The sequence below is a fragment of the Sebastes fasciatus genome, chromosome 12 (genome assembly GCF_043250625.1).
Source record: "Sebastes fasciatus isolate fSebFas1 chromosome 12, fSebFas1.pri, whole genome shotgun sequence".
Taxonomy (NCBI): Eukaryota; Metazoa; Chordata; class Actinopteri; order Perciformes; family Sebastidae; genus Sebastes; species Sebastes fasciatus.
In genome coordinates this window covers 14,563,930-14,624,877 of record NC_133806.1, presented here as the reverse complement: position 1 = coordinate 14,624,877, position 60,948 = coordinate 14,563,930, and the positions used below count along the sequence as shown (strand labels likewise).

General features: G+C 39.4%; 7 protein-coding genes and 2 non-coding genes across 14 annotated transcripts in view; 8 read left to right on the top strand and 1 right to left on the bottom strand.

Annotated features, from left to right (window-relative positions):
• Nucleotides 1-3,404: 3,404 nt before the first annotated feature.
• On the top strand, nucleotides 3,405-22,290 carry zyx (zyxin). Of its 4 annotated transcripts, none has more exons than XM_074653319.1 (10): nucleotides 3,405-3,733; nucleotides 12,149-12,384; nucleotides 13,323-13,585; nucleotides 14,477-14,572; nucleotides 15,370-15,942; nucleotides 16,183-16,324; nucleotides 17,651-17,820; nucleotides 18,090-18,268; nucleotides 19,822-19,942; nucleotides 20,051-22,290. In XM_074653319.1, the coding sequence occupies exons 2-10, from the start codon at nucleotides 12,162-12,164 to the stop codon at nucleotides 20,162-20,164; spliced, it is 1,881 nt and encodes a 626-aa protein (XP_074509420.1). In that variant the 5' UTR covers nucleotides 3,405-3,733; nucleotides 12,149-12,161; the 3' UTR covers nucleotides 20,165-22,290. The 4 variants fall into 4 exon arrangements, with proteins under 4 accessions (XP_074509420.1, XP_074509421.1, XP_074509423.1 ...); XM_074653320.1 differs by lacking the exon at nucleotides 3,405-3,733 and adding an exon at nucleotides 3,857-4,153; XM_074653322.1 differs by lacking the exon at nucleotides 3,405-3,733 and adding an exon at nucleotides 4,169-4,297.
• Nucleotides 22,291-22,742: 452 nt separating this feature from the next.
• kel (Kell metallo-endopeptidase (Kell blood group)) lies at nucleotides 22,743-30,469 on the top strand. Of its 2 annotated transcripts, XM_074653315.1 has the most exons (18): nucleotides 22,743-22,951; nucleotides 24,139-24,448; nucleotides 24,529-24,828; nucleotides 24,949-25,070; nucleotides 26,203-26,361; nucleotides 26,462-26,533; nucleotides 26,649-26,837; nucleotides 27,289-27,449; nucleotides 27,541-27,658; nucleotides 27,764-27,859; nucleotides 27,940-28,038; nucleotides 28,126-28,203; nucleotides 28,999-29,105; nucleotides 29,189-29,278; nucleotides 29,369-29,436; nucleotides 29,552-29,712; nucleotides 29,789-29,878; nucleotides 29,958-30,469. In XM_074653315.1, exons 1-18 carry the CDS (start codon nucleotides 22,925-22,927, stop codon nucleotides 30,102-30,104), a joined length of 2,394 nt encoding a protein of 797 aa, XP_074509416.1. In that variant the 5' UTR covers nucleotides 22,743-22,924; the 3' UTR covers nucleotides 30,105-30,469. The 2 variants fall into 2 exon arrangements, with proteins under 2 accessions (XP_074509416.1, XP_074509417.1); XM_074653316.1 differs by lacking the exon at nucleotides 28,126-28,203.
• A 1,309-nt stretch (nucleotides 30,470-31,778) lies between these two features.
• LOC141778855 (uncharacterized) lies at nucleotides 31,779-34,545 on the top strand. Its single transcript, XM_074653361.1, has 3 exons — nucleotides 31,779-32,220; nucleotides 33,395-33,690; nucleotides 34,005-34,545. The coding sequence occupies exons 1-3, from the start codon at nucleotides 31,956-31,958 to the stop codon at nucleotides 34,398-34,400; spliced, it is 957 nt and encodes a 318-aa protein (XP_074509462.1). The 5' UTR covers nucleotides 31,779-31,955; the 3' UTR covers nucleotides 34,401-34,545.
• Nucleotides 34,546-34,701: 156 nt separating this feature from the next.
• Nucleotides 34,702-36,553, bottom strand: emg1 (EMG1 N1-specific pseudouridine methyltransferase). Its single transcript, XM_074653362.1, has 5 exons — nucleotides 36,357-36,553; nucleotides 36,123-36,224; nucleotides 35,508-35,649; nucleotides 35,192-35,400; nucleotides 34,702-35,109 (listed from the first exon to the last, which is right to left on the bottom strand). The coding sequence occupies exons 1-5, from the start codon at nucleotides 36,504-36,506 to the stop codon at nucleotides 34,996-34,998; spliced, it is 717 nt and encodes a 238-aa protein (XP_074509463.1). The 5' UTR covers nucleotides 36,507-36,553; the 3' UTR covers nucleotides 34,702-34,995.
• A 1,042-nt stretch (nucleotides 36,554-37,595) lies between these two features.
• Nucleotides 37,596-45,776, top strand: nop2 (NOP2 nucleolar protein homolog (yeast)). 2 transcript variants are annotated; one of them, XM_074653307.1, is made up of 16 exons: nucleotides 37,596-37,729; nucleotides 39,292-39,419; nucleotides 39,552-39,594; nucleotides 39,677-39,738; nucleotides 39,940-40,241; nucleotides 40,548-40,770; nucleotides 40,858-41,057; nucleotides 41,197-41,286; nucleotides 41,713-41,800; nucleotides 41,935-42,075; nucleotides 42,821-42,960; nucleotides 43,054-43,143; nucleotides 44,203-44,325; nucleotides 44,430-44,527; nucleotides 44,798-44,934; nucleotides 45,022-45,776. In XM_074653307.1, the coding sequence occupies exons 2-16, from the start codon at nucleotides 39,314-39,316 to the stop codon at nucleotides 45,441-45,443; spliced, it is 2,265 nt and encodes a 754-aa protein (XP_074509408.1). In that variant the 5' UTR covers nucleotides 37,596-37,729; nucleotides 39,292-39,313; the 3' UTR covers nucleotides 45,444-45,776. The 2 variants fall into 2 exon arrangements, with proteins under 2 accessions (XP_074509408.1, XP_074509407.1); XM_074653306.1 differs by having other exon boundaries at nucleotides 44,798-45,507.
• A 2,696-nt stretch (nucleotides 45,777-48,472) lies between these two features.
• On the top strand, nucleotides 48,473-53,550 carry ing4 (inhibitor of growth family, member 4). Its single transcript, XM_074653305.1, has 8 exons — nucleotides 48,473-48,590; nucleotides 49,029-49,100; nucleotides 50,706-50,872; nucleotides 50,991-51,105; nucleotides 51,216-51,327; nucleotides 51,460-51,604; nucleotides 53,022-53,083; nucleotides 53,200-53,550. The coding sequence occupies exons 1-8, from the start codon at nucleotides 48,554-48,556 to the stop codon at nucleotides 53,237-53,239; spliced, it is 750 nt and encodes a 249-aa protein (XP_074509406.1). The 5' UTR covers nucleotides 48,473-48,553; the 3' UTR covers nucleotides 53,240-53,550.
• Nucleotides 53,551-54,065: 515 nt separating this feature from the next.
• The window catches only part of ncapd2 (non-SMC condensin I complex, subunit D2), a 29,050-nt gene continuing 22,167 nt past the window's right edge, over nucleotides 54,066-60,948 (top strand). The window contains exons 1-9 of the mRNA XM_074653304.1: nucleotides 54,066-54,200; nucleotides 55,322-55,441; nucleotides 55,528-55,603; nucleotides 55,688-55,746; nucleotides 56,289-56,464; nucleotides 56,968-57,113; nucleotides 58,007-58,134; nucleotides 58,295-58,418; nucleotides 58,563-58,710. Of these exons, the coding sequence (XP_074509405.1) occupies nucleotides 55,324-55,441; nucleotides 55,528-55,603; nucleotides 55,688-55,746; nucleotides 56,289-56,464; nucleotides 56,968-57,113; nucleotides 58,007-58,134; nucleotides 58,295-58,418; nucleotides 58,563-58,710 (975 nt within the window). The 5' untranslated portion in view covers nucleotides 54,066-54,200; nucleotides 55,322-55,323. The remainder of the gene's footprint in view (nucleotides 54,201-55,321; nucleotides 55,442-55,527; nucleotides 55,604-55,687; nucleotides 55,747-56,288; nucleotides 56,465-56,967; nucleotides 57,114-58,006; nucleotides 58,135-58,294; nucleotides 58,419-58,562; nucleotides 58,711-60,948) is intronic.
• LOC141779902 (small nucleolar RNA U85) lies at nucleotides 56,530-56,864 on the top strand. The gene has a single exon (XR_012596463.1). It is a non-coding gene; the product is annotated as a small nucleolar RNA U85 (small nucleolar RNA).
• LOC141779904 (small nucleolar RNA U85) lies at nucleotides 60,428-60,731 on the top strand. The gene has a single exon (XR_012596466.1). It is a non-coding gene; the product is annotated as a small nucleolar RNA U85 (small nucleolar RNA).

Below are 60,948 nucleotides of genomic sequence, written 5' to 3'. Positions count from 1 at the left end.
AAGAAAGATGGGAAGGGAAATAAACTGCAGCGTATGAGGGGCAGACTGAGGAATGGAGGGACTGGGGGAGAAAAGTGGTGAAAAAAACATGCAGCATGAAACAGAGAGAGAGAGAGAGAGAGAGAGAGAGAGAGAGAGAGAGAGAGAAATATGTTACTTTAGTGAGGGAGGGGGTGAGGAACTGTTCATTCCTTGGCTGCATTCCAGGCTGTCTGGCTCTGATTCTGACGGCCTCCTGTTTTTCTTTTTTGTCTCACCTCCAGTCTCACGGGACCCCCGGAGCTGCCCTCTCCCTGCCTGATCCAAACTTTCCAAACTTCAGTCACCACCCGATGTCTGCAGCTGGCTGAAAACAGGCAGAAGAGTGTTACACATGTGTCATTTCAGATTCCTTACTCCCGTCACTGCTCAGACAGAAAGACAGCTTGTGAACTGGCTGGTATTTGGAACGGCAAACAAACGTTGACCTCTTCTCGCATATCACCTGCCTGAGAGCCGGCAAGCCAGGATGGGGAGCACCAGAGAGTTGCTGTGGAAATCTCTGAGTGGAAATTCAACACGTTTTTTTGTCCCAGTGGAAGTGGGGAGAGACTGGAAACATTCCTTGCGGGACAATGGGCTATCAAAGACCCCTAAAGTCCACTCCCTGTAGTTCACAGTCATGAATCAGGCAGCGACAGGTTATACAACCGCTACTGCAGAGGTTTGCATGGAGGAGGACAACTCTGCCTACAGTTTCACAACCTGAATGAAGTGCAACTCTGCTCTGACTCAACCTGAATGTCATAAGGGGATCTGGAAGTTGGTGGCAATCTAACCAAAGTGTGAGATGAGTCAGAGTACAAAGTGCACACTTGATGTTCACTGGAATAACAGCTTTTTTTAATCTTTCTTTTTTTTAAATCATCTTTTTCTTTTAATTTAATTTGAATTAGTGTCAAATTCAGCCCATAATAAAGACACTATATATAACATAACTATGACATAACTGCAATTGTTTCCAATGCTGTTTCTCTTGTTTCAGGATTATCTAGAAATATGTAACGAATGATTATTTTCATTATCGTTTGATCTGTCGATTATTTTCTCTTAGGGCTGGGCGATATGGCCAAAATCACGATATAGGTCACTTCGTATCTCAATAACAATATATATCACAATATAGCATGTTTTCTGGTAATTCAATAAAAAATTGTCTATGGTAAAGCCTATTTTTGTATACTCCTGTGTGATTAAATATTTGACAAAGGAAAAGCACTGAGGATTTTCTCATTTTAACAACTTGAGAGCAAAATGAACAGTTTTAAGTGAAATTATAGAGAAAAAATAAATAAATATAGCCGATATCGCAATAAAAACGATACAGAAAAATATATACGATTGACATTTTTACATCTTTTTGATGATAAATATCGTCATGTTTCCCAGCCCTATTTTCTTTATTAATAAATAATGTTTAGTCTATAAAATGTCAGAAAAAATGTAAAATGAGTCATGAAATTGCTTGTTTTGTCTGACCGACACTCCAAAACCTAAAGATATTCAGTTTATTATCACATCAAATCATGAAAAGCAGCAAATTCTCACAACTGAGATGCTGAAACTACCAAATCTTTGGTATATTTGCTTGAAAACTGACTTTATTCATTGATAAGTTATTAAAATCGTTGGTTATTTGATCATTTCAGCTCAGAATAGGTAAAAGTGAGACTTGATTCTAGTAAAATCTTGAATTCTTGAGTTGATTTGGATTAGGAAGAGGTGAAACGGTCTCACTCTGTAGGATTTTTACTGTACCTGTGTTATAATTAAAATCATCAAATAACATTTTCAAAATGTTGCAGTTAGAAATGTGATAATAAATGTAAATTTATGATTATTAATGCATGTCAAAAGGACTCAACAATAGACATGTTATGAGAGATTTCTTGCATTGTACAAGCAATGACTACACCTGAAAGTGTGATGAGGTTTGGGCTGCATGAGTCACCAAGGTGTTTGACGTGCATATGTGTGGGTGTGTGGGTGTGTGGGTGTGGGTGAGGCATAAAAGGATATGAAGTCATAGAAGTGGCTAATGTGCAGGATGGGAGGTGTCAACACCAGGTTTAGGGCGATCACATCCTTATTTTCAGGATGAACAAATATGATTTGTGAAAGAGCCATAAAATGTATTGACGAGTGTACTAACTGTGTGCAGAGAACCAATCTAAGTCTTTGCACTAGAGCTGTCAATCGATTAAAATATTGAATTGCGATTAATCGCATGATTCGTAATCATAATTCGTATGAGTCCATAGTTAATCACAATTAATCGGAAAGTAATCACACATTTTGTATCTGTTCAAAATGTACCTTAAAGGGAAATTTGTCAGGTATTTAATACACTTATCAACATGGGGGTGGACAAATATGCTTGTTTTATGCAAATGTATGTATATATTTATTATTGGAAATCAGTTAACAACACAAAACAATGACAAATATTGTCCAGAAACCCTCACAGGTACTGCATTTAGCATAAAAATATGCTCAAATCATAACACGGCAAACTCAAGCCCAAAAGGCAACAACAGCTGTCAGTGTGTGTGCTGACTTGACTATGATTTGCCCCAAACTGCATGTGATTATTATAGAGTGGGCATGTCTGTAAAGGGGAGACTCTTGGGTACCCATAGAACCCATTTTCATTCCCATATCTTGAGGTCAGAGGTCAAGGGATCCCTTTGAAAATGGCCATGATAGTTTCTCCTCGCCAAAATTTTGCATAAATTTGGAGCGTTATTTAACCTCTTTCACAAGCTAGTAGGACATGGTTGGTACCAATGGATTCCTTAGGTTTTCTAGTTTCATATGATATCAGTATCTTCACTAGCTTTAAAACTGACCCCGTTACAACCTCTGAAAAATTGATTGCGTTAAAGAAACTAGTGGCGTTAAAACAAATTTGTGTTCACACATTATTATCACGTTAACTTTGACAGCCCTACTTTGCATATTTACTGCCTTATAATGCAAAGCAAATAACAGTGTGGCAGCGCACTTGGTAATAGACGCCTTTTACAATCTGATCCTCAGCTTTGCCTGTTGAGACAAGTGAAAGAAAGGCACAGTCTTATTTTTTTCCTGACAGTTAATAAAGTTTAAAAAAAGCCTACCTATTCAACAACCCAGCATATAGTTTCTTCAGCCATCATTGTACCTCCTTGTGTCTAAAACCCTGACCGCTTTTTAGTGTCTGTATCTAATCAAGCCTCTAGCCCCATTATCTCTCCCCCCCTCTCGCTCCCTCGTTCCCTCGGTCTGACCTTACAAGGAGAGGCAACAGGGTTGATGTCATTCAATGAAGAATGCTGCAAGAATCCAGAGAGAAATAAGAGCAGCAGGAGGAGGAGGGGTCTGACTGGACAGTTTATGAACACACACAGAAAGAAAGAGAGAGAGAAAGAGAGGGAGAAAGAGGTGCTGTTTACATAGTAATACACAACTCCTGAGCCAAAGTAAAACGAGAGAGAACTTGTTTGGAAGGATGGTGTCATTCCTTTTCCAGACTGAAAAGCACAGGGGGAGGGTCTAATAGCTGGAAAAGAAAGGGGAAGAAGAGAGAGAAAAAGAAGTTACCATTAACAGTCAACTCTTACTCACTCAGCCTGGAACCAAAGAGAGAAATAGAAGAACAAAAGGAAAGAGGGGGAAGGAAAAAGGAGATACACATTGCAGCTGTGTTAACAGGGTAAGTAATTTGTATTTGAATCAGGATGATAGGAGAGATCAGACTGCCACAGGCTACCTAATAAGGTAAAGTCTTTCTGTCAATGCAAGTATCATGATAGCACAGATTGAAGGCTACACCTCAGGGAATGGTTTGTGATGTGATAGTGTGGATCTGCCAGATAGAAGCTACTGCAGACTGTGTAGTGAAAGATACCTTCTGTGGGTGGTGTTTCCCTCGCTGAGAGGCCATAGAGTGAATACTGTAGGTTTCTACTCACCAGCTGATGGACACAGACGATAAGGACAGGGCTATGCGGAAGCTCCAACAGGAAGTCCAGCTAAAAAGTTGTCTACGCTAGCTAGCTGGTAGCTTTTATTTACTTCAGACTAGAAACACACTAGCACAGTTGAAAGAAGCCGTCTGATTTTGCCATATGAGGTAAGAAAAACAAAAATGGGGCGGTGTTTTAGCCACCGAAACTGACCCAAAGGCTAAAGGAGTGGTACAGTAGGCGTATAGCTACAGCTAACTAACGTTAGTGTGACTGATATAGTGAAGCCAGAGAGGTTAACGGTCGAGCAGGTGAGTGTCAGTTAACATTCAAACCGTCAGTTAATTTGAATTTCAAACGCTACCATGGTAACCGTTAACTGGACTTAAATAAGCCAACGGTTTCGAACGTCTTGTACGTTCCATAACGTTAACATTCTCTAACGGCTAACTGTTAATAATAACTAGCGTTCATGTGAAACTGTGATTTGCTCTCTCAGCCACATAGCTAGCTAGTGTATAGCTAGACATGTTTCCATTGTGTTTATATTGCGAGATAGTGAACTATTAATTATTATTAATTAACCTAGCTGTCCGTCTTCAATTGCTGTTCTTCTTGTGACCACTCACCCATAGCTGTCAGCTGTCAGAGCATTGTCTAGCAGTTGGCTAACTCTCTAGCTAATCAATGGGGTGCCAATGTGAGTGGAACACCAAGGTACAGCATGTTTCATTTATTGATAGTGCCAATAGCTAGCTAGTTTATAGCTAGCTTATGTGACATGTTTCCATTGTGTATATATTGCGAGATAGTGAACTGTTAATTATTATTATTATTATTAATTAACCTAGCTGTCTGTCTTCAGTTGTTGTTCTTCTCTTAGAAACAAGGTAGCTGAAGTACTGTTAATGAAAAGACTAAATCACAGTCTATACCCATCCTTGTCAAGCACTCCTTTTAAAGTCTAGTTTATAGCTAGCTATGTGACATGTTTCCATTGTGTATATTGCGAGATAGTGAACTATTAATTATTATTAGTTAACCTAGCTGTCTGTCTTCATTTGCTGTTCTTCTTGTGACCACTCACCCATAGCTGTCAGCTGTCAAAGCATTGGCTAGCAGTTGGCTAACTCTCTAGCTAATGAATGGGGTGCCAAGGTGGGTGGAACACCAAGGTACAAGCATGTTTAATGTATTGATAGTGCCCAAGTAAATAGAAATCTGTTATCAGGTGGCACGTCTTTACTGTTCAGTTGTGCCCATGTTGAAGAGGCCATCAGAATAAACATCATCAAAAAAACATCCATTTTAAAATGTTATTTAGTGTCAAATTCAGCCACAATTTTCTACAACCCCAGGTGACATCATGCAATTGCTTGTCTTGTCCGACGACACTCCCAAGACCTAAAGATATTCAGTTTATTATCACAAGATAATGAAAACCAGCAAATTCTCACAACTGAGATGCTGAAATCACCAAACCTTTGGTATGTTTGCTTGAAAACTGCATTTAACTCTAGCTAATCAATGGGGCGCCAAGGTGGCTTGTGCCCATGTTGAGGAGGCCAACAAGTATGGCTCCTCGCCATTACATGGCCTATATTCATAACCTAGTTGGGTCTCATCATGTCATGTATGAGAGGATTCGAAGAGATCTGCCACACCTTTGTGCCCTAGTAACTGTGTATCACAATGTATTGCAATTTTTTAAATTTAATTTTAGGAAAACTGTCGTAGTATAAAGAACACACCAGAAATACACCATTTTAGAACTGGCGAAAATAACACATTTATACTGCATGCAAAAAATGGCATGTTTTTTTGCCCAAAACTGCATGGGAGTAGCATAAAGTGGGTATATTTGTAAAGGGGAGACTCGTGGGTACCCATAGAACCCATTTTCATTCACATAACTTGAGGTGAGAGGTCACGTAACACCTTTGAAAACTGCCATGTCAGTTTTTACTCGCCAAAATTTAGCGTAACTTTGGAGCATCATTTTGCATCCTTCAAGCTACAAGCTAGTATGATGGTACCACTAGATTCCTTAGGTTTTTGTAGTTTATGAGGATGCCAGTGTCTTCACTCTAGTTTTAAAACTGAGCCCTTTACAACCTCCCAAAGATCGAATAGCAGCCGGGCCCAACGGTGTGCCGTCATATTTTGAAGGGGTGTTTTGGAGAATTAATACAGTATCACAACACATAATATCGCGATACTCATGTGTATCGATATTTCCTTACACCCCTACTAATAATGTTAAAGGATGTTGGGAGAAAACATGAGAATAATGTCCATTTTAGCATAGCTTTTCTACAATTTAGAGAATTTAAAAATCCTGTTATTATCAGTGTTAGTCAAGCAGCTGTGCCTTGTTTCTTTGATTTGCATTTTCATCAGCTAGCTAGGAGGGGAGCCTCAACCCAAGGCCACAGTAAACTGTGTTTAAGAATAACTTAAAGCGAAAAGGCTCTGGCTGGGTTAGCCTGAGGTTAGTGTGGTGCTTCTGGTTGAAAAGACTGGGATGATGGTCACTGACGCCTCAGTAAATTGGTGAGGCAAATGAAAATCTGTGAATGAAGATGATCTATGAATGTCTGTATGCTACCCTTGATGACTGGGGTGATGAGGAATCCTCTTTAATTGTAGCCTCCATGAGTCAAGACACACATGCTATTTTAGGGCATCCCTTTGCCCCTAATCACTGCATGTCTAGCTCTTTAATTTTGTCTCTCACTGTCCTGTGACTCTTCTTCATTCTACTATAATGTCAATGCAAGCAGATAAGGTTGTTTGGGTTAGAGCTTGACACGGAGCCCATTGGCTGATGTTATTACCAGTTTGGAAATGTTGCCTGCTCAATCAGCCATCTAACTGTAGTCTGAGAGGGAGCACAACACTGGCGCTCAATGCATGTCCAGTGACCTGTAAGATTGGACTCAAAAGGGTTGTTTGTGCCCGCATTAGTGACCGCTGGCCTAGACACGCTTTCCCAGAAACTGGGTGTGCTATTAACATCAGAACAATGGAGAGTTTCATCAACAACACACCAGTCACTGATACAATGACTGACCAGACGTGGCGGAGTTAGTTACTGTCAGGAATTCAGGTTTTCTTTCTGTTAGGGTAACAGCCTTTATAAATGTGGAATTAGCTTTTAACTGTAATTAACTGTTTTTATTAGATTTCTTTATTTTTTTCATTATTATTTGTTCTGCCAGGCAGTAATGAGCTTATTATTAATGGTGCCTTCAAATGGGGTCGCGTTGTCCGTGTTCACGAGAAGAGTCCATATGAACGCCTCCCTCTTGTGGTATTCACAACCTTTATATGACTTTATATGTCTGAGGAAAATGTTGATATTCCCAACAGCCTCATCTTTTTCCTCTGTCATTATGCCTTTGCATTTCCTGCATTATGTTACCCGCTTGCTAGCTTGCTAAATTGTTAGCCTCTTTGGCTTCTAGACGCCGACAGTAACAGTTAATATCGCCGTTGCTTAGCAGCGGTGTTCTCACGACTTAACCACTTGAACACCAAGCATATCGTGTACACGACTTCCCATGTTGTAAACACAAGCTCACCAGATTAATTTGAAGGCTCCATAATTTGGGAGCTTTACCTCTACCAGTGTTGTTTTTTTTAAAAGGACTTTTTTAAGAAGGATCTCTTTTAGTAGGAAAACTACCAACCACAACATGTTTTTACTAAATTTACGTGGGCACAGTGGTACTTCAAGAAAATATCACTATGTGAATAAATACTGTACCTACATAATTTAGGTATTTTTAAGAAGATTAGGACAAAGAAGATTTAAGTTCAGTGAGGCACCATGCTACAACACTTCCATATATGACCTTTTACAACCCAGTTGCACAGTACATAAACCAAATTTAGTTCCCCTACAACCACAAAGTAATGAACCGCTGCTGAGTTTTCCTTTGAAAAGTGTGGTAAACTAACTCCCCCTTAACAGCTACTGCGTCATGTAGTCTGTGCCTTCAGAGGAAACAAGGTGTTCATGTGAAACTTTTCCACACAGAGACAAAACACGAAGATAAAAGAAAGTGTGCCACAAAAAGAGCTCAGTTTTACTTTTGTTTGTTTGTTCTGTTAAGTAGTCCATATGGGACTTAAAATGCTTAGGGCAGTGATTCTCTAACCACGTTGATCAGTGCCACAGCCGTGCTAGTTTTTATATCCTCCAAGGTGATTACATTTACCCTCCGTGCCTCCTTGTGTAAACCAGTCCCTGATAAGATGGAATGAAAACCAACTGGGCTGTAGTACCCAAACCAGGGTTGAGAACCAATTTTCTTGACTGTAAAAGCCGTCCAGCCATGTGGAGTTTATACAAAGTTCAAAAGCTACAGAGCACAGTTTGTGATTTATGCGGGGGCCCTATCTAAAGGCTACATAATGCCATCCTCCATCACAGCTGTAAAGTAAGTAGAAATGATTAAATGCAGCCTCAAGTGATGTCATTCAGTTCAAGTAGTGAGTGAGAGAGAGATGAATGAGAAGTTGAGGAAAGCACAAGAATAAAGGAGATAAAAGTGGTTGTGGTCGGCCACAGAACACAAGTCTGTACATCAGATTGTGAGCTAGAGCTTAACACAAGCACTCGATCCTTCAGCAAAGATGTATAGAAAGAGAGGCTGGTTGGAGAGAAACAAAAAAAAAAAAAGGTGATGTCATTGAGCTGTAGTTCCAAATATGTTCCTCGGCCGAGGGTCTCTCATCTCAAGGATCAGGTTTCAAGATAGATTTGCAGTAGGACGTCTGGAGCTCAGCGTGGAGCTGATCTCACCGTATTAAACCCCTCAGGACCGTATCAAGGACCAGATGGAACCTGACCACAAGTTATCATCACTGTTGAATAATTGAGGGGACTATTGCATATTGTCTCTTAGAAACAAGGTAGCTTAAGTACTGTTAATGAAAAGACTAAATCACAGTCTATACCCCCCCTTGTCAAGCACTCCTTTTAAAAAGCCATTATAAATCCAAGTGCTCTGTTTAGAGCACTTCAGACTCACAACCCTTATTTAAAGCAAAGAGCTTTATCTTCACCGAACCAGTCAATCTGTCTTTGAATTAAGTGTCCACTCCATTCAACTTGAAGTAGGCCTTGATACTAGGTTCATGAGTAGCCGGCTATTTTCTAAAATACTGTAAAACACCTGTCCTCCTTTCTCTCTTTCCTTTTGGTTTATTATATTTTTCCACTGGTGCAAACTGCTCTGCAAAATGTCCCTACAAAGTGCCTGCTGAAACTTGCCAACCAGAACACTTCTGCATCTCCATTAGAGCATCACCATCTCAGCTTATCAATTCATGCAGCAATTTTCTGAATTATTCAAGTGGGATAGTGAAGTGGAGCTACTGTATTTTGATGGATTTGTATCTCCACTTAAATGCCTTGAGATAGTTTTTTTTCAACTGATTGTTGTAATGTCTTTGATGAGACCAATGGTTAAAATTAGTTATGTCTTGTTGTGGCATTGCTGCTCTGAAGCTTATGATCAATCAATAATGCTGTTGTAGTCCGATGTATCGTCAGGAATTGTTTCTCTTATGTAGTAAGAGTGGAAAGCTGTTGTTTTTAACTTTTGTTTGGCCAAAACATATGACAAATATACCGTCTTATTTACATAATGAAACATACATACTGTACTGTACATACATAGAGAGCTCTCTGATAAAAAATGCATACACAACAAATTAGTATATCCCAACAAATGATGAATTATGTCCCTGTGTAGTTAAAGTAGTTTGTAGCCAAGAGGTTTTAATACTTCAGTGATTCATAATGGGATGTCTTATCTGATGACACAATGAATCAGTTGACACGGCCACATGCCCGAAGGACATGTATAAATATTAATTTAAAGGAAGCTGACCCAAAAAGCAGAAGAGAAAGTGTCTCTGTGCTTCCTCATGAAAGAAGCTGGTTATTACATGAGCACCAGAGATACTTTCATGAGCTCTAAGGGTTTTTTGTCTTGTCAGAACTTGAAGCGTTGCCCGTGTCCCAACAAAGTGGAATGAGGATGAAACACTGCAGCTTATCTTGGTTAGTTAGTTTGGCTTTTACCGACAGCTAGGCCCAGTCTACATAGTAATTTCCAAGGCTATGTCAGGCTTGATCTCTTCCTGGAAAGGTTTTCTCCAAATGCAAACCCAAATATGGTGTAAACAACTAATCGACATGTTACCCACAGTGCAAACAAAAATATTTCTGTGGCTTTTGGAGAGATCTAGCCAGCCTCGTGTGCACAGGGGATACGTGAGTGTAACTTTAAAAGGCAAAGATAAGTTTAACTAGAAGGAGTCCATTTCAAAGCCCTAATATCATAACAAAGAAAGAAGACAACTGTTACCCTTCAGTTATTTCAGTATTTGCAATATTTGATATGCTGGGGATCATATTTCCGAGAAAACCTTGACAACATTATTAAATATTAAAGCTAACTCAAGAAAGCTGTAGACATAAATAAACCCTTAATCACTGTTTTCTAGTCTGACTGGTTGCAGCCTTTTTGTTAGGAAGGCTTGCTGCAGCTCTAGTAGAGCAGCCAAAACAATGAATGGACATTTATTTTAAGTACTTTTGAATTATAGATGACGTAGAAAATAGTCCCACACTCTTCTTTTTAGTAACCGTGACATCTATGAAGGCATCAATGCTATGTAACCCTCATTAGGATGTAGAGGACAAATGCCACACAACAAAGATATTTATTAATATTATTATTATTAGGAGTATCATGCAACTATTTGGGATCTTCGGGCTATAATAGTTTGTTAAACAGCAACATAGTGTGAGTTAAGACAGCCAGTTTGTTTACAGATGTGTGCGTGAGTGTATGATTGTGTGTGTGTTGGTGGAGGGGGTCAGTAAGAACAACCGCGCTATTGACTAAAGTTCATGTTCGGGGGCTGGTGCGGTCATCAGGGAAATGTGTTCAGACTTTGCGAAGAATCTCGGTAGAGACACTGAAGTATCATCAACATTTGTTTAACCACCAGCGTGTGTGAGGTAAATATTTGAGCTCGCCCTCCTTTTGACGCACCTCACATGCAAATGTTATGATAGTTGCTATCATCCCCGCCTCAAACTGATCTCCCTCGTGTCACGGTAAACAGCCGTGTGTTATATATTGTAAATTGTCTCTAGCATCTGGGAGTGCCACTATGTCTGTTCTCTGAATACATGGCCTGAGGAAATGTTCATACACTTTTCTCTCATTCCACTGTGGACCATTTGCCAAAGCTTTCCTGTTTAGGGAGTAATACTAGATTTGCAGAATGCCTAGTGGTTGTTGTTTTCTTTTTTACTGCTATTTCACTAAATCCAGAAAAAATGAAAGTCCAAACTACATTTTAAGAGACACTGCAAGCCACAATAAACCTCAATTTTCATTAGTTTTTCTAGGACTTTAGGGATCGAGACAGCTGCATCCCTGTTATAAAGTATACAATAGGTACCAATCTGCATACTGTTTTGGCAGTTGATATAAAAGAAGTTTGTGTTGTGTACAAACAGGAAATGTGAAACAATATGCACAGATTGAATCAATCAAACTGCAATTTTAGGAAGCAACTGCCAATTTAAACGTTGGAAACAAAACAGAAAAAGAAAAAGTTCTCCCAAAGATTTATTACTCTTATGTTTTGAGTTGTTCCTGCAGCTCTCACCGTTTTTCCTCCATTTCCATTTTGCAGTGCATTTAAGGACATCTATCGATCAACATCACTCTCAAACAAGAAGCATTTACTCTGCATTCTGACGTCTCTGTGTGGTTAATTTTGTCACTTTTTCAGTGTAAAGGCACTACATAGTCCAAATGTGGTTGCAATTAGTGTGTAGTTTGGAGTTGTTAGGCCAAATGTTTTGTTGATGTGTCATCACCACTAATTCTCCAGCAAAAGACTCGACCTGCTTACGCTGCCAAGGAATGCAAGCCCTTTGACTTTAGTCAGCTGATTAATGTTGGTTTCATCATGTGGGGTGTGTGAATCCTGAGTCTGGAGTTGTTTGAACTTCACTGTGACCTGTCTCATACCTTTGTTATAAAACAGCCACTTGTATCAGAATTCATATTTTCCTGTGCGATGTACAATTGTTGGTCCATAATGTTTCTTGTGTTCATCCTCAGATAAATACCCAAAATGGAGGACTCCAGTAGCAGCAAGCCGGTCATGGTGACATCCTCTCTGAACTTCAAAGTCACCACGCCGTCGTTCTACAACCAGCCAAAGAAGTTTGCCTCTGTGGCACCGCCACGGCCCAAAAGTCTGACGCCTCCCTCCGGTCCATCACCGACACCAGTAGGCACAGCCGTGATTGGTCGAGTGGGAGATCTGCCTCCGCCGCCCCCGTCGCTCTGTGATGGTATGTGCATTGTTTATGCTATTTTGTGAACATATTTTGTGTCAATCTTAAGTTACATTCACTCAGTCAGCAGCCCTTCCCTGTCCCACTCCCTGCTGCTTTTTACGTTACAACATGCAGAGCTTCACAGTTGAGCAGATAATAGAACACATCAGGTGTGTTTTACCGTTGTTTTAATGAGTTGTCTTTGAGACATTACGTCACTGTACTATAATTACTGTCTTTGGGACATTTTAGTCAAATGTCGAAGTAGTTCAGAGTCCCATACCAGTTTGCTTTTGAGGGAATTAGTTATATACTGTATATAATAGTTCTACCACTAGTATGAATTTGAAGATGTCTGAGTTGATCTAAATCATGGACAAAGTCAGACAATCCCGCCAAATTAAAGGAACCCTGTGGAGTTTCTGACCACTTGAAGACAGATGGAGTCATGTTTTTTACAAGTGGACCCCCGTTTTGTTTGTATTGCGCACATGCATGAGGACATACATGCACAGTATTTCAGCTGCTGGTTTCACACTATTCAGGTCGAAAAATTGATGGCGTTCCAAATTTCCAAATATTTTGTAAGGGAGGAAATGCATTCAACATGTTTGTTAGACCTCAAGGATATATACGATGTTTGTTAGACCTCAAGGATATACACGAAGTGTTTTGGTAAGAAAACATCAAACAAACATTTTCTTTGTTTACAAGAAAACTCCACAGGGCACCTTTTAATGCAAGAAAACATAGATCAAGGTACTGGCAGGACTTGGCTTGACTTGTAAAGTTTAGTTAGTTTATTATCCTGTTTGTTTGTTTTTGCTATAAACGTATGATGTTAAAGCACTCAGTATATCTGATAAATGACAGGTAAAATTGGACTGGATTATTAATACAAGAAACCGTTCTGTCGCAGCTTTTAACCAATCAACCCTCCTCATTTCTGCCAGACTTCCCACCCCCTCCTCCTCCTCCTCCACTGGACGATGATTTGCCAGCCCCTCCCCCCGATTGCCAAACCACACCCCCTGCCTTTGAGGCCCCCCCTCCCGCCTTCCCCGCTCCACCTCCAGTGGCAGATGACCTGCCCCTCCCAGCTCCCCCTGAGGAGAGTGCCTGTCCGCCCTCCTGCCCGTCTCCCCCTCCTCCCCCACCCCCTCCACCGCTACCTGCCACCGGTACCAGTTTTCCCAGTGCTGCCGGAACACCACAGGTGAGTCATGAAGGCATCTTCACCAAATTAGGCTAAAGTTGCTTTGCCTGTCTGCATGTTACCTCTTTTGGCTGCATGTAACTGCATTTCAGTATAATTTGATCATCAGCGAGGACACTGGAGGACATTGTTGTGGGACCATAGTGAGTTCGTGGAGTGTTGGCAGGAAATACTGTCTTTTGAGATTTTCCCACAAATTATATTACCATTAGTCTGGGGTAAATTGCCCAGTTTCATGCGTCTAACAGGATTATTGCCCATTCATGCAACTGAAATAGTTTTTAAACATGCCACGAAAGGTTTATAGCAGAGATGTTTATTGTAGGACTGCATCAATTGCAGCTATTTGGTCCGGCTCTAAAGCCATCAATGTATGGAATTAGACATTGTTAGCCACTGATACAAAGTACAAACATTTAAAAAATGGCTAGGAAAGGATGAAAATAGGAGTTTACTTTGTGTTTAGATCAGTAAAGAGTTTATGCTAGACATTCCTCTGCAAACAAGTAAATAAATCGAAAATGTAATAATTGAACAGTTGGTGTTCTCTTTCATCCAACCAGGGAAATCAAATTCAAACATTATTCATTTATTCATCATCATCATTAATCACTTCGTTAAGTTTGTTTGTTTGTTTGTAATTCATTCTTCTTCATCCAGTAACTTTTCCAAGTAACTGCTCAAGCACAATTCTGCATTTCGTAATAGATAAAAGAACCAAACAGTCTCAATCAAATGAGGATAACCTGCAGTTTGTAACAATTTCTCATCGTCATCCACCTTTGTACTCTTGGCTCGTCCTGGCCTCATCCTCCTTTGGCATTGTGATCACTGTATTTGTGTAAATAAATGTACTTTTTGTGACTGTCTCCTTCTGTCGTCCTCTGTCAGAGACTGGTGGAGAAGCAGACGAGCTTCGATCAACAGCTCGACACTCTAACTGACTTGCTGTCTGAGATGGAGACCAGGAGACCTTTCAACCCCAAGGTACAAAGCATGGAGGGATGGAGAATACACTATAACAAAAATATGACATTAGGGCACTGTTAGAAAGATGAGCTGAAGGAAAGATGGAGGGGGAAATATCGGCAGGCTTTGAGTCAGACAGAGAGAAGATCAGACAAAAAGAAAGGCGGGTAGGTCAGTGGAAATAGTTTGAAGAGATGCCAGGTTGGTTTCATTAGTCTCTATCTATTCAGGTTGAAAGCTCAATGATAAGTGAACTGCACATACAGCACACCAGACTGAAAGAGAAAACAAAAAGTGAGGTAGCTGGTGATTCACACGGAGAGAGGAGACACTTGCAGAGAGAGAGAGAGAGAGAGAGAGAGTGATGCACACTGAATTGAGTGGAGAGCATGAGAGTGTGATGAAGCCAGAGTGTGCTGCCAGAGACCCAGTGAGAGGGCCATAAATGGAGAGTGTTTTTATCCAACTGGGAGGTACTGGATCATGGCAGAATAATGTTGGCTCAGAACCGCAAAAATAAATGTCAGGAAGATGAAGCACTCCTGATAAGCTCAAACGGTGGAGCGCTTCCAATGTTTACTTTAATCAAAGTACCTCATTCAATGTAATAAAAGCGTCTGTTTGCAGCATTTCAGCGTGCAATGTTATACACTGGATATTAAATCCGCTTTCTTGAGTATCAGTTAAGAGTAAATGGAAGTTTTATGTTGCAGAGGAAACTGAATGCTTGTATAGAATAGAATGTGTGATTTGTTTTGATTTGAAAGAATCTGTAAAGAGATAATTTGATTGTTGTTGTTGTTTTTTGTCTGCAGTTGCCGGGCCAGTTTTCTTCAGCACCAGCACCCAAGCCTCCAGCTCCTCCCCCGACCGCTCCTAAACCAGCTCTCTCCTTCCTCCCACCCCCTGAGATGGGAGACCGCCCGCCTCCAGCACCCTGGGCAGAAGAACTCAGAGCCAGAACAAACCGACAAGCCAATCACAACTCTGCACCAAACTCTGCTACTCAGCAATTTGCTAAGGCCCCGGCCGTGGCCCCCAAGTCTGGTTTCGGAGGGAGACCGACGACATCATCAACATCTCTGGCACAAAAACTGACCCAGAATCTGAACCAGAACATCACCCCAATGGGTGTTGCACCAAAACCTTCCCCTCCCTTTGCCACCAGCTCCTTCCCTCCACCTCCCGCAGCTCCACCCGGACCTCCTGCTCCACCAAACAATGTGGCGACTGCCCCGGCCGTTAATCACATAAAGAGTTCTCCGTTTGCCAGTCAGGTGAATGCAAACCAAAACCCCCCTGCTGCTGTGCCTCCTCCTCAACCCAAGATGATGGCATCTCCCCCTTCCTCTTTTAACCAGCCAATGAAAACTCCTCCTGCATCAGCGGTATGTTCCAGTTTTATTTGACTTAAGAGACACTCTTTGTGTGTTAGAAAGGAACAGGAAGTACAAATAATTTAGTTTGTAGTCATCAGATCAGAATGATGCATTTCAAGACCTGCACTAACCGTGTTTTCAAACTGCTCAATCGTAAATAACAACATGCTCTATAAGGTGTGTTGTATGAAACTATATAAATAATGTATATGTATGTACTAATGGTTTTGTGTGTGTGTGTGCAAGCAGTCCTCTCCCCCTGGCCCAGTTGCCATCCCAGGTGGAGGCGTTCCTCTGAATATGAGGGAAGTGGAGGAGCTGGAGAGAATGACCAAGGACTTCATTAAAGACATGGACACACACGCTCCTGTCATCACCTCCCCTCCTACAGGTACACACACTCGTAAACAGAGGGGACGCTGTAATATTCATGGTGAAACTCACATCGAAATTTATTCAAGAACTGCATAGATTAATCGATTAGTTGTCAGCTATTAAATTAAGCGCCGACTATTTTGATAATCAATTAATCGGTTTGAGTAATTAAAAAAAAAAAAAAGTCAAAATCCTCTGATTCCAGTTTCTTAGATGTGAATATTTTCTGGTTTCTTTACTCCTCTATGACAGTAAACTGAATATCTTTGAGTTGTGGACAAAACAAGACATTTGAGGACGTCGTCTTGGGCTTTGGGAAACACTGATAGACCAAACAACCATTCGATTAATAGAGAAAATAATTGACAGATTAATCAACAATTAAAATAATCGTTAGTTGCTGCCCTAATTGCATTAGTCATTATTTATTTTTTTTAATTAATGAAATGTATTCACAGTTCATTCTTATGTTCAGCAATGTATGTGTAGTAGGCTTTCATTTATCTCTGCAGTGGTTCTCTGTTTGCTGTGAATATAGACTATATCAACATTAAAGGAACAGTGTGTAACATTTTGGGGGATCTATTGGCAGAAATGGAATATAATGTTCATAACTATGTTTTCATTAGTGTATAATCAACTGAAACTACGAATTATTGTGTTTTCGTTAGCTTAGAATGAGCCCTTCATATCTACATAGGGAGCGGGTCCTCTTCACGGAGTCCGCCATGTTGCTCTGCCATGTTTCTACAGTAGCCAAGAACAGACAAACCAAACTCTGGCTCTAGAGAGAACCTTTTGCATTTTTATATTACCTGAAGGCCACCGTAGTTCTCCAACACACTGGTGAAACTGCGGTAACGTGAGCCGCAGAGTGCAAAACCGTGGAACAGCAAGCCGCCATCTGACTTCTGTTGCTCCTAAAGTAGTGTTATTATGGTATTATGGCCTCTAAGCGAGGTGAACAGCGTTGCCACGGTTCTGCACTCGGCTGCTCACGTTACCGCAATCTTGGAAAGAGAGGAGTGAGCAGAGGGGTACTCTGTTGGTTGCAGTATGCAACCTCACCACTAGATAACACCAAATCCTAGACACTATAAAAAGTGAACAAACTGAACAAATCCATAAAATTATGCAAGTCTATCATCTGTGGAAATGATTTTGTCCAATTCAATATGATACTCATTAATTAGGCGATGACACTGTAATAAACACAAGCGGAGCCGAGTAGGAAGATGGATGTATTTGTGAACAATCTTGTTTGTATATTGTACTCTCTTCAACGTCTATCTCTCTGCCTTCCTCTCCCCAACTCCCCCCCACCTCTTTTTTCCCATTTTAGAGGTCTGTGGGAAGTGTGGCGAGGCTCTGTCCCGCACCCAGCCAGCAGTGAGGGCCATGAATAAACTCTTCCACTCCAACTGCTTCTGTTGCATGAGCTGTCATCGCCCCCTGCAGGGCATGCAGTTCTATGACAGGGATGACGCGCCTCAGTGTGAGGACTGCTATGTGGTGAGGAGACGCACAGAGCCAACGGTCACTGCTTAAAGACCAAAAGCACATAAAGAAGAGTTGTTCACTGAAATGTCTTCGTCTTTTATTTTTACTTTCATTGTAACTACAACTCACATTTTGGCAGTGTCATGTGTTTCATTTCATGTGTTTTTAGATTTGAACTCCTATGTTGTAGTGTACACAGTGCACACCAATAGAATAGTGTACAGTGTGTACCTAAAGTATCTAGAATGTGCTGAATATACCGTCTTTCTGCTCCTCCTCAGAATTCCCTGGCAGTGTGTTCCCGATGTGGGGAGAGGATCACAGACCGCGTGCTGAAGGCGGTGGGCCAGTGTTTCCACTCCCACTGTTTCCGCTGCAGCACCTGTTCCTGCTCACTTGAGGGGGCGCCCTTCATCACTGATGACAACAACAACCCCTACTGTGTCCAGGATTACCACAGGTAGCTACTGGCTGCTGATTCCTCACTGACTACGTTTACCTGCACACTAATATTCCACTATTATTCCGAATATGACGGTATTCTGAATTTGATATGGGGACATATCCGAATGGAGCATTTTCCAATTAAGATATATGAGATATGCCGATGTTATTGGGGTTTTAGGAGCATTCTTTGGACATGTATACAGCACATTTGAAATATTTGTCTCAATTGGGGTTTTTTTACGACACTTTGCGACACAATGCCTCACAGCCTCTTGCCTGTTTACGGCCAGCTCTGTGTGTTGTACACAAACTAACTATCCAATAGGTTGCAGACATGCATGTCCAAAAGAAAAGCCCACATTTCTGGTCGGAAGGAGAAACACAGCTACTTTTAAACATTATGCAAGGCTCAACAGGTTTCTGGAGATGCACAAATATCCCAATGCCAACCTTTTCAAGACGGTGGTTGAAGGAATGAAAGAGGGAGGCTGTTTTTGTTCGGTCGAATATCAGGATTACTGATAAGAGTGGTGGTGCTGGAGGAAGGAGACAGCAACACGTCTTCCTAACTTAATTTGGACTAACTCAAACTTGCTGACTTACAAACTGAATCTCGTGCTGATTAAAAAGTTTACACAGAATGCTGGAGGATAAAATATGAACCATTAATCCTCACTACCACCAGTCGACAGGCCCATAAGCAACACATTTGATTTGGTTTCATTAGAATATATTGCTTTGATGTTCCCCTAACTATGAGTATCAATCAGTGTTATGATAGTTTGGAATTTTCAATTACTTTTAATTTAATTTTAGATTTATTTATTTTTTTATTTCATTTCAGTTTAGTTTAGAGTGTGTTTGCTAGTTTTAGTTTAGTTTCAGTTTTTCAGAAAATTTTAGTTTTTATAGATTTAATTTTAGTTTTACAGTATTGTTTTTGTTTATTGTTTGGGCCAGTTGTAATGTCTCAGAAGTATGTATCGACAAACACATACAAAATATATGGTTGGAAATCTTGGTTGTAATAATGTTTAATGTTTAATCTTGGCGCTACTTTAGTGTCCGATGTGAAGCATTTATGTCATAGCGCCATCTCCTGGAACGCCAAGTTCGTTCAATTCTCTGTTGTTCAATGTAACAACAGTTGACGGGAATTCATGCTGTCTCCTTTGTTTGGAAGTGATATATTATAGCTAAAAAATCTGAAACTGAAATTAATTTATGTTCATTTTTTTTTTTTTTAAACCAAGGCAATATCCTTTCTGTTTAGTTTTAGTTTTTCTTAAATAATATTTTTTTTTAAATTTATTTTCAGTTTACTTAAAAATAATTTTCGCTGCTTATTTTCATTTCAGTTCACCTGATTTAGACTAACTGAAACTTGTTTTTCCCTTTCCTGCTGATAAAAAGCTTACACAGCATAAAATAATAACCATGAATTCTCACTACGACTAGTTGGCAGGCCCAGAAGCAACTAATTTGATTTGGTTTCATTAGAGTATATTGCTTTTTGTGTTCCTTGACTATGAGTGTAAATGTGAAGCTTTCCACCTTCTATTTCAGGCGTTTCTCCCCTCTGTGTGTGAGCTGTAATGAACCCATTATTCCAGCCCCGGGCAGCGAGGAGACAGTCAGGGTGGTGGCTCTTGACAAGAACTTCCACCTCAAGTGTTACCGTTGTGAGGTAACACAAATTTTTTATCACAATATACATCATATATTGTATTCAATAACCCCTAAAAAGAAACAAAATGCTAATAAATAAATTAAATAACTGTATTTTGTCCTGCAGGATTGTGCTCGCCCTCTCTCCATAGAAGCGGATGAAAATGGCTGCTATCCATTGGATGGTAGGATCCTGTGTATGAAGTGCCACACCCAGCATGCCCAGAAGGCGGCGCAGTGATTGGCTCAAGTGGCGCGACTCAGATTAACTATGAACCAAAATCCAAAAAGCACAGGATTCATTCAGCTGCCGTTTTGCCTTTGCAACAGGGCTTTATTCAGTATATGTGCGCAGGTGTGAGTGTGAATGCGTGGAAAGGGTATGTTTGCATGCAGATGCAGTGTAGTATTCCCTCGTCTTTGTTCTCTCAGTGCAGAAGTAATGTACTGCATTGAAATAAAGTCCCCTCATCTTTTATTCTCCAATCTCATCCAGCCCTCTTTGTGTACTACAATGTATTTTTTTTTGTGCCAATTCTATGTTTACGCTAAAAAAAAAATTCCAGCATAACTTGCACAAGAATAGTTTTTGGCAAAAGAGCAGTCTGATGAATATAAAGTTGCCTTTCTTTGTCTCTCGCCTCAGTATTATTAGTAGCACCATTTACTGAGATATTTCCATTTTAAGACTTTCACTGGCTGGTCTCTTTCCCTGTGAGCATTGTAACTACAGCGATGTTACGGAGACAGATTGTTACCATAGGGTGAGGAGTACCAGAGGCCTCCCATTTGACCACTCTGCAGATTTCACCACTCTGGTTGGCTGTTGGTAGAGATAACTTAAACACTTTGGCAGTTGTTGTGCCTGCGAGCATGGTTAATTATGCTTTCCTGCCTGGAAATTATATCAGTCAGTCTACTCTGACAGCATTTTAAAGTCATTGAGGGCTAAACATTGACTGCAAAAAAAAAAGATAAAAACAGTAAATGTTGCTCTTTTTGTGATGTGAATTTGATCATTTACAGGCATGCGTTGAATTATGTCTTGTTGTTCTCTCTCTCTCTTTCTTCCTTGTTATCATACAGACTGTATAAGGGCAAGATTAGAACAAAAAAATCAGCCATTTTTCTTCTCAAAAATAGTTTCGAGCTGATTTAACAGTGTATTTTTAGATGCATGCTTTTTGGATGCACAAATTCTGAACAAACAAACGAGCACAGCTTCCATTCCAGGGATCTCATAATTAAAAACAAAACACGTGGTTATAAATGTCAGCTGCATGGCTGAAAGCAGGACCTATCATGTGACCGTTGCACAGTTCCATAGTGAAATAAAATAGCCTTTAAGTGTCACTTTGACTCTAAAGACCCCGCACATGATCAATTTTGTATTAGTAGACACCATCTAGAAACATTATAGTAGTTTTTGATATGCATCTCTTGCTTTAAATAATATAATTTATGGACCATTTTTAATTAAGTATTAAGGTTATATGTGTACCAGTACTAAAATAACCTGGATAATAGATCAGTAGAGTCATTAGCTTAGAGTTTTAGGTAACATATGCTAAAACATAGTGACCAAATGTTTCGAAGCTGTTCACAGGATTAAGGTTAATAAAACAGTTACATGTATTTCAATGTTTTGACATTCATGTATGTTTTTTCTTGCCTTTTGTTGTTTTTGAGCCCAGTGTTTTGGTCTTGATCTATTCTATTGTTACAGTAAATACCACTATTCTTTCCATTATTCATCTTTTGTACTTGTTCATGTCGGTTATATACTATTTTATTCTTATCTTACCGTACTGTATTTCATTGATTTAATGCTTACAATTATTTGGTTTCATTTTGAACCTGGAGATGTGCCTTCTCCACTGTCGTATCCCGTCGTTCCTTTTGAATCGAGCCTGGTTTGCAGCTACAGAAATTCATTCCACAATAAGAAATCGGTTGTTACTTGTGCTTGCGTTGAGCCCGGTGCAGTTATGACACCAGAACGACTAACATATAGTACATGGCAATAGTTATTCAGCGTTGCATGCTATCTGTGTAGGTGGTGGCGGCATTTCCTCTGGTATTATGTCTTCTGTTTGCACCAATTACTCCACCTTTGTGGCCCTGCCTTTGTCATCACTATGTGATATTAAACGTATGATGATGCCTTCACAGTCGCATTTATCTGGCGTTTTGTTGTGTTATGTCCTATTGTATTACATGCGGGATGCCTTGTCTTTTCATATAACTTTTTTTATAAATTCCTGTTTGATATGTGTGAATGTGTATATGTTTAAAAACATTATTTAGCCCCACCCTTCCCCTTTGGCTGTATCAAAAGAAAAACAAATAAATACATAAAATGCCAAATGTTTTTGTCTCATTATCTGTACAATTTTATAGTGCATATTTGTCTTTTGTCACCATATTCTATCTCTGGTCGGCCTCCATGTGACACCCGTGAAACGTGTTTCCTCTCAATGATGTGCTACCCTGTTACATGACCTCCAGGACACCAAACTGCTCTATCAGTCGTTAACAGCCATGTGTTGCACTGATAGTGACGACAGCGGACGTGTGTGCGTGTGCATCTGAGAGTGTTTACTCTCCAGGAGAGTGCTCGCCCTCATTCAATGCAATGTAACAATGTATTTAAGCAAAAAGCAATTTGTTGGCCTCAACTTACCAGAACAAGCCGTCTGTTCTCGAGCCTTTAACCTCCTGCAGACAGGAGGTGACAGAGCCTTCATGTTCACATCCACATGCATGTCCCAGAGCAGAACCATAGCCTCTGCTTGATTATCTGTGCTCTGGAGAGAGGAGAGTAAGACGTAGCCTGCAGAGTTGTTTTTTATCAGAGAAAAGTGAGTGATGAAGAGAGATAGAGAGCTGAGGTGACAGCTGTTTGACAGAGGAGACAGCAGGAGGAGGAGGGAGCACATGTGAAACATCAAATGTAAAAGACAAAGGATGCAACACGGAGCAACACATCCCTCTACTAAGAATGAGTGAAACTCCAATAGAGCTTGAGGTAGGAACTTTCCAAAGAAAAGTTGATGTTATGAAGTTGTGTTTATATGGTTGTGAGGCTAACATGAGTGTTTTAGTTGCTGGAAACGAGCAGAGCCATCTATGTTCCTGGGAAATAAATGTTCAAATGATGTGGTTTGGTGAGGTCTGCAATGTGCTCAAATTGTTCAGTTTGTGTTGCCAAATAAAATATTGTTTTTCTGGTAACTTTGTATTTTTTTTTTTAGAGTAAGACAGAAAACATGCAGACAAGCTGCTGGCCAGAGCCAGTGATATTAACATACAGTTTGATTCTACTAACGTGAAGTATATATCGGTATGAAGGCTACTGTAGTTATGCTGTTTAATCTGGTGTCATGGTTGCTCTGACTGAAACTTGAAATGCATGAATATCTACTTTGTAACAGGGCTGGGCAATATGACGATATATATCGTCAAAACAATATAAAAATGTCTATCGTATATATTTTATTCTGTATGATTTCTATTCCAATATAGGCTAGGCCTATATTGATTTATTTTTTCTCTATGATTTCACTTAAAACTGTTATGTTAATTTTGCACTCAAGTTCTTAAAATGAGAAAATGTGCAGTACTTTTCATTTGTCAAGTATCTAATTCACACAGTATACAGAGTATACAAAAATAGTATATATAATATAATATATTTATTTATTGAATAACCACTAAACATGCTATATATATTGTTATTGAGATATGAAATTACCTATATTATGATAGAAAATGTTTGCAATGTCGCCCAGCCCTACTTTGTAATGAGGTTCATATCATGTGGCTCTTGATAATGCTTGATGCTAATATTTAGTTTCTGAACTGAGTGGGCTCTTACAAGCCGGCAGTGTTCTTTGCTGAAAGTAGTGAGAACAGAAATCCCCACAGTACGTGGCCCTTGGAGGATATAAGGATGTGTTTTGGGGAGAGGTGGATGATCAGGGCATTCTGGGATACCAAACATCACTGTTTAGATGTTGTGGGCCGCCCAGGTCTACAAAAGACCTCAAACTTTTAATGAACAACATGTTTTATGTGGCAGAAAATAATATATATTTATATATTTCTACTGTTAGTGAACATTATTGGACCAACTACATACAAATATGTACTGTATATTTCCCAAAATGCTATGGTATTTCGGTTGACCCAGTTACATTCTTGTTTCACTTCCAGCCTCAGCTATCAGTCCAGCCGTCGTCACAGCCAGAACCTGAGAGGGGGCTCCAGCCTCCGCCTCTGCTTCAGCCGCCACTCCCCACCCAAGATCCCTCCGACACCCATCAACAAACCCAGCTCCAGCCTGAGCTGCAGCTGTCAGAGTCTAACCCCGAGCAGCAGCACCAAGCAGAACCAGTGTGGATAAACCATCGAAGGCTGCTTCTCCTTTTTTTGGGGTTCTTGTCATGTGCTGCCATTCTGGGGCTTGTTTACTATATGCATCAGAATCGTCAAACTAGGAGCGATAATAACCAGGCAGGCAAAGGTACAGTAGGCCTCCAGAGAAACACAACCAAATGACACAATACATTCTTTGTCTGACTCTTGTATCACTCTTTCCTGTAGTGACTACATGTGTGTCCCCGGCCTGTCTGTGGGCCTCGGCCCGTCTGTCCACGTCTGCTGATCCCTTCACGCAGCCCTGCGATTACTTCTTGTTCACATGTGGATCTGACAGACTTTCACCAGACGGTGGAGGGAGGCAGAGAGGTCAGGGCATCCCTGGACATCCACAGAACCAGAGGGCGAGGGCTGCGTGGCCGGAGAGGAGAGGACAGAGTAAAGAGAGAGAGGACAGAGGACTGAAAAAGGAGAAAATACAGGACAGAAAAACTCTGCTGCTGCAGCATCTCAGGGAGATTTTGGGTAGTAGTCTGCAAACAAAAGTCCTCTAATGTACACCACTCTGCACTGTATTGTTTTATTTATTAATATTATTATATCAATGAATTGTCTGAATCGTGTTTTTCTCGTTCTGCTCTTCAGAATCAAACGACAGGCCGGGTAGTACAGCAGTGCAGAAGGCCAAAGGGTTTTACCATTCCTGTTTGGACACCAAATCCATAGAGACGTCCGGAGCAGAGCCCTTCCTCGCACTCATCCAGAAGGTGAGATAACGACATGCCCTTAAAGGACCCGTGTGTAGCATTTAGGGGGATCTATTGGCAGAAATGGAATATAATATTAACAAGTATGTTTTCTTTAGTGTATAATCACCTGAATCAATGAAGAATCGTTGTGTTTTCGTCAGCTTAGAATGAGCCGTTTATATCTACATAGGGTTCGGGTCCTCTTCACGGAGCCGGCTGCCATGTTTCTACAGTAGCCCATAACGGACACACCAAACACCGGCTCTAGAGAGGGCCATTCGCATTTTCACTTTTTCACATCGGCCACCGTCGTTCTCCTACACGCTTGGCTAGAAATAGAAACGATACCAGAAATGTAGCAGTCGATACCAATAGCAGTAAAATTCCATGATTCTGGATACCAATTTAAAAAATCAAAAAAAAAAAATCCCATGTACTTCAATATACACTCCTTTATTACCATTCGCATACTGGTATTTGTTAGAAAGTTAAACAGGTTATCATTCCCTCTCTATTATCTATTTCATATTGCTGTGAAAACATCTCCTTCAAACAACTGGATTTATTCAAGTTTCTCGCCCAAATCTACATTTCACAAGATTACATTTGAACACATCATTATAACATTGGAATTTACCTTCGCCCGCAAAATTTTGGCAAGCAAAAACTAGCATAGCCATTTTCAAAGTGGTCCTTTGACCTCTGACCTCAAGATATGTGAATGAAAATAGGTTCTATGGGTACCCACGAGTCTCCCCTTTACAGACATGCCCACTTTATGATAATCACATGCAGTTTGGGGGAAGTCATAGTCAAGTCAGCACACTGACACACTGACAGCTGTTGCTGCCTGTTGTGCTTCAGTTTGCCATGTTATGATTTGAGCATATTTTTTATGCTAAATGCAGTACCTGTGAGGGTTTCTGGACAATTCAAGCATATGTGCCCACTCCCATGTTGATAAGAGTATTAAATACTTGACAAATCTCCCTTTAAGGTGCAATTTGAACAGTTAAAAGATGTGTGATTAGTTTGCGATTAATCACGATTAACAAATGTGCGATTACTCGTGTTTAAATATTTCAAGCGATTGACTGCCCTAGTATATAATGATTGTATAATCTCTGTCTCTATCTCTCTCTGCATGCAGCTGGGAGGCTGGGCAGTATCAGGTCAGTGGAATCGGACTGACTTTAACTCCACCCTGAGCCTCCTCATGAAAGACTACGCCACCTTTCCCTTCTTCAACCTCTATGTGGGCAAAGACCCAAATGAAATTGCCAATGGGACAACCAAAAGATATATACAGGCCAGTATCCATTAGAATAATCAGTCCTAACATGCTGGTGGGAGCACTGCCATAGCAAAGTGTCTCATTGCTTTACCTCAAGTCTCCTCTCTGTCAACAGATTGATCAGCCCGATCTGCTGATCCCAATTGAATGGAACAGCAAGACACTGAAGTCTCAAGCTAAAACTCAGGTTGGTGACTTAGCTAGACCACTATTGATCCAAGAAATCTATTTTAATGGATCAGCAATATTCATCCATCCCACTAATGCATTCCTTTATCATTCTCCTGTCCCTTTCCATCCAGACGCTACGTCCCTTCTTGGCATCGTGTCAGAGGTACCTGGCACTGTTGGGGGCGCCGCCCAGCAGCAGCATGATGCACGTGGGCGCGTTTATCTCTCTGTCCTCTGAGCTCGCCGTGGCTGCTACACCTCTGCACCATCGCCTGTCGAAAGGACAGCTCTATCAGCGCATGACCATCAGGGAGCTACAGGTACAAGAGGAAGAGGATGGTCGCTATATACACACATATTATGTCTTGATCATAGACTGTATGCAGTATAAAGATGGACGACGCGTCTCCACTTCCTCCCACTGTAAAAAAGTGAAGCCAAAATATCCCGGATACGGGAGTTGACATCTTGAGATTCTGACGTCATTTGGAGCCTGAGTCTGCACAGAGATAGGAACTACCTAAAATGACAGAAACCATCTTTGGGAAAAATTTATTTGACGTGTACTTTGACTTTTTGGTTTGGCCCATGTCCCATCCACTAACATGGAGTGGCCGTGCTTTATGACCTATACTGCAGTCAGCCACCAGGGGGTGATCGAGATGTTTTGGCTTCACTTTTGGGGAGCTGTCATGCCATCCATCTTTATATAAAATCTATGGTTTAAATCTGCTGCAATAACTGATTTCCTTCACCTAAATATGCCAACAGATCCAGGCCCCTGTCATTGACTGGCTGGGCTGTCTGCAGGCTGCTTTCCATCCACTGCCCCTCATCGAAGATGATCACGTCCTTCTGCATAATTCGCCTTACATTGTGCAAATGTCCCGCGTCATTGGCAAATGGCTTAACAAGCACGAGCTGAGCACCAGGTACTGTAAGTGACACAAAACATCCCACAATCAAATATGCATAAACTTTTCCTTTTTTCTTTTTTGACCTGCCACATTTGAATCCACTCAGCGGTCCTGTTCATACGTTCATGGTCCTCAACCTGCTGCACACCCTGATGCCGGCTCTGGACTCCAGGTTCACTGGAACAGAGAAGAATTTGTCTCTAGCTCTGGGTGACACTGAAGGGGTGAGTCAACACAGATAAAGCCTTTTGTATTTTTTTTTAAAAAAGAGGACACCTGTGAGATGGTGTGTTGAGTCACATGTTCATTATGGGCCTCTTCTTCACCAGGCAGGCCCTCGCTGGAAACACTGTGTGTTACAGACTGAGAGAGGATTTCACTTAGTTCTCACACACCTTCTCAGTGAAAGGACGGCACACAGAGAGGTGAGTAGCCATCATGCTGATTTGCGATATGGATTGAATTTCAAGGCTGATGTGTATTTAAGTTTTTTATTGTTCAACAGGCAGAGGAGATTATTCAAAATATCTTTTCCTCCTTCAAGTCCAAATTACATGAACTCAAGTGGACGGATCAGATGTCTTTCCAGTTTGTCATGAAAAAAGTAAGGGAAGCAAGACTTGTTATTTTACTTCTTGAAACTGCATTTTGTTGGTGTTTTTGATATCAATAAATGTCTGTTTTCCTCCAGGTTCAGTCTTTAATTCCAAGGCTTTGGACAACAAAAGAGATCTCTAGTCAGGCTGAGCTTGATCTGCTTTTTTCCAAGGTACATTACAGACCTCCACTGGCTCTAACAGATTAGGTGTATAAAAGATGTTAACCTCTTTATTCAGCCGATTAGACTGTTATCAGGCCATTAAATAGGCGTTATCGGTAGTTATAAGGCCCCTAGGTGTGGGTCAGTAGGGCTCTACTACACCCAATGTTAGGTTTAATAATCTATTCACATGGTAGATCACCGAAAGAAGGTATAAAAGAAGACAACAGGGACTTCTAGTGACCGTAGTAATTATAACAGGAACAGAAGCACAAATCGGGCACTAAAGTATAGACTGCGTGGGCGATGGATGGGACACAAAACAAAGGTCTTTCACCCAGGAGTCTGTGATTTGCATCCCGTGTAAAACCAACAACGTGTAGTTGTCTTTGCGTTCACAAAAAATAAGTTTAATTTTTGAAATGTAGAAATTTTCAAACCAAAACACAATGTTTTTACCTAAACTTAATTATGTGGTTTTGTTGCCTAAACTTAAAGAAGTTGTTGTAACATTTCATTCAGTTACAACGTGTTGCTTTCAAGTTTCGCTTTCACTTTTACAACGTAGTAGGCATAGTAGGCCCCTAATGACCCACATCTATGGTGCTTATAGCGACTTATAATGTGTAATTAATGGCCTGATAACAGTCGAATCGGGTGCTTTATTTGATGCCATTCCTAGTTAAACATCTTTTCCCTGTGAGTTTAACCCTAGTTAAACACATCCCAAACTCACTTAACACTAATTTTCGTCTAACGTAATTTATATTGTATGTAACTAATAAGAATCAGTTGTGATTCCAGGTGACAGTCGGCTCACATAGCTTCTTCTCCAACTACGTCCAGCTTCTGTCCTTGTGGCAAAAGAGACGCCGTCAACTCTTGACTGAGCAGGCTGAGGCGGCTGATATGTAAGTCTCTATCTCTACTCTTAAAGTTGAGAGTTGATATGAATGTTTTGAGTGTGTATTTAATCTTTTCTTGTTTCTTTTAGTCTGTCGGTCACACCATTTCTCCTGGGTGGTGAGCTCCTCTTTCCCATGGGAATGTTTATCCCTCCTCTCTTCCATCCTACCTATCCCAGGTAAAGTGTACATTGATTTTAAAAGCTCAGTTTTCATATAAGACATATTATTGAACAGTAAAGTACACTCTTTGTTTTGTTTCTTAACAGGGCAATGAATTATGGTGTAATGGGTTTCCTTATCGCCAAAGATATCCTCCACCTGATTCTGCCTGACAGTAAGAGAAGCTCACATTTGTCTATACAGTTTTTCAGATATCAAAACTGCCTTCTATATACTGAACTTACTGATCGTTTAATGCAAAACATGTCAATCTCTCTGTTGTGTTGTAGTTTACTCTCAGAGTGAGACGGTGCATGCTGTGGGGGAATGTGTGTGGGCCCACTACCTCACTGTGACAGAAAAAGCCGGCCGAGGTGGAGTGTTTTCTCTCTCGGCGGCGCAGCAGCAGGAGGTGTGGGTGCAGTATTCTGCACTGCAGATAGCGCTGCAGGTGAGCAGCCATCTTCACGCTTTAGTCTCTGTGTGCACAACATTGAGATCATACATCCACATTTTTTTTTCCTCAGGCTTATCATCAGAGTCTAAAGAACCATCCGAGAGACACCTCCATCTCAGGACTATCACACACTCCTCTGTTCCTCACATCTTTTTCTCAGGTACTGTGCTTCTATTGTTAGGTTAGTCATCTCCTTTCCTCTCAATTACTGATGTCTTTTATTACATTCCTTTTCACAGGTTAACTGTGACTCAGACCCATACATTGAATTCATGCCCTTGGAGCCCTCCTTCTTGATTACAGTGATTTGTGCCAAATCTGACCTGTGTCCTACAAGCCTGCAGTGCCCCAGTAAAACCCAGCAGCGTTCATTACAAACATGCTGAGTACCGCTCCTCTGAAGACCTGCAGGTTTTGTTTTTGTAGTTATTATTTATGAATGGAAAACACGTGGTGCTGTAGAGATTAAGCACACTGTGGATGTTTACAAACTGTTGTTACAAAGATAGTTTATTATTATTACAGATATTTATGGTGAGAGTACATACAGTATGTAGAGGTAAAAAAAAAAAACACTGACATTTCTTGTATCAGTTGTTGTTAAGATATGTTTGGATTTCCATAGATTGCACAAGCTGTTACATATTCATGTAAATGAAATAAACAACTGTTTTCACTTCATGTTTCACAGATCCACCTTTTCAATTTATAAACCTTTTTCAAACTTGACAATATAAATATTCTAAATGGGCCCCTTTGTATTTCCTGTTGCAATGTTTGTTAGTGCAGTAGCTGACAGGAAGTAAACTTGGACCTTTGCTGTTGCCCTAGCAAGAGAATGGCAATGGAATATAATGGCCATGTGGTCAAAGAACGTATATTGCCAAGAAGTGAAAGTCCTTTGTTTATTCCATTGCAACATCAGCGCCCAGCAGCAAAGCTACGCTTAATTTTAAAACGTCCGCATAAAAAGAGCCATACAAAAGTAAAACAAAATTATTTATTTTCTGTTGTCATATTCTACCGTACAACAGAGTATTAGGGCCACATTGAGATTTCGAGAATAAGTCATAACTTTACGAGAAAAAAAGTTGTAAAATTACGGGAATAAAGTTGTAATTTTACAAGAAAGAAAGTCAGCACCACTTTATTATCAGTATCGGGACCTTGAAAAGATTGTGCAAGAAACTGCGAGACAAACAGCTGCTACCTGTCCAGAAGCAGGCTCGGGCTGCTATGTCCTCTCGCCCGTTTTGTTGGTTGCTGGTATTATGTTTTCCTAATATTACGTAAAGTTATGACTTTATTCCCGTAATATTACGACTTTATTCCCGTAATATTACGACTTTTTTTCTCTTAAATGTATTACTTTATTGTCATAATATTACGACTTTTTTTTCTCGTAAAGTTACGACTTTATTCTCGTAATATTACGACTTTTTTTTCTCGTAAAGTTATGACTTTATTCTCGTAATTTTCCGACTTTTATTCTCGTAATTTTACGACTTTTTTTTCTCGTAAAGTTACGACTTTATTCTCGTAATATTACGACTTTTTTTCTCTTAAATTTACGACTTTATTCTCGTAATATTACGACTTTTTTTCTTTTAAATGTATTACTTTATTGTCATAATATTACGACTTTTTTTTCTCGTAAAGTTACGACTTTATTCTCGTAATATTACGACTTTTTTCTCGTAAAGTTATGACTTTATTCTCGTAATTTTACGACTTTTTTTTCTCGTAAAGTTACGACTTTATTCTCGTAATATTACGACTTTTTTTCTCTTAAATTTACGACTTTATTCTCGTAATATTACGACTTTTTTTCTAGTAAAGTTATGACTTTATTTGTAATAAAATCTCAGATTTTTTCCCCCTCAATGTGGCCCTAATACTCCGTCGTACTACCGAAATGGCCTGTGTTCAACCATAACATATTATGAATAAGCGTCGTCAGTCCAAAATGACAGCAGCAGTTTCGTCTCTTTGCTTCTATACTCTTTTAATTTGTTCATATACTGCTCTGTCTCCTAGGTGATGTGCTCTGTCTCCTAGGTGATGCTTTGTCTCCTAGGTGATGGCGACCATCACCTCCAACAGCAACTAAAGAATCGTTATTATTTAAAAGAAATAAGTCCCTAACTTACTGTTTGAAAATCAGGCCATATGTGCCCGTCACATTTTATCCGCTGGGGAGTTTTTAGATTTACTTCTGAAATATAAAACAGCAAAAAATGCGGAAGAAAGCCACAGCCCTGCCCAGGGGCGCCAAGGGAGCCAAGGGAGCCAAAGGAGCCAAAGGAGCCAAGGGAAACGCTCCTATCAACGTTAAAACAACTGGAAATGCACCACTAAAGGTGCTAAAACAAACAGGGAAACCTACCAAGACTCCGACTGGGAAAGGTCTTGGTAAAGGAGGAGCCAGGCGTCTGGGCCAACAACTGAAACGAGCCATCATCCTCCAGGAGACTAAAGTCCGCGGAAAAGATGCTCTGCCCAGTGAGTAACCTCTACATCACTAGACATGTAGCAAGCAGGTTGCTAACTTCATCTAGTTAGCAAGTCAAAGCCATACCTTATTGGTGTTAAACTTAAGAGCACTTAAAGTTGTGTTTTTTTTTTACTAGTCTTCAGCCAACATTTAACCTAGCTTGGGGGGAAACTGTACAACACCTGTCTAGGTAGTGAGGGGACAATGAGGAAAGATAATAATGCACACTTTCATAGACTGCTACTGGAGTTACCCTGCACTATATTCACTTTTTAACAGTCTCTTCTGCACTATATTCACTTTTAACAGTCTCTTCTGCACTATATTCACTTTTAACAGTCTCTTCTGCACTATATTCACTTTTTAACAGTCTCTTCTGCACTATATTCACTTTTTTAATAGTCCTGTATCACAGCTGTTACTCTGCACTATATTCAGTTTTAACAGTTTTCTTCATCTCCTTGTATTTTTATATCTGGTATATTTTTTGTACTTTGCACTACTAACTTTTTTACTGCCTTTTTACTACTGTAACATGTTGTTGCACTATGGAACTGTGATGCTGGAAACTTGAATTTCCCTGGGATCAATAAAGTTACTATCTATCTATCTATCTATCTATCTATAATAAACAAAACAGGGGGCTTCTGGACCTTGGGGTTGGGCCCTTCCATAGGCAGATGATGGGCTGTTGTTGTGATTTTACCTAATATTACCTGGGATTTTAGACTGATATATTTATATATTTTTCAATCAAGAAAAAACAAGAAATTAAGAAAAATACAGTGAAAGATACATTATATCTAAGAAGATACAGCAGCGCACTTACTTTCTTCGCAGACTCAGATCATCAATTTTATTTCATTCAGTGACACTCATATGTCAACTTGTAAAATACCCACAGTGTGTAGAATGTAAACCACCCAATGAGTGGCCACCCATTCATCACACAAAAAATACAGAAGACATGACCTCAGTATCCTCAATGATAGCCCTTCAATAAAATTTACTATAATATAATTTATATTAGATTATAATTACATTCACATTCATCCTATCAACAAAAGTTATGATTTGAAGTGGGTCCTCGTAACAAGATCCACATTATGTATTCTTACATCATCTATTTAATTTAGTTTATTTTTTGACGTCACACAACCTTCTCTTGTCTTGATCTTTCAGAGACTCCTGTTCGCCTTTTGAAGCATCTGATTCAAACTGATGCCGAGAATCCACCCGAGACGAGCACCGCAAAGCCGACGTCCTTGCCTCATGTCCCCCCCGTCATCCTCAATGTGGTTTCCCTGTGCAAAAGCCGAGGTGGCATCACCATGGCAGAGCTGAAGCAGACGCTGGCTGATGGAGGCGTCAATGTCAACAAGAAGAACAGGCCGGTGAACGTAGTGACTCAACGGCTGGTTAAAAATGAGACACTTGTACCAACTACAAGGAACGCATCATTCAAACTCAACAAAGAGGTAAAAGAACACTTGCCTATATATTGTGGTAACTTTAGTTAACAGGGCATAACACTGAATGGAAAACAGTATTGCAGAAAATTGCTGCTTCAATGCTCTGTACATGTTATACATGTAGTTTATTGGGTCAAAAGTGGAACGTACTTTAACGTTTCAATCCATTGAGAGCAGCAGCAGTTTTCTTTCCCGTGTGATGCAGTGTTGATATGACCTTTACATTTCAATGTACAAGTTAGAGATAGCAGGTTTGTCTTGTACAACAATAATACAGAATTACCATTCATTTTTAATCCTTTATTTTCTACAAAAAACAGAAACAGACAGACACAAAGGAAGTAAAGACACACAGTGTGAAATCCCCAAAACCAAAAGGAGATCTGAAGCAGAGCAAAGCACCCAGCAAATCACCCAAAGGAGCAGAAAAGCCACAGAAACAATACAGAAAGACTCCCAAACCAAAGGGCAAGCCTCGCGGAGCAGCAGCCAAATCGTACAAACTAACAGGCAAGAGTCGTAAAACAGCAGCCAAATCATACAAACTAACAGGCAAGAGTCGCAAAACAGCAGCCAAATCGCACAAATCAAGACGAGGGACACCCAAGGCAACAAGAAAATCACCAAAGCCAGCAGGGAAGAAACGCAGGACTGCAACGAACCGAGCGGCACAGGTTAAAAAAACACCAAGGGCGCAGAAACGTCGACGAAAGTAAAACTAACATCCATATAAATCTTCTGGGAAAAGACAGCCACCAAGACAGAAGCCAAGGTTAAAAACACGGCAATGTCACATTGCTTTCTTACTACTAGCATTTATGATGAGCAGTAATAAACTAAAACCTTTCTAGCAACCTGAAATTGTATATTATTTTTGAAAATTGATTTTCTAATGTCTTATTTTTTATTTTACACTTCCATGTTCTCAGGGTAATCCATGTACATTATCATCTCTGAATATTTTGTCTCCACTGTGTATTTCACTCCTCAGTCTATATGAAAGAAAACCACTCATCATTTAGTCAAATATTTTAATGTAACTGTATTGATTGATTATCCAAAACTCAGTAATTGGTACAATTGATAATGGTATAAAAAAACAGCCATGCTCCTACATGAAAAGGAAACACTGGGCACAGAAACCTGCATATTCCACAAGTATACACATACAGTGTATAATGGAATACATGGCAGTGGTCCACGCGGCATCGCTGGTGAAATGGACATCATATCCATTCCTAGTCCATTAATAAAAGTCCATGTACTCTACTGTCTCTGCCAGATCAACACCAGTAGTTTATTGTCTGTTTGTCACAGGACACCCCACACTTCCTCGAAGGCAGAGCACATCTTGGCACAGGTCAGAGCCGCAGAGAGGGGGTAGTTACTGATGGACACCGTCTTCTCTGTGTAGTCCACATTCACCTAATAAAGACAGAGTGATCAGTAACACAGATATTTGATGCTTAAAGCAGTGAATCAGCTACCACGTAGAGGCGTTTCTCACCGCTCCATGTGCAAATGCTCCGACCACCACTGTAGCCGGTCCCTCTGGCACCAAAGTCCGAGGACAGACGGCGTCTCCGGCAGAAGAGAAGGAGGTGGACATGCGGGGGCAGCCAGGAGGCAGGTGGTCAGACACAGGGTTTTTAATCATCCTCAGAAGCCTCTGAGGACCATCAGCGGCCCGGACACTCAACTTGTGCAGCAGCTGAACTAAGATACAAGAAGAAAGAATGATTAGGAGATCAGCCTAGGAGAGGAGGAGTTTATGATGGAGTCATGTAGTTTATGAAGCAAAGCATTCAACATTAATAGTTTACCCATAAGACCACAGAAGCGAGTGAAGGTTCTCGGGATGCGAGTCTGTGGGTTGATCTCTATTAAGGCGTTTTTCTCTGTGTGGACGTAAACCTGCAACAGGCCGGCCCTGTTCAGTGGACTGTCCATCAACATCAGCAAACACTAGAGAAAGGAAATATTTAAGTTAAAAGTATTTATTAAAAACCTGCCACTACACAGACAGAGAAGCAGAAAAAGATACAGTATGATAAGCAGATGCACCAATATGTTTTTTGAAGCTCATGTTTGATGTAATTAGTGTTTTTAAATCACTGCTGCTACTATTATTTTTGCTAGTTTGACTTTTCATCCAGCGAAAAATAATACCAAAGACAAATATATATATATATAAATAAATAAATATAAATAAATAAAATGATATTTATTTATATAATATATTAATATTTATTTACATCTATTTAAATATATGTAAATAAATATATATATAGTTTTATGTGTGACCTCTGACTCTGCTCAAATTCCAGATTTATTCAGTGATTCAAATAATAGTAATAGTAGTAATAATAAAGGAAACGGTACTTCACTCTGACTATACAGGTCATGACAGACTTAAGTGAAGAATCCAGTTCACTTACCTGATGTGTGATGTCTGGTCGGATATTTCCCGGATTTCTTCCATTTTTGACGATTATATTTTTATGTTGGTCACAGTTCAACAGCTCAAAGGTTTTTCCGACCTGGAAAAAACAAAACATGTACTTTATTATATGAGTTAGCCCAAGTTAAAGGTGTGATTCCTGTCCCTTCCGCTGGTAGCAGGTAGGAGGTTTACTGCATCACAACAACACAAACACAGTCTGACGCTTCACCTTCACTGTCTCTAACGACGCTCCCTCCAGAACAACAACCAGCCTCCTCTCGGACATGCGGTCGTGCAGGCTGCGCATGTGTTTGGCTGGTTTTGGCTCATATTCGTCCAAATGTTCAAGACCACGCTTCTTCGCTACAGGAACCTCCATGATGTCTTCAGCTGGACTGTCGCAGAATGTGCGCGTCACGGCAACAGTGGTTGGCACTAGTGATGTGTCGTCACAAACGAGCCGGTTCTTTGAGCCGGCTCTTTTAAGTGAAGATAAGAACCTGCTCCCGTCCGAGAGACGTTTTTTTCTTTAATTAATTTAAGGCAGAATGATAGGATGATCTTCTCCGTGCCACGGGCACTCCATGCACTGACTGTGACTGAATGTTGTGTTAATGACGTCCGTGCCACCAATCAGGTGATGAAAGACAAGGATCATACCATCAAGCAGGCAGGGGTGGAGGGGCGGGCACGCTGACGGTCTACAAGTACAGAGCAAGCCCCCAGGAAGTGCGCCGGTCGACGATCCGGACTTTCGTAGTGGCCAAATGGCAGTACTGCAACTTCTGTGTCCCTCATGTGATGCATTGGGCCCAAAAAGACTTTTTCCCATAGACTTACATTGGGAAAGAGACGTCTGTAATTCAGCGGGTAAATTATTTTTAGGTGAATCAACTCCCCAGTTTAAACACTCTAATAGAACTTATTAAAAAAATTTAGTTTTTAAAGTTGTAAAATGCACTAATAGCTGAATCCAGAGTTATTTCCCTTCCTCCGTTCATGTGAGTGAGACCCAGACCGTGACGTTGGGACCCTGTGACAGTCATGAGCCATTTACGCTTCATGCGCCAATGAGGAACTCTCATAGGAATGACTCCAACGCTGTATCCAGTTCTTTTAATACATCTATGCTACAGAGCAGGAGGCAGAGGAGGAGAGAAAGAGAGAGAGGAGTACGGTGCGCGAATAGCAGACAAAATGAGTGACGGTCGGAAACGAAGCAGCATGTAAAATTATGATATTCTGGAAATTATAAGGTTTAGTATAATTATATTGAATAATTTAAGTGATATATCTGCCCACATACTAATCATAGGTCAAAACAGCTAAAGCTAAATTTGGCTGAACTATAAAAGGCAGAACAGGTAAAATGAAGAGCCGTTTTGGAGCCGAAAGAGCCGGCTCTTCTTAGGTGAACTGGGCCAAATGATCTGGCTCACTAAAAAGAGCCGGAATTCCCATCACCAGTTGGCACCATCAGTACGTCACCAATGTGCTCCGGATGTTCTTCCACAACGTGTTGAAGGGAGATTCACGTGTGTGTGTTTAATCTTGAACACCGTACAATCAGGAGTTGGATAAAACAAAAGAACAGATTCACCGGTGAGTATGTGGAGAATAGTTGCTGAGCTCGTTAGTAAAGACTCCGTCAGTCAGTAATCAGTGTTAATAAACGAGCTCTTAATATTTTAACTAGTAAAACACGACATGCGGAGCTTTGGTCCACTAACGTTGATTTACCGTCTGACTGGTCGTTACAGCTTATTCTTTCATTACTATGTCACTAACTAAAGCGTATTGTGATTTATTATTTAGGGTGGCTTTGTCTCCAGGAATGTAATTTTGAATCTATATGAGATCACACAAAACTAGTAGAAAGTAAAACATGTGTCTGTGGTGAACTCTTAGTATATGGCCTACCTCTTCATCACTTTTAAATAAGATACCCATTGAAGTTTTTATGTCTTACAAATTACCACAAATGACCTCATGTCTCTGACATACAGTTGGTCTTCAGTCCTGTTTCCACCAGAGTTCAGTCACCAGTTTCTACATTCATTTTAATGACTTAAGCTATGATTACAGTGCTCACGTTTCTCTGTTTTACAGTCTTACTAACATATATGTCATTAACTTTTATTTTTTTTTATTTAACCTTTATTTAACCAGGTAATACTCATTGAGATTAAGAATCTCTTTTGCGAGAGAGACCTGGCCAAGACAGCAGCATTTAAACATACATTTAAGTACAAATTAACTGTTGCAGTCTTCTACTAAATACCACAATATCTTTACTTTTATGGAATTATTATAGGGAAACTCTTATATCCTGATGGGACTGTCAATACAAGTTTATTAAAAATTAACCACTTTAAGAAAAACAGTTGTAAGACAATTTATTTCCTACTACAGGTGTCAATTAAGATTAGGGGTGTAAGAAAATATTGATATACTTGAGTGTCACAATATTATGTTTTCTGATACTGTATTGATTCTCAAACACTATCGATTTTTAATTAATAGTTTGCAGGTAAAGATTTATGTCAGACTGGCTCAGATTGCACAAAAAGTAGTGCTATGACGTTGGATGTTACAGCAACTGTGATAAATGCAAATGCAGATCTCGCTGTTCTGATTGCATTAAAAAAAGTTAACTTTTTTAAAACTCAGATTTTATGCATTATGCTTCTTGACAAAAATTGCAATGTATCACAATATATTCTATCATAGCCTCTGTAATATGATAAAGTATTGCCAGATTCTTGCCAATACACAGTCCTAGTTTGGATATAGGTTACATCCAATAAAGTAAAAAGTCACAAATATTTCTCAATTTATCTAAACATATACTGTACCTTCTATTTTTGTGTCTTTTTACAATTAGATTGAGACAAAAAATGCAAACAGGATGCTCAAAACTTTTAACCTGCAGTGTATTTAGACTTGCTTAACACCTGATCATATTTTTGTAGTTAGTGGTCAGATTAGTCGCTTTAAGAAAAATCCCATAAACAGTGTCATTACTATATGTAAGTATGCGTAGGTATGTGTAAATTGTATGTTTCTAAGCACGGCACCAACAGTGTTATCTATTCATAAACAGTGCCATTGTTATTTTGCACAGGCTTCGAAAATGTGTAACATTATTTCCCTCTTGTTTTCAGAGTGTCTGTGTAGCTTGGAGTCATGGGTCGGAAGTTGGATCCCACCAATAAGGTGAAGAGAGGGCCGGGGAAAAAAACCAAGAAGCAGAAAGGAGCAGAGACCGAGTTGGCCAATTTTATACCTGATGGTGATTATCAACTATTTATAAATACACATATTAACTCTGGGAATCTGTACTGTAAAGTTTAACAACAACCATTTTATCTTGCCAACTGTATCAATATGGCTTAATGTCAACGTGTTTCTTTTCTGTTTGTAGAGGAAACAGCGGCAAAACGGCTGTCAAGTAGAGGCAGGAAAAGGTAAGAGGCTGACTGATTATTACACAACATGAAATAACATTACTCTGTTTACAAGTTGCTCATTCATGTTGTCATTTTACAGAGCTGCTAAAAGAGTCCTGAATTTGAAAAAGCCTAAAGATGCTGCTCAGGAGGCAAAGAAAGGTAAACACACACCAGTGTCTGTGAATGTGGTTGTGACGTTTTCTTTATGCACAAGTGCAGATAATTACAACCTCGCACAAGCAAAGAAGGAAAAAATAAAATGTTAAATGTAAGTTTATGTGCCTTTGAACGGCTGTTGCTAGTGTAGTTATTTTTTAATCACAGACTATATATGGTGTTTCTGGTTCTTTTTCTCTAAAGGATTCACTGATGAAAACAGTAAATGGTTGACACCAGCTAAGAGGAAGCGCAAAGCTGATGATCCTGAAAGTGAGGATGACAGTGATGAACACTGGGAGGAAGAGGAAGACGAGGAGGAGGTGCAGCAGGAACAGACGAAGAAGGGAGGAAAAGACAAAGAAAAGAAGGCCGCCAAATTAGGCCTGAAAGAAGTGGAGGCGCCGGAGGACGACGACGATGATGATGAAATGGTTGACGATTACGGTGCAGTTGATGACGGCACTGGTGCGGAAGCAGTGGAAGAAGAAAGTGATGAAGAGGAGGTATGTGAAATGGTTCTCCTATAACATTTTGCCAAACACCTCTTTGTTGCATTTTTCTGTATTTAAGAAAGAAATTTGACTTAAATTGTCATTCAAATATCAAAATTTAATTATTGCCCAATCTGCAGATTTGCTGATACAAACCCTGGTTTTATTGGAGACTCAAAATTTCCTCCCACTTTACTGTCGATGTATTAAAACAGGGCTATTAGGTGTTGGGGTGTATCTTTAAGGGTGGTTCATGTGGTAAACGTATGGTTGGTATGATTTAGTGACTACTTTCCTTGTTTTTTGTTCCACATTTAGCTTCTTCCCATTGAGCGTGCAGCCAAGAAAGAGAAAAAGATGAGGGAAACCTTGGGTCTAGAGATGGATGAAGATGACGATGATGACGACGATGAAGATGATGATGATGAAGCGGGAAAAAAACCCGACGCTGACACGGATGAGGAAGACACAGTACAAGCCAACATAGAAGACGAGGAGGATCAATTCCGGCTACCTGGGGCCGAGGAAAGCGAGAAGGAAGGTGAGTGACTTACTGTTCTTCTCTCTTTTAAAGCAGCAAATAGAATTATTTTGCAAGTCTAAATCCTTTTCTTATCTCTATTGTTAGGCATCCTGCTTCTGGACCTGAAGTCAATCCATCAAAGGATAAAGGACAACATTGATGTCCTTTGTAATTTCTCATCAAAACGGGAGGAGGGGAAAGAGAGAGCCGAGTACATCTCTCTTCTGAAGAAGGATCTCTGTACTTATTACAGCTACAACTTCTTCCTCATTGAGAAATTAATGGACCTCTTCCCCCTTTCAGAGGTGGGTGGTTTAGTACCAAAGACAGCGCATTGTGATGCTCTTCTCATCATGATTAGAACTGATTGATTTGCTGTTGTCAACACCTGATAGAGATTTTTTTAATGAATCTGTTTTTTGTTTTCCTCTTTCTCGCTTACAGCTGGTTGATTTCCTTGAGGCCAATGAAATTCACAGACCTGTCACTATTCGGACCAACACACTGAAAACAAGGAGGAGGGATCTTGCACAGGTAACTGGTCGGGGTGGGAGAGCTGGATTAAATGGCCAGTTATAATATTTTCAAACGTCAAAATTCATAATGTGCTTCGTAGTATTCATTGTAAGTCAACTCACTAAAAAGCACAAATGAAGTAGTAATATATAATTGATTTGTTTACAGGATTTAACGGCACTATATGTGAAAGAAATAAAATTAAATTATGAGTTCAATAAATGTAGTTAGCAGAACAAAAACTACACTCAGAGTAGCCTTTTCAGAAAAAAAGTGGCAGAAATAAATGAAGATTAAAAGATTTGTGATCTGGCTTTACTCATTAACCCAGAAACCACCTCTGAAGGAGAACCTCCTCATCAAATGACTTGACTGTCTAGTGTCAAATGCTGCCTTCAAGAGCTCCTATGTTGAACTCTTTGGTCTGTGTTTTTCCTTGTTCAGGCTTTGATCAACAGAGGAGTGAACCTTGATCCGCTGGGGAAATGGTCTAAAGTGGGTTTGGTCATCTATGACTCCTCGGTACCTGTAGGTAAGTTCAGCACATTCTCGTCAACGATCTGATTTTAACTATTAAGGATCTTTTATTGGAGGCCGACTGTAACCACACACAGGCTTTAACCACACACAGGCTTTAACTGTAATTTGTTCCATGTTTTAAACCAGGTGCCACCCCGGAGTATCTGTCTGGTCAGTACATGCTGCAGGGAGCCTCCAGTTTCCTGCCCGTCATGGCGCTCTCTCCACAGGAGGGAGAGCTGGTGTTGGACATGAGCTCAGCTCCAGGAGGCAAGACAACCTATATTGGTAAGTTGTGCTGCAGTTACACATTGTTATACTAATTTTATGAGTTGTTTCAAAGCGTGTAATGTCGATTTTAGTAATTTTCTTTAAAAAAAAGTCCAAATTCTCTGATTCCAGCTTCTTAAATGTGAATATTTTCTGGTTTCTTTACTCCTCTATGATCGTAAACTGAATATCTTTGAGTTGTGGACAAAACAAGACATTTGAGGACGTCATCTTGGGTTTTGGGAAACACTGATCGATATTTTTCACCATTTTCTGACATTTTATAAACCAAACAACTAATTGGTAAATTAATCAACAGATTAATTGCCCATGAAAATAATATTTATTTGCAGCCCTAATTATTTTCTTCATGGATCAAGCTGCTGATAATTTTATCAGCATTTAATTTTTTATTATTTGATTCATTGTTTCGCCTGTAAACAGTCAGAAAATTGTGAAAAAATGCCCATTATAATTGACTAGAGCCCAACATGACATATTTAAATTATTATTTAATCCAATCAAGCCAAAGATATTCAGTTTACTACCATATATGACAAAGAAAAGCATAAAATTATTACATTTGAGGAGCTGGAATCATTGAACGTTTAGTGTTTTTGCTTGAAAAATAGCAGAAACAATTAATTGAATATTACAATAGCTTTGTTTCAGCTGTAATGTAGACCAATGCAAATTAAGGCAAACTTTTCTCACCTGCAAGTTTAATCTATTTAACGACATATGTGAACATTCCCCCCCTCAGCTCAGCTGATGAGAAACACGGGGATGATCGTGGCTAATGACGCCAACGCTGACAGGTTGAAGAGTGTGGTGGGCAACGTCCACCGTCTGGGGGTCACCAACACCGTTATCTGCAACTACGATGGAAGGCAGTTCCCAAAGGTAACGTTCATACATCTTGTAGAAAAGCTTTATCTCTGTGGTTTTACATTTACTCTAGAGTTTGTACTGACTTGTTGAAAACTTTGCCTTCAGGTGATGAGCGGGTTTGATAGAGTGCTGCTTGATGCTCCGTGCTCAGGCACGGGAGTCATCGCTAAAGATCCAGCTGTGAAGACCAGTAAGGTAAAAACACCATTCACTGTTCACGTATAGACCCATACAGATACATACTTCTGGTTTTAACCTCTTCCACTCCACTCCTCTTTACCTTAGATCCATTTTTGTCAAGTTGTTCTAGTCATAAATCAGAAATAAACATTAATTAAATTGTGAAAGTGTATCAGGGCTTAGAACATGATGATATTTGTTTGTGATGTCCATCCCCATGCTCTATTATGTCTCATAATTTGTTGCAATTAGCAATTGTAGCAATTTTTGGGTGGATACCATTTATTACACAGATTTGGTGCTAAATTTAACCATTTTTTACTACTCGAGAATTGATAAAAATGATCAATAATCCCTCCAAAATACCACATTAAGACACCAAGACCTTGAGGAACACCATAGAAAAAAACATGCATTGATTTTGGTATCAAAAACTTTTGACATTTGTAGATTTCTGCAAGTATTGCATTTTTTGGCGATTGTATGGCGAGCACTTCTGTTCTGGAAAATGCTCAAAAAATCCCTTATTGTCGAGTCAGCTAGGAAAGCCCATAAACATACTCTGAATGCTCGAGGTCTATAGTTTGTGGCTGTAAAGTTTCATGAGGCTGTGATTATCCTAGAGGTCACCACAGGTCATTTTATACAGTGCGGTCAAGTTTAAAAAACAATGGTCTCACTACAATGAAATGGCTACTATGGGGTCTAACATCATCACACATGAATACAGTTTGGCTCATTGGATCCACAAGAGACTTTACAGTGACACCCAATTTATGTAATTCCAAGACTATTTAAGACCCACGTATGCAGAAACCATTTTTAGAATAGGCAAAAATAACACATTTATACTGCATGCAAAAAACTGCATGTGATTATCATAAAGTGGGCATGTCTGTAAAGGGGAGACTCGTGGGAACCCACAGAACCCATTTTCATTCACATATCTTCAGGTGAGAGCTACAACCTCTGTAAGACCGTAAAGTTGGCCGAGGGCGGCGGCGCCCTCAAGGAGTGGAAGAGTTTAAACGGTGTTTAATACTTTCTTCCTTCCACCCTCTTATTTCCTGACAGGACGACGCCGACATCATGCGCGCTGCTCACTTACAGAAAGAACTGATTCTATCTGCCATCGACTCCGTCAATGCTGATTCCACTTCAGGAGGATATCTGGTCTACTGCACATGTTCAATAATGGTATGTGTGTACTGTATATGCAGCTAATTCACTCTTAGATTAACATGTTATTTGAGAGTATTTAGCAGAAAAGTTTGGGTGTTGATCAAAATGTGTTCCACCAGGTGGAGGAGAACGAATGGGTGGTGGACTACGCTTTAAAGAAAAGGAACGTCAAATTAGTTCCCACTGGACTCGACTTCGGCAAGGAAGGCTTCACCAGGTAAATATAATAACCAATGTGTGTTTTCACTTTCACTTATTTGCTGCCTTCAAATGAAACTTGTGAGCTTGTGTACGTGATATGCTTGGCGTTCAAGTGGTTAAGTCGTGAGAACACCGCTGCTAAGCAACGGCAATATTAACGTTATTGTCTGGACTCTTCTCGTGAACACGGTAAACACGACCCCATTGGAAGGCACCAATAGAAAGGCAAGTACTCTGATCAAACACTCTGATCTTCAACCCTAAATGTATTTTTCCCTACTTTCAGGTTCAAAGAACGTAGATTTCATCCTACTCTGAAACTGTCTCGCCGATTTTACCCTCATTCCCACAACATGGACGGGTTCTTTGTGGCCAAGCTGAAGAAGTTCTCCAATGTAATTCCAACTGCACCAGCAGCAAAAGGTAACTCTTATGAGCACGTGTCAACTTTCATCACCATAGTTACCCTGCTCAACATGAACTCATCCTCTGTGTCTGTTCTTTATGTAGAAGAAGATGCAGATGCTCCTGATGCGACAGCCGTTGCGGACGCTCCTGAGGAGAAACCATCCACAAGTGACAAGAAAAAGAAGATTGTCCCGGGCAAGGCGGGCGGCTTAAAGGGAAAAACCCAAGCCAACGGAACAGCAGCCAAGAAGACAAATGCAAACATCAAGCCAAAAGGCAAAAAGAACTCACCTGCTGGACCAAAGAAGGCAAAGATCGCCAGGATGGATGGACAGACTGTGAAAGGGGCAGCGGCCAAGAAACCTGCAGTGAAGACAGCTGAAGCATCAAAGGCTGACAAAAAGGAAGGGAGCAGATTTGAGAAGAAGCAGGTTAAAAAGAGAACACCGACGAAGGCAAAGGCGAGAATGGGAAAGAATAAATTCAGAAAGTTGAAGAACATGCTGGGCAAAGACGGAGAGTGACGGTGTGTACAGCGTGATAAATTGTACTAGATTAAGTAAGAGCTTTGTACAGCTTCCTTACGGATCCCTTCAGCTAACAAGTGTGTGTGCTGTTGTCATTTCAGAGCAGCGATACTGTACTCCACTGTACTGTATGTGTCAGTTACATATTATCTGTAATGCCTGTGTACAAATGAATTAGACTGGTTAGCGATGATTTCACTTGAGTCTGGTCCTCCCTTTTTATTTGTATTCCAGATTATTCATTATGTTTTGTCTGTTGGTTTAATCGCAGGCTGGGATGACATCCAGAAATCTGCGAAACATAATAAATCTTTTAAGATATCTTTCTCATCACTTGTTTGATTCGTCATTTTTCAGTGGGAAGTTTCACTCATCTTTTCGGTACACCAAGATCATCTATACATCTACTATTGAAAACACCTTTAGCATTTAATAGCTTTCACTTGATCATCTCTTACTACATATTTAGACAATTACAAATGTAGTTTAAGTTGTCAGTTTAGTTTTGATTAGCCATAATAATTAGTTTCAGATATCTATAATTGAAATTTGACTAGTAGTTATAGGCCCTAACCCATTTTTAAACATCCAAATTCGTAACTTTGATTTAAATTATGAGTATGCAGAACTACATTGAAGATATTCAATGTAGTTCTGACCAGTCATAATGTAAAATCCACTCAATTTCAGATATTGTCCGATTCTCTATACCATTTAATAATTCATTAGTCCCAATGTAATTAGATATATTTTGAATTTAACTTTTGAGTGATTCATAAATACACTGCAGATAACTTGAATCCTGTCAATCTTAAATATGTTAAAGAGGCGTGTCATATGCCCGCTAATATTCAATTCAATTCAAACTTTATTGAAGACTCAAGGTCCAGAAAAGAAAAAACAACAATACATTACATATAATACATTACAATACAGGAAGCGCTATAAAAAGTCATGATTAAAAGATATTGAAAATATAAATATATAAAACAATTATTATACATACATCAATGTCTTACATATAAAGAACTATACCAGTGCCTCCACAGCTGTGTAATGCTAAATCTGATGTTAGACAACCGCAAGATGATGTCATTCTCAGAGTGATAAACCGGCATATACATTTGTACATGAGATTATACAGTTTTAAAAGTATTTATGCCTGCAGACACAAACATTTCACTTGCACTGGAACATCTTGGTCTTTTTAATAATATTCTCATTGCATCATTATGTGTGACCTGAAGTCTCTGTAAGCTCCATTTTTATAGTTTGACCACAAATGGGCTTTAAACAGGGGTGTACAATATGCTCTGAGCAGAGACATCTTCACTCAATTCAATTCAATTTGCTTTATTGGCATGACTGTCAGTTGAACAATATTGCCAAAGCGTCAATTCAATAATAAATAAAAATAAAAAAAGAACAAAATAAAAACAAAAACATATATATACATATATATTTACAATTCATTAAGCAAATTACAATATATATATATATTTAAAAAGAACATGCATGTACATGTAAAGAAGTGATTAATGTTTGTTGTGTCAATAAAACAAACAAAAAAAATAAAAAACAATTAATACAATGTATTGCAATATCAAAGGATAAATGTAAAAAAAAATAAAGTGCCTATAATTATCATCAACTGTCCTGTCTTCAGTAATTAAATGTTCAAGATAACATTGATTGAGTTTTTACTAGATAAATATATAAACCAGTTAGTGTATTAATGTGCTGTAAAGTGGTTATAGTGTATTAATGTGCTGTAAAGCGGTTATAGTGTATTAACGTGCTGTAAACTGTTTGTAGTGTATTAATGTGCTGTAAAGGTTTTATAGTGTATTAATGTGCTGTAAAGCGGTTATAGTGTATTAACGTGCTGTAAACTGTTTATAGTGTATTAATGTGCTGTAAAGGTTTTTTAGTGTATTAATGTGCTGTAAAGCGGTTATAGTGTATTAACGTGCTGTAAACTGTTTATAGTGTATTAATGTGCTGTAAAGGTTTTATAGTGTATTAATGTGCTGTAAAGTGGTTATAGTGTATTAACGTGCTGTAAACTGTTTATAGTGTATTAATGTGCTGTAAAGGTTTTATAGTGTATTAATGTGCTGTAAACTGTTTATAGTGTATTAATGTGCTGTAAAGCGTTTATAGTGTATTAATGTGCTGTAAAGGTTTTATAGTGTATTAATGTGCTGTAAAGCGGTTATAGTGTATTAACGTGCTGTAAACTGTTTATAGTGTATTAATGTGCTGTAAAGGTTTTATAATGTATTAATGTGCTGTAAACTGTTTATAGTGTATTAATGTGCTGTAAACTGTTTATAGTGTATTAATGTGCTGTAAAGGTTTTATAGTGTATTAACGTGCTGTAAAGGTTTTATAGTGTATTAATGTGCTGTAAACTGTTTGTAGTGTATTAACGTGCTGTAAAGCGTTTATAGTGTATTAATGTGCTGTAAAGGTTTTGTAGTGTATTAACGGCTGTAAAGCGGTTATAGTGTATTAATGTGCTGTAAAGGTTTTATAGTGTATTAATGTGCTGTAAACTGTTTGTAGTGTATTAACGTGCTGTAAAGGTTTTATAGTGTATTAATGTGCTGTAAACTGTTTGTAGTGTATTAATGTGCTGTAAAGGTTTTGTAGTGTATTAACGTGCTGTAAACTGTTTGTAGTGTATTAACGTGCTGTAAAGCGGTTATAGTGTATTAATGTGCTGTAAAGGTTTTATAGTGTATTAATGTGCTGTAAAGGTTTTATAGTGTATTAACGGCTGTAAAGCGGTTATAGTGTATTAACGTGCTGTAAACTGTTTGTAGTGTATTAACGTGCTGTAAACTGTTTATAGTGTATTAATGTGCTGTAAAGGTTTTATAGTGTATTAATGTGCTGTAAACTGTTTGTAGTGTATTAACGGCTGTAAAGCGGTTAGTGTGTATTAACGGCTGTAAAGCGGTTAGTGTGTATTAACGGCTGTAAAGCGGTTAGTGTGTATTAACGGCTGTAAAGCGGTTAGTGTGGTAAAGAGCGAGTGGAGGCAGCAGCCAATCAGATCGCTCCATTTCGGACCGGAAGCTGTGTTGTTTACATTTTCTAAGATGGCGGCGGGGATGTATTTGGAGCATTATTTGGACAGTAAGCTGATTATTACGCTTTAAACGTGTCGGGAAAAACATTTACACCTACTTCAGCTCGTTTTTATACTCTGTGTTTCGTTGTGTACCGGATCTCCCGGACAACCCGCGGGCGGAACAGACTTCTGTAGCCGTTTGCTCAGCGGGCAGGTTGAGGGCTGAGGCTCAGACTAGTTGCTGGAATAAATCATCGCACCGTTAACCGAGAGATGATGAGACTGAGATTAAACAACACAAATACTGTACTACACCTGGTTTATATTAACCTAACGAGCAGAGTGTCCCGTGATGTTTGACTGCTGGTTGAAGCGTTATGTTAATGTTGTCATCCAGCAGCACATGATTAAGCTAGCTGTCCTGCTCTCATTCACGTGTTCATGTTGATCTCTCAGAGATTAAACTGTCTGTTGTCTCCTCTTCATCCTCCTCATCTAACCAGGCATAGAAAACTTGCCCTTCGAGCTGCAGAGAAACTTCAATTTGATGAGGGATCTAGATCAACGCACAGAGGGTGAGAACAATGAGCTGTGTCATTATACTGTGCTGGGCTGTTTTAATGGTTTTAATGGTGTGATAATGCATGTTGTCTGTGCTGTTAAAGAGACTTGTTAAAGCACACTAAGATACTTTTATGTCTCATGTTTGAACAATGTGATCTATGCAGGGGTTCCCAACCTAGGGGTCGGGGTCCTCAAAAAGGACCCCAAGGGAACTCTGAGGGGTCTGAAGGAATAAGAAAGGTTTTTCTCTCTGTTAGCCCTTTCTCTTTATAAATACTGGATACTTACTTTACACTATACATCCTATATACCACTTTATAGACTGCACACATGTACATATTACATTTATTTATTGTACATACTACATTTATTTATTGACGGACTGTACACACTATGTTCACCCATTCACTCTGTATCTTTTATATCTATATTGTTTTTATAATTTCTGTATACCTTTACCTCTCCTGTTTTTCACTCTGTTTGCTGATGCTGACACCTGAATTTCCCTCCGGGGATTAATAAAGGTTCATCTTATCTTATCTTATCTTACTTTAAAGGTCCCATATTATAAAAAACAAATGAAATTTTCATGTTTTTTTTATTATAAAGCAGGCTTAAGTCCGATATAAATACTGTGAAAGTATTGAAACCCAGCAGCGTTCATTACAACATGCTGAGTACTGCTCCTCTGAAGACCTGCAGGTTTTGTTTTTGTAGTTATTATTTATGGATTGTCTGGCAAAACACTTGGTGCTGTAGAAATTAAGCACAATGTGGATGTTTAAAAAACTGTTGTTACAAAGATAGTTTATTATTATTACAGATATTTATGGTGAGAGTACATACAGTATGTACAGGTAAAAAAAAAAAACACTGACATTTCTTGTATCAGTTTTTGTTAGAGGTCCCATATTATTAAAAAAGTGAGATTTTCATGTTTTTTTATTATAAAGCAGGCTTAAGTCCGATATAAATACTGTGAAAGTATTGAAACACTCAATCCACGGGGAAATACACACAGCCCGTATTCAGAAACTCTGCATTTGAAAAAAGCTGCCAGGATTTCTGCCCATTCGTGATGTCACAAATATACAATATTTAGACCCCTGACACAATTTTAAACGTAAACATTCTAAATGTGTCCCAGTTTATTCCTGGTTGCAGTGTATTTGAATGTCATCAGCTGACAGGAAGTACACATGGACCCAAGCTGTTGCCTAGCAACGCAATTCTGTTGCAATTCCGTCAAAATGCGCTAAAACAGAGCGTTTCAGACCCCTTAATTTTAAGGGGTCACCAGCCAACAAGTTTGGGAACCACTGATCTACAGTAGAATAAAAGCATATACTCTATAACAGTTTGTAAACATTTCTAAAGAACAGCCTTGTGGGGATAATTGACTTTTGTCAGATTCGTATAAGTTGTGAGTGATGTTAAAATTCACAAAATATTCTAGTCAGTATCTCTAGTTTTTGCTCAACATGAGCTGTTTCTGCATGCTGAACAAGGAAACATTTTATTTCAAGTATTAGTTTCACATTGGTAACATTGACTTAACAGCTACAATGTTGTTTTAGAAGTTTTACTTTACTTAATTCGACTTGTCTCTCATTTAGATCTAAAGGGACAGATAGACTCTCTGGCTAAAGAGTACACAGCCAACGCCCGGACTCTGTCCTCTGAACAAAAGCTGTCCATCCTGAGGCAGATTCAGCAGTCTTACAGTAAATGCAAGGAGTTTGGAGATGATAAGGTGCAACTGGCCATGCAGACCTATGAGATGGTTAGTATCTTATAAAATAAATAAACATCATGTTTTACATACAACTCTTGGTAATATGTTGGGAAAACCATTGATAGACCCACCGTGCCATAGTCAGCTGAAGTTCTATTTTTTGCAGGTCGACAAACACATCAGACGTCTTGACACAGACCTGGCTCGGTTTGAGGCTGACCTGAAGGAGAAGCAGATCGAGAGCACGGACTATGATTCCACCTCTAGTAAGGGGAAGAAAGGTGTGTGTCCATTACATTAGCTTAATATCTTTTTATATTTTTGCACTGAGGACTGTCAGGGCAGCCAAAACCAAACTTGGTGGAATAATAAAGTGGTTGTGTAATTCCAGTTGAAACCAGACAGAAGGAAAAGAAGACAGCTAAAACAAGGTCTAAAGTGAAGAGTTCAGATGAAGATGGCAGTCCTAAGACTGCACAGAAGAAAGTCAAACTTCTCCAGCCGTACGTTGTGTATCTAATTTCCAGCTTGTGATGTTTATTCTTCACATTTGAAGCTTATCATTTTTAGTTATTTATAGTTATTTTTACTATCATACTCCCATTCTCACTTTCAATACTTTCCCTCGTCATCAGAGGTGAATTCAACAGCCCTGCCACCAACTTCGGGAATGTGCACCCATCTGATGTGCTGGACATGCCCGTGGACCCCAACGAGCCCACCTACTGTCTGTGTCATCAGGTCTCTTACGGCGAGATGATCGGCTGTGACAACACTGATGTGAGTTTTGTGATATATTTTTATTGATATTTAGACATTAATATATAGTGGGTGGGGTTACAGATTGATAGAATACAAAATAAAGTTCATGCATTAATCATGGGTATCAGTCCAAGTCACAGTGATTCACATCAACACCAGGTAGTCTGTATCACAAAGGAAACAATTAGAGAAAAGATGGATTAGAAAACTTGCCACTTGCCACAAACCATTGACTTATTGTGAAGGATTTGGTTTGAGTATTTAAAAGTAGATGGGATAAACACCCCAAATAGGACACTGACATTGCTCTTTACTTTATTTTTTGTGGATAAATAATGCTTTACAGTACATCAGTTGCACTTACAGAAGAGGTGGAGGCGGACAAAGTGGAAAAAAATGTTTTATCCGTGTATATTTGAGTGTCTGGTAGAGGAGACGGCTGTTATAAACCAAAAACATAGAAATATGTAAAAGGAACCGGGATAAATTAAATAAAAGAGGAGAAAAGAGCTCACAACACAGTGCTCATTGCAAATACAAGTGCAGAAGCCACTATACAAAAATACATACAAAGAAAGTATGTAATAACATACAACAATTATGTAGTAAAGATTATAATTAGGTACAATTGTGATTATAAAAGGGATTATTATCATAACACAACATTTGTATTTGTACAAACTGAGTGTGTTCATGGTTTTGTACCATGTGAATTCTGTGTCTGTTTTTCCTATTGCTGTTTAGTTGCATTGCCTATAATCATCCATATCATATAATCATATTTTATTGGATTTTTCTACATTTCTAAGCATTCCCAAAAGCAAAATCCATCAGCAAAATCATGTTACAGAAAGAGAAAAAGGGTATAAAAATATGCTAAAATCCTTTTTAAAAAAAACGTACAATACATCTAAGAACACAAACAATGTATTTATTCCGTTTATGTGATCTTTAACGTGAATGTCATTTCCAAACAACTTGTGATTTAATGTTTGTATTTATTTAAATAACATTAACATTAAATACCATTCTAGTATCACAAAGGTCAACAACAATGTACTTAATGTAATTGAGAAAATTGAATAAGAATCATGCTAAAAAATATAAGTTTTAATAATGTTTATATCAATAATCAGTTACTGTACATAGAGTAGATGTACATCCTTTCCCTTACATATATTTCCTAGATGTTAACCTTAAGTTAAGGGGCTTAGGAGTCCTGCAGTCTCGTGCCTCTTCCTCTATGGATAAGGTCACAGATGACAGAGCGAGTGATTCATTAGCAGAGGCCACTCTACACACATGTATGTGACGTCTCTCTTTGAAAAGATAGATTTTGTTTTTGATTTTGTATTTTGAATCGTTTTGTCTCGACTAAGTGCTCCATTTGCAGGAATACTTAACAGCACTTTATCGTGTTTTGTCTTTACTCCAGTGCTCCATTGAGTGGTTCCATTTTGCATGCGTGGGCCTGACAACCAAACCAAGAGGCAAATGGTAAGAAACGCAGGCTGTAATGTACTATCCTATCTTCAATGTATGCAATAAAAGTGTAAATTATTACAAGTCAACTAAATGTTTTATGCGGTGTGTTTTATTTTTTTTCTATGCAGGTATTGTCCACGATGCTCTCAAGACAGAAAGAGAAAATAAAAACAGCTGGAACAAAACGTGGACACAGATCAGATAGAAAATGAGAAGAATATTTCTTCATTAGTTACTAGAATTTTTTGTTTCTCATCTTACTTAACATTTGGTGCTTTTTCTTTTGGTTTATGTAATTTGCCTTGGTCTGATGCAGTGCGTGTGAAGGAGCCAAGTGATTACAAATGTATTTAAATATTGTTTTTTTTTTGTTTTTTAAACGGTTAACTTTTTTTTTTTCGTTGCCTTTGGTGCTCTTATTGTGATTTTTTTTTTAACATTTTGTTTTTTACGAGTGAATAATAAACACTACAACTGCCCCTTATGGTTTAACAGCCCAAGTTGTCACAATACTTTATACTATATTCACATGTACGACTACAAAATTTAAGTATTTTCTCTGAAAACAGTTAGGCCATGGATACTTTTTTTTGCTTTGTTGTATAGTTAGTTTCTTGTGCTTAGCCTTGGAACACTAGTTTTAAGTATAACAAGAGGGCAAAAGAACACGAAGACGAATGCTGCATCCTGACAGTATTAGTCGTCTGTGGGTAGTGAGTTTAAACCATTTCATTTTAACATTTGATTGAGTGCTGTATAGAAAGTAAGACATTTCGTGAAAAGTATTGTCATCTCTGTAGCTGAAACATTGGTACAGTGGAGAGGGGGTGATTGTGTTGTCAATCATTTGAATACAGCTACTACCTCAAAAAAAATCTTGCCTTTGTGGTCCTTTGTATGTGTGTTTTTTTGTTGTTGTTTTTTTTTGGTGTGGATGGAAGTCCAGCAGGTGGCAGCGTTACGTAACCACGCTAACGTGTGACGTCAGAATTACGTTGCTTTGGCGCGATATCCAAACAAGTTTGAAAAGCTGCGGGTTCAAACAGCTTGTAGGCGGCGGAGAGAGAGCAGAGCACTATACCGTCTTCAGAGGTCCTCACTGTGGCTAAAGGGACTGCAGCCGGCACAGGTGAGCATTACCTTTATACCTTAGTAAAACAGCTGTTGGCTAAGTGTAGCGGCAGTCGTTTCAGTTAGATAATAATAAAGTTATACAGCCAATGGTTGAAGCTACGCAGTTAGCAGCTAGTTAGCATGCTAGCTTTGTTAGCATTAGTCTGGTACAAACATGTGTTGTTTGGATAATAAAAAGTATGTTTTTTTACTAAAAATCTTTTACTAAATCAGTCATACCGACTAGCATTAGTTGGCCGGTTAGTTGTGAGCCTTGTGCACTTAAGAACCGACTAAAATATTAAGTTAATATGATCAAATACTAACGTTACTTCAATATAGCTAATGTTAGCTACAGTTGTGTTTAGAAGGTATCCCTCAAGTTGCGATTTGCAAAAACTCGCGAGACTTGCTGCCTGTTTCGAGATCAATGCCTAACCTTAAACATCTCGCGAGAGTTTACCCAACTTGCGGGTTCCCTTCTAGACACATTGTAGGGGTACAAGTAAGATAAGATAAGAAAATGTGCTTAAAGTATCAAAAGTAAAAGTACTCATTAATCAGAATGGCTCCTTTCCCAGTGATTATTATATAATTATATCATACTGATTTTATCACTAACGAATACATGTAAGAGCATTTTAATGTTGCAGTTTGTCAATGTGGAGCCAATTTTGGATTGTTTGTATACTACTGGTTAGATTGGTGGTAAAGTATTGCGCATATATAGGCTACTTGTAAGTGCCAAATAAACGTAGTGGAGTAAAACGTACAATATTGAATACTGAAATGAAATAAGATAAGATATTCCTTTATTAGTCCCGCAGTGGGGAAATTTGCAGTGTACAGCAGCAAAGGGGATAGTGCAAAAAACAAGATGCATCAGCTAACACAGCAAAAAAAAAAAGAGCTAAACAAAGTGTAACAAAATATGAACCATTTAAATAGAAGGAAGTATAAAAACAGGAGCAGTATATACAGTATTGGCAATAAACTGACTATTAACAAAATTGCACAAGTGGAAAATGATATTGCACAGTGAGAATGAAATGAATGAATGAAATGCTAACGAAGTACCTAGTTAAAGTAGCAAACAAACTTGATCTAATGTGTCTTTGTTTCTTGCTCTTGACGCAGGGATGTCGTGGGACTTTTTTGTGCCCGTGTTCTCGGGTGACCTGGTGAAGACTGGGGGGATCAACCAGTACGTGGTTCAGGATGTGGTGTCCCCAAAACAGCTGCCACCCTACATCAGTAGTAAGTAGTGGACTTAGTTGCTCTTTCTCAGCCCTTTTCATTTGGGATAGTGTGTTTGTGACTGGTTTTGTCTCATATCCACACAGAATTTAAGGCAGCATTGAGAAACCAGGGTCCTTTGTGTATATTGGAACACTTTGACACAGGCTACAGCGTGCTACAGTAAGTATTGATAATCTATAGCTTGCTCTAGATATTGCTATTAAGAACTGTATGAGTTCAAAACTTCTGTCTTTACTTTTTAAGGCACTGCAGCTCAGTGGACCTGGCTGTGAAGGAAGATACTCTGGAGTTACTAATACAAGGTTGGTCCTTTTCTTTCATGTTTCTACGTTTAAATAGACAACAATACAACCGTGATATGCTGTTTTCAAAATAAGATGTTAACAAGGGTACATACAATATATGGAAATAAGATTAAATTGATAATATTCACAAGCAGTATAAAACATGTTACCTGTGTCCCTTTTAGATTAAAAAGAAAATACCACAAAACTGTGAGGGAAATGTTGTTATTCTTAGATTTTTGGTTGCTGGGGAAAAAACTAAATGAATAATACCTGGCAATGACTGATACATTTGAGTTGACGACATCTCTGACTACATTCAGACACAAAATCCTTCTGCTAACTTCACCAAGTCCTTCACTGACATCCATGCTGTCAGCTCGATCTGACCGCTGGCTGATTTGACCCAAACATTAGAAGTAATAAAAGAAAACAAACCTTTTCATTTTCTCAAGATAATGTCATTAAGTTGTGATTTCTAGATAACGGTATTAAAAATGTTTGAATCATGTCTGTTCAGGGATTACGTCATGGTGATCACTGGATATATTTTTTTTCAGTGGTTAGTGGCCTGGCTGCTTCATTGCCAGCTCTTCTCCTCTCCACCTCCGTCTCAGCTGCAGAGCGTAAAGAGAAACTTAATGCAGTTAAGATGAGTGTCTACCTGCTCTGCAAACTCACAGAGATCTTTGAGAGTGACTCCTATAGACAGAGTATTGTCACGGCACCTGGGAAGGTATGTTTATAACCTAGCTAAGAAAATACTTTAATTAATTCAGTAACACGTGTTTGTTTTAAATGCCCGCATGATGATATCATGGCAAGTTTGATGATCCAGTCAGACCAGGAGATTATGGCCTCGAGCCTGCTGTTAGATGGGTAATCTTGGTGGTGTGGTGGAGTTTTATTGCACTGCTGTAAGGGCCCATCCACAGTTAAATTGACACCTTCTACAACCTCTGCCCCCCCAAGAGCAATGGGGTGGGACAGGTAGGAGATGTCAAACAATGTGTGGATGTTTGTTTGTCTTGGTGTGTGTTGCTGTATGGGTGTAAATGTATCAGCTGGCAAGAGGTTATAGTCTCAATATAGTTGGTTTGGCAAGAATGAGCTACAGTCTTTGGTAAACTGAGGGCATGTATTATATGTTAATTTTATTGTCTTGTGTTAGACTTTTTGAGTTGATTATGTATGAAGCTTAACAGATTGAATTTATCAAGTTTCGTTTGTCTTGCACAGGGTGGTAAAAAAGGCAAAGGTGGTGGAGAAGGACTGCTGCAGTGGGACTCTGAGAGAGAGGCGGTGCTGCAGGCCCTCATCCAGCTCCTCCAGCTGGATATCCGTTCCCTCTGGAGCCTCTCCCTGGTGGAGGAAGAATTTGTCAGGTAATTTGCTGACTGGGGAGCCCTGGGAGAGAGACTCAGTACAGTATCAGACTAAGCTGTCTTAATTCAGTTAGTTGGTTTAATTTCCCATTTTATTCTCCGGATCTTTGCCCAGCGTTGATAACATTGTAGCCTTAATTGGAGCTTTTATGAAAATGATCTTTGCCTTTCCATTATTAATGTTGCACCAAACCTAATAAGGTTAGATGATCTTGGAACTGCGTTAAATTGCTTTACTTGGTGTTTCCATTGTGAACATTTCCTCAAAGCCCTAGGTTTATATTTTCAGCAGAAACAATATTCAGTGAATGTTGTTTCCTACAGAAGAGACTAGTTAGTTTTTAGTTAATATGTCAGTACTAGAACCTCTTAATACTTAAGCTCTTCGCAAAAGATCACAAAAAACAGTGTTTTTAGTGGTTAGTACGGCTGTCGTCAACCAAAGAAATTCTTAGTTGACTAACACTCATACGATGTTGTTGACAAATCAATTAGTTGATTTAATCTGTGAAGATCTGTGAAACTGAGTTTCTCCACAAAGAATTACACAAAAGCACCACTTTAAATCTTGTGTTTACCACAGATGTGCTCATAAGTTTCTTGGAAATAAGTCATTCAGCATGAAAAAAGCATTAAAAAAAACGACCAATCGACTAGCGAAATCTTTGACTAAGACCAAAACGACCGATTAGTTAACTAATTGTCTAAGAGGGGCAGCCCAAGAAACCTCAAGAACCATCATAAACACTGTCTGTATAATTCTGTTAAATGTTCTAATGGATGCAGAACTTTGTGTAATGAATGTATAGTTTGGCCTGGGCTTTTTGCAGGTTTTACTCTACCACAACATGAACAAACATTTAATTCTTTGTTCTGTCCCTTCCTTCTCTCAGCTGTGTGACCTGCTGCTGCTATAAACTACTTGAGAACCCAACCATCAGCCATGTCAAGAGCAAACCCACCAGAGATGGTATAATCCACCTACTGGGGGTGCTAATCAAGAAGTACAACCACCTCCTGGGTTAGTCTCACAGTCACATGCTGTACCTGTGTGCAAGATTTATAACTGAGGGAGCATATCAACGCTGTCGGTTTCATATATAAAAGCATTGCAGGACCTCCTGTTATTCAGCATGCATTGTACGTTTAGATTTTAGTGTAAACTCTCTAAACTCTTACAGGTGCAAGTGTAAAGGTGATCCAGTTGCTGCAACACTTTGAGCAGTTGTCAACCGTGTTTGCCCAGGCAGTGTTTGTGTGGGTCACAGAGTATGGAGCCAGGGCGATCATAGGAGAAGTCATAAGGTCAGTACATATAATTTGTGTGCATATTAAGTTCCCAACAAGTCATCCTCTTTGTAAATCGGTTTGTGGAAATCTGATTATTTGGCTGCAAAAAAGCAAATGACCATGTTTGGATTCATACCTTATTTTTTCCCATTCCTTCAGAGAGATTGGTCAGAGGTCAAGTGAGGTGCTCGCTAGAGAGGCGTCAGGGGTCAAAGCTTTGGCTTCCTTCATCGCGGAACTCGGTGCCCTGGTGCCTGAATTAGTGATCCCCAACATTAGTGTGCTCATCACACACCTGGAAGGAGAGGTACTGCATACTTCAACATGTTCACCCTGCTAACGTTGATCTAATTTAGAGCTAGAACTAGTGTCTTTTATGGGTGGACGATATGGCCAAAATCTTCTGTCACAGTATATGTCATTTTATATCGTGGTAACGGTATATATCAGGAAATGGTTTAAAATAACCACTGCACTTCATCACATTTGATTATTATCTTCTTTTATTTGGAACTTCCATACAAACAAAAACAACTGCGAGTTCTTCCTCATGTTGGGTTGGGATGCCTCCTCCTGCTCTGTATTTACGACTTCACTCTCCTCCATGTCTGCCCAAATCACGTTACCTTGGGAGGCAGCTGGATTTGCGAGATCAAACAAGAATCACAAGATTGCACGATATTGGCAAAAACACTGTTCTGGTGGACACATTTCTACTGTCGGTATATACCGTTATTGCCCAACCCTAGTGTCTTTAAATCAATAGAAGCTTGCTGCTACATTTATCTGGCATACAAGTTTATGTGATCATGTAAAACAGTAACCCTTAATATTAACGAGTCATCACTATGGTGGCCTTTCTGTGTGAGCAACAGGGCTGCTCATGCAAAGAAATAAGTTCCTATGAGAGCACACACCGCTTGATTGAGTTGGGAGATTCATCCCCACAAATCACTGCTCTTTGTGCCCTTCAAGACTTTCTGTGTAGAGGTTAATGTAGTTTTGCTGTTAGATACATAAATTACATTTACTGCTGTTAAGGCCTGTCATTATCCTGGGTTGTTATTAGCTTATGCAGTAATTTCATCACATATTAAAAAGAAAAGAAGCAGGGTTTTTAATTTAATTGTGCGTGTTTTCTGTGATAGCAGAGTGCTACAATGTCTTCTCCACTTGTAGTAATATTTTCACACAAGACAGGGACTTCACAGCATCCAATTACATTTTAGATGGCCTCCCAAGTGCGAGTCTGCATTTACTATGAAGTGACTCTCAAAAGGAGCAAGAAGTAATGCGTCAGTGCTCAAGTGCTCTGCTGTTTTATTTGGTCAATAAGTTCTCTTGCTCAGGTGCAGGATTGCTATTATAATGCCAGAATGCATCAACACTCATTTAGGACTTAAAATGTGGTATCTTATGGGGCATTCATACCAAACACAAAGCAAACATTTCACATAATGCGATTTCATACAAAGTCCACGCAAAGAGCCGTTTAGGCCGAGCAACGCGAATACGCAAAATTTGTGAAATATTTCTACTCAAGCAAGAAATTTGCGTACGAATCTGTATCATTATGTAGTTAATTTGGCATTTTTCTTATCCATTTAATGCAATTAAATAACCAATCTGTTTGTTTGGGTACATACCGCTGTAGCGACGTGTGGCTTGCAGTGAATAGCTGCCGGATGATGTTATGAACCCAGACACGTCAGTGTTTGGTTTTCCGACGTATCTGGGACTTCCGCAACATGTACAAAAAAGAAGCAATGGTGGTTGATGAAACATTGTTGGTATCAACATGGAGGTAAACTCCTCCTCCTCTTTGGCACATCTAGTACGAGTGATGTGACTGAATACAAATTATCCCGGTGGTCAAACTCGTGCGAGTAACGCAAGGCGAAAATTCGCTTCATGTTTGAACGCAGCAATACTGACACGAGAAACTGGAAGAAAAAGCACAAACTCTGACTCTTCAGTGAAACGTCTCTTCCACACACAGATTAAGTTTATTCAGTTGACATTTTGCCCAGTGATGAGACCAAGGCGAATACGAGCTTACTGAATGAGAGTTGGGTTCTTCTTGCCTTGACTGGCAGGTAATCTTGGCAGTGCAGAGGAGCATTCCTGCTCTGCTGTAAGGGCCCGCCTACAGTGACTTGGCTCAACCCAAATTATTCCGCTACAGTCACAGCAGAGTAATTGCTGGGATTAAGCCGACAGTGTGTTTTGTGTGTCTGTGTGTGTGTTGTGTGTAAGAGGCAAGGAGTTCACCCAGCTCTCTTTACTGTTCAGTTAGCAGTGAGTTGCTTCTTTGGTAATCTGAGGGCAAAGTTCATAAAGTTCTCTTGGGCTACGTTCACATTGTAGGGCTTGATGCTCAATTCCGTTTGTTTCTCTGCCTAGATTGTTCACATTCATGTTTGAAGTGACCCATATCTATTCAATTCAATTTATTTTTATAAAGCGTGAAATCATAACAGAAGTTATCTTGAGACGCTTTATATATAGAGCAGGTCTTAGACCGTACGCTATAGTTTAGAGACCC

Bases quoted from the DNA above. Each gene is read 5' to 3' on its own strand.
- LOC141778855 (XM_074653361.1), top strand. From the start codon at position 31,956: ATGCGGAAGAAAGCCACAGCCCTGCCCAGGGGCGCCAAGGGAGCCAAG. The intron at 32,221-33,394 runs GTGAGTAACCTC...TTGATCTTTCAG, and splicing joins CGGAAAAGATGCTCTGCCCA to AGACTCCTGTTCGCCTTTTG. The intron at 33,691-34,004 runs GTAAAAGAACAC...TACAAAAAACAG, and splicing joins CATTCAAACTCAACAAAGAG to AAACAGACAGACACAAAGGA.
- emg1 (XM_074653362.1), bottom strand. From the start codon at position 36,506: ATGGAGGTTCCTGTAGCGAAGAAGCGTGGTCTTGAACATTTGGACGAA. The intron at 35,650-36,122 runs GTAAGTGAACTG...TCCTTTCTCTAG, and splicing joins GACCAGACATCACACATCAG to TGTTTGCTGATGTTGATGGA. The intron at 35,401-35,507 runs GTAAACTATTAA...CTTGTATCTTAG, and splicing joins TCGCTTCTGTGGTCTTATGG to TTCAGCTGCTGCACAAGTTG.
- nop2 (XM_074653306.1), top strand. From the start codon at position 39,314: ATGGGTCGGAAGTTGGATCCCACCAATAAGGTGAAGAGAGGGCCGGGG. The intron at 42,076-42,820 runs GTAAGTTGTGCT...TCCCCCCCTCAG, and splicing joins AGGCAAGACAACCTATATTG to CTCAGCTGATGAGAAACACG. The intron at 42,961-43,053 runs GTAACGTTCATA...CTTTGCCTTCAG, and splicing joins ATGGAAGGCAGTTCCCAAAG to GTGATGAGCGGGTTTGATAG.
- ing4 (XM_074653305.1), top strand. From the start codon at position 48,554: ATGGCGGCGGGGATGTATTTGGAGCATTATTTGGACA. The intron at 49,101-50,705 runs GTGAGAACAATG...TCTCTCATTTAG, and splicing joins TCTAGATCAACGCACAGAGG to ATCTAAAGGGACAGATAGAC. The intron at 51,106-51,215 runs GTGTGTGTCCAT...GTGTAATTCCAG, and splicing joins CTCTAGTAAGGGGAAGAAAG to TTGAAACCAGACAGAAGGAA.
- kel (XM_074653315.1), top strand. From the start codon at position 22,925: ATGAGTGAAACTCCAATAGAGCTTGAG. The intron at 24,449-24,528 runs GTACAGTAGGCC...TCTTTCCTGTAG, and splicing joins TAATAACCAGGCAGGCAAAG to TGACTACATGTGTGTCCCCG. The intron at 26,838-27,288 runs GTACAAGAGGAA...ATATGCCAACAG, and splicing joins TGACCATCAGGGAGCTACAG to ATCCAGGCCCCTGTCATTGA.
- zyx (XM_074653319.1), top strand. From the start codon at position 12,162: ATGGAGGACTCCAGTAGCAGCAAGCCGGTCATGGTGACATCCTCTCTG. The intron at 15,943-16,182 runs GTATGTTCCAGT...GTGTGCAAGCAG, and splicing joins AAACTCCTCCTGCATCAGCG to TCCTCTCCCCCTGGCCCAGT. The intron at 16,325-17,650 runs GTACACACACTC...TTCCCATTTTAG, and splicing joins CATCACCTCCCCTCCTACAG to AGGTCTGTGGGAAGTGTGGC.